The following is a 70,348-nucleotide window of genomic DNA, read 5'->3' as shown; positions in this document are numbered from 1 at the left end:
TGTGTCTCTCTCTCTCCCCCCCCCCCGTGTCCCCCAAGCGGGTCTCCGATCGCCGTGTTGCCCACTATGTAACTGTGTCTCTCTCTCTTTCCCCCCCCCCCCCCCCCCCCCCCCCCCCCCCTGTCTCCCCCAAGCGGGTCTCCGATCGCCGTGTTGCCGACTGTGTAACTGTGTCTCTCTCTCTCCCCCCCCCCCCCCCCCTCCCGTCTCCCCCAAGCGGGTCTCCGATCGCCGTGTTGCCCACTGTGTAACTGTGTCTCTCTCCCCCCCCCCCCCCCCCCCGTCTCCCCAAGCGGGTCTCCGATCGCCGTGTTGCCGACTGTGTAACTGTGTCTCTCTTCCCCCCCCCCCCCCCCACCCCCCTGTCTCCCCCAAGCGGGTCTCCGATCGCCGTGTTGCCCACTGTGTAACTGTGTCTCTCTCTCTCCCCCCCCCCCCCCCCCTCCCCCAAGCGGGTCTCCGATCGCCGTGTTGCCCACTGTGTAACTGTGTCTCTCTCTCTCTTCCCCCCCCCCCCCCCCCCTGTCTGCCCCAAGCTGGTCTCCGATCGCCGTGTTGCCCACTGTGTAACTGTGTCTCTCTTTCCCCCCCCCCCCCCCCCCCCCCCCCCCCCCCTGTCTCCCCCAAGCGGGTCTCCGATCGCCGTGTTGCCCACTGTGTAACTGTGTCTCTCTCTCTTTCCTCCCCCCCCCCCCCCCCCCCCCCCCGTCTCCCCCAAGCGGGTCTCCGATCGCCGTGTTGCCCACTGTGTAACTGTGTCTCTCTCTCCCCCCCCCTCCCCCAAGCGGGTCTCCGATCGCCGTGTTGCCCACTGTGTAACTGTGTCTCTCTCTCCCCCCCCCCCCCCCCTCCCCCAAGCGGGTCTCCGATCGCCGTGTTGCCCACTGTGTAACTGTGTCTCTCTCTCTTTCCCCCCTCTTCCCCCCCCCCCGTCTCCCCCAAGCGGGTCTCCGATCGCCGTGTTGCCCACTGTGTAACTGTGTCTCTCTCTCCCCCCCCCCCCCCCTCCCCCAAGCGGGTCTCCGATCGCCGTGTTGCCCACTGTGTAACTGTGTCTCTCTCTCTTTCCCCCCTCTTCCCCCCCCCCCCCCCCCCGTCTCCCCCAAGCGGGTCTACGATCGCCGTGTTGCCCACTGTGTCTCTTTCCCCCCCCCCCCCCCCCCCCTGTCTCCCCCAAGCGGGTCTCCGATCGCCGTGTTGCCCACTGTGTAACTGTGTCTCTCTCTCTTTCCCCCCTCTTCCCCCCCCCCCCCCCCCCCCGTCTCCCCCAAGCGGGTCTACGATCGCCGTGTTGCCCACTGTGTCTCTCTTCCCCCCCCCCCCCCCCCCCACCCCCCTGTCTCCCCCAAGCGGGTCTCCGATCGCCGTGTTGCCCACTGTGTAACTGTGTCTCTCTCTCCCCCCCCCCCCCCCCCCTCCCCCAAGCGGGTCTCCGATCGCCGTGTTGCCCACTGTGTAACTGTGTCTCTCTTTCCCCCCCCCCCCCCCCCCCCTGTCTCCCCCAAGCGGGTCTCCGATCGCCGTGTTGCCCACTGTGTAACTGTGTCTCTCTCTCTTTCCCCCTCTTCCCCCCCCCCCCCCTCCCGTCTCCCCCAAGCGGGTCTCCGATCGCCGTGTTGCCAACTGTGTCTCTCTCCCCCCCCCCCCTCCCCTCCCCCCCCCCCCTGTCTCCCCCTAGCGGGTCTCCGATCGCCGTGTTGCCCCCTGTGTAACTGTGTCTCTCCCTTCCCCCCCCGTCTCCCCCAAGCGGGTCTCCGATCGCCGTGTTGCCCACTGTGTAACTGTGTCTCTCTCTCTCTCCCCCCCCCCCCCCCGTCTCCCCCGTCTCCCCCAAGCGGGTCTCCGATCGCCGTGTTGCCCACTGTGTAACTGTGTCTCTCTCCCTCCCCCCCCCCCCCCCCCAAGCGGGTCTCCGATCGCCGTGTTGCCCACTGTGTAACTGTGTCTCTCTCTCCCCCCCCGCCCCCCTGTCTCCCCCAAGCGGGTCTCCGATCGCCGTGTTGCCCCCTGTGTAACTGTGTCTCTCTCTCTCTCCCCCCCCCCCCCCCCCCCCCGTCCCCGTCTCCCCCAAGCGGGTCTCCGATCGCCGTGTTGCCCACTGTGTAACTGTGTCTCTCTCCCCGCCCCCCCCCCCCCAAGCGGGTCTCCGATCGCCGTGTTGCCCCCTGTGTAACTGTGTCTCTCTCTCTCTCCCCCCCTCCCCCAAGCGGGTCTCCGATCGCCGTGTTGCCCACTGTGTAACTGTGTCTCTCTCCCCCCCCCCCCACCCCCCCCCTCCCCCAAGCGGGTCTCCGATCGCCGTGTTGCCCACTGTGTAACTGTGTCTCTCTCTCTCCCCCCCCCCCCCCCCCCGTCTCCCCCAAGCGGGTCTCCGATCGCCGTGTTGCCCACTGTGTAACTGTGTCTCTCTCTCTCTTTCCCCCCCCCCCCCCCAAGCGGGTCTCCGATCGCCGTGTTGCCCCCTGTGTAACTGTGTTCTCTCTCTCCCCCCCTCCCCCAAGCGGGTCTCCGATCGCCGTGTTGCCCACTGTGTAACTGTGTCTCTCTCCCCCCCCCCCACCCCCCCCCTCCCCCAAGCGGGTCTCCGATCGCCGTGTTGCCCACTGTGTAACTGTGTCTCTCTCTCCCCCCCTCCCCCCCCCCCCCCCCCCCGTCTCCCCCAAGCGGGTCTCCGATCGCCGTGTTGCCCACTGTGTAACTGTGTCTCTCTTCCCCCCCCCCCCCCCCCCGTCTCCCCCAAGCGGGTCTCCGATCGCCGTGTTGCCCACTGTGTAACTGTCTCTCTCTCTCTCTCCCCCCCCCCCCCCCGTCTCCCCCAAGCGGGTCTCCGATCGCTGTGTTGCCCACTGTGTAACTGTGTCTCTCTCTGTCTCAGGGTTTAATCCGACATTTCCGCCCGGAGATGGAGAAACGGATCCAGTCGGCCGGGCAGGATGGGAGGGTGAAAGCCGCCCTGTGAACAGCCAGCGCGAGTGACCGTGCTGCTCGACTTGTGGGGCTTCCCCAGAGTCCCTGTCGCCTGGCAATTATTTATATACCTGAGACTTCGCTTGTTCCTGTAAAACAGACATTGGTCTGACATTGGGACAGATTGCATTTAATGTTCAATATCCCCAATAAAACTTCTTCAGACACACTGCGGAACTGTCCACGTAACAGACACAGCATGGTCCCAGCACCCTCCCTATCTCTGTAACCTCCTCCAGTCCCAGCACCCTCCCTATCTCTGTAACCTCCTCCAGCCCCCACAACCCTCCCTATCGCTCTAACTTCCTCCAGTCCCAGCAACCTCCCTATCTCTGTAACCTCCTCCAGTCCCAGCACCCTCCCTATCTCTGTAACCTCCTCCAGCCCCTACAACCCTCCCTATCTCTGTAACCTCCTCCAGCCCCCACAACCCTCCCTATCGCTCTAACCTCCTCCAGTCCCAGCAACCTCCCTATCTCTGTAACCTCCTCCAGTCCCAGCACCCTCCCTATCTCTGTAACCTCCTCCAGCCCCCACAACCCTCCCTATCTCTGTAACCTCCTCCAGTCCCAGCACCCTCCCTACCTCTGTAACCACCTCCAGTCCCAGCACCCTCCCTACCTCTGTAACCTCCTCCAGTCCCAGCACCCTCCCTACCTCTGTAACCTCCTCCAGTCCCAGCACCCTCCCTATCTCTGTAACCTCCTCCAGTCCCAGCACCCTCCCTATCTCTGTAACCTCCTCCAGTCCCAGCACCCTCCCTATCTCTGTAACCTCCTCCAGCCCCCACAACCCTCCCTATCGCTCTAACCTCCTCCAGTCCCAGCAACCTCCCTATCTCTGTAACCTCCTCCAGTCCCAGCACCCTCCCTATCTCTGTAACCTCCTCCAGCCCCTACAACCCTCCCTATCTCTGTAAGCTCCTCCAGCCCCCACAACCCTCCCTATCGCTCTAACCTCCTCCAGTCCCAGCAACCTCCCTATCTCTGTAACCTCCTCCAGTCCCAGCACCCTCCCTATCTCTGTAACCTCCTCCAGTCCCAGCACCCTCCCTATCTCTGTAACCTCCTCCAGCCCCCACAACCCTCCCTATCTCTGTAACCTCCTCCAGTCCCAGCACCCTCCCTATCTCTGTAACCTCCTCCAGCCCCTACAACCCTCCCTATCTCTGTAACCTCCTCCAGCCCCCACAACCCTCCCTATCGCTCTAACCTCCTCCAGTCCCAGCAACCTCCCTATCTCTGTAACCTCCTCCAGTCCCAGCACCCTCCCTATCTCTGTAACCTCCTCCAGCCCCCACAACCCTCCCTATCTCTGTAACCTCCTCCAGTCCCAGCACCCTCCCTACCTCTGTAACCACCTCCAGTCCCAGCACCCTCCCTACCTCTGTAACCTCCTCCAGTCCCAGCACCCTCCCTACCTGTGTAACCTCCTCCAGCCCCTACAACCCTCCCTACCTCTGTAACCTCCTCCAGTCCCAGCACCCTCCCTACCTGTGTAACCTCCTCCAGCCCCTACAACCCTCCCTACCTCTCTAACCTCCTCCAGTCCCAGCACCCTCCCTACCTCTGTAACCTCCTCCAGTCTCAGCACCCTCCCTATCTCTGTAACCTCCTCCAGCCCCTACAACTCTCCCTATCTCAGTAACCTCCTCCAGCCCCTACAACCCTCCCTATCTCTGTAACCTCCTCCAGTCCCAGCACCCTCCCTATCTCTGTAACCTCCTCCAGCCCCTACAACTCTCCCTATCTCTGTAACCTCCTCTAGCCCCTACAACCCTCCCTATCTCTGTAACCTCCTCCAGACCCTTCAACCCTCCTCATCTCTGTAACCTCCAGCCCCTACAACCCTCCCTATCTCTGTAACCTCCTCCAGCCCCTACAACCCTCCCTATCTCTGTAACCTCCTCCAACCCCTACAACCCACCCTATCTCTGTAACCTCCTCCAGTCCCTACAACCCTCCCTATCTCTGTAACCTCCTCCAGCCCCTACAACCCTCCCTATCTCTGTAACCTCCTCCAGCCCCCTACAGCCCTCCCTACCTCTGTAACCTCCTCCAGTCCCAGCACCCTCCCTATCTCTGTAACCTCCTCCAGTCCCAGCACCCTCCCTACCTCTCTAACCTCCTCCAGTCCCAGCACCCTCCCTACCTCTGTAACCACCTCCAGTCCCAGCACCCTCCCTACCTCTGTAACCTACTCCAGTCCCAACACCCTCCCTACCTCTGTAACCACCTCCAGCCCCGACAACCCTCCCTATCTCTGTAACCTCCTCCAGCGCCTACACCCCTTCCTATCTCTGTAACCTCCTCCAGCCCCTACAACCCTCCCTATCTCTGTAACCTCCTCCAGTCCCAGCACCCTCCCTATCTCTGTAACCTCCTCCAGTCCCAGCACCCTCCCTATCTCTGTAACCTCCTCCAGTCCCAGCACCCTCCCTACCTCTGTAACCACCTCCAGCCCCTACAACCCTCCCTATCTCTGTAACCTCCTCCAGCGCCTACACCCCTACCTATCTCTGTAACCTCCTCCAGCCCCTACAACCCTCCCTATCTCTGTAACCTCCTCCAGCCCCTACAACCCTCCCTATCTCTGTAACCGCCTCCAGTCCCAGCACCCTCCCTATCTCTGTAACCTCCTCCAGTCCCAGAACCCTCCCTATCTCTAACCTCCTCCAGCCGCTACAACCCTCCCTATCTCTGTAACCTCCTCCAGTCCCAGCACCCTCCCTATCTCTGTAACCTCCTCCAGTCCCAGCACCCTCCCTACCTCTGTAACCATCTCCAGTCCCAGCACCCTCCCTATCTCTGTAACCTCCTCCAGTCCCCTACAATCCTCCCTATCTCTGTAACCTCCTCCAGTCCCAGCACCCTCCCTATCTCTGTAACCACCTCCAGCCCCTACACCCCTCCCTATCTCTGTAACCTCCTCCAGTCCCCACAACCCTCCCTACCTCTGTAATCTCCTCCAGCCCCTACAACCCTCCCTATCTCTGTAACCTCCTCCAGCCCCTACACCCCTCCCTATCTCTGTAACCTCCTCCAACCCCTACACTCCTCCCTATCTCTGTAACCTCCTCCAGCCCCTACAACCCTTCAGGGAGTGGCGGAGCTGAATAGTGTCGGTGTGGAACTCGCTCCCACAGGGAGTGGCGGAGGTGAATAGTGTCGATGTGGAACTCGCTCCCACAGGGAGTGACGGAGGTGAATAGTGTCGATGTGGAACTCGCTCCCACAGGGAGTGACGGAGGTGAATAGTGTCGGTGTGGAACTCGCTCCCACAGGGAGTGACGGAGGTGAATAGTGTCGATGTGGAACACGCTCCCACAGGGAGTGACGGAGGTGAATAGTGTCGATGTGGAACTCGCTCCCACAGGGAGTGACGGAGGTGAATAGTGTCGATGTGGTACTCGCTCCCACAGGGAATGACGGAGGTGAATAGTGTCGGTGTGGAACTCCCACGAGGAGTGACGGAGGTGAATAGTGTCGATGTGGTACTCGCTCCCACAGGGAGTGACGGAGGTGAATAGTGTCGATGTGGAACTCGCTCCCACAGGGAGTGATCGAGGTGAATAGTGTTGATGTGGAACTCGCTCCCACAGGGAGTGACGGAGGTCAATAGTGTTGATGTGGAACTCGCTCCCACAGGGAGTGACGGAGGTGAATAGTGTCGATGTGGAACTCGCTCCCACAGGGAGTGACGGAGGTGAATAGTGTCGATGTGGAACTCGCTCCCACAGGGAGTGACGGAGGTGAATAGTGTCGGTGTGGAACTCGCTCCCACAGGGAGTGACGGAGGTGAATAGTGTCGATGTGGAACACGCTCCCACAGGGAGTGACGGAGGTGAATAGTGTCGATGTGGAACTCGCTCCCACAGGGAGTGACGGAGGTGAATAGTGTCGATGTGGTACTCGCTCCCACAGGGAATGACGGAGGTGAATAGTGTCGGTGTGGAACTCCCACGAGGAGTGACGGAGGTGAATAGTGTCGATGTGGTACTCGCTCCCACAGGGAATGACGGAGGTGAATAGTATCGATGTGGAACTCGCTCCCACAGGGAGTGATGGAGGTGAATAGTGTCGATGTGGAACTCGCTCCCGCAGGGAGTGACGGAGGTGAATAGTGACGATGTGGAACTCGCTCCCACAGGGAGTGATGGAGGTGAATAGTGTCGATGTGGAACTCGCTCCCACAGGGAGTGACGGACGTGAATAGTGTCGATGTGGAACTCGCTCCCACAGGGAGTGACGTAGGTGAATAGTGTCGGTGTGGAACTCGCTCCCACAGGGAGTGACGGAGGTGAATAGTGTCGGTGTGGAACTCACTACCACAGGGAGTGACGGAGGTGAATAGTGTCTGTGGAACTCGCTCCCACAGGGAGTGACGGAGGTGAATAGTGTCGATGTGGAACTCGCTCCCACAGAGAGTGACGGAGGTGAATAGTGTCGGTGTGGAACTCGCTCCCACAGGGAGTGATCGAGGTGAGTAGTGTCGATGTGGAACTCACTCCCACAGGGAGTGACGGAGGTGAATAGTGTCGGTGTGGAACTCGCTCCCACAGGGAGTGATCGAGGTGAATAGTGTCGATGTGGAACTCGCTCCCACAGGGAGTGACGGAGGTGAATAGTGTCGATGTGGAACTCGCTCCCACAGGGAGTGACGGAGGTGAATAGTGTCGATGTGGAACTCACTCCCACAGGGAGTGACGGAGGTGAATAGTGTCGGTCTGGAAATCGCTCCCACAGGGAGTGACGGAGGCGAATAGTGTCGATGTGGAACTCGCTCCCACAGGGAGTGACGGAGGTGAATAGTGTCGATGTGGAACTCGCTCCCACAGGGAATGACGGAGGTGAATAGTGTCGGTGTGGAACTCACTCCCACAAGGAGTGACGGAGGTGAATCGTGTCGATGTGGAACTCGCTCCCACAGGGAATGACGGAGGTGAATAGTGTCGGTGTGGAACTCACTACCACAGGGAGTGACGGAGGTGAATAGTGTCTGTGGAACTCGCTCCCACAGGGAGTGACGGAGGTGAATAGTGTCGATGTGGAACTCGCTCCCACAGAGAGTGACGGAGGTGAATAGTGTCGGTGTGGAACTCGCTCCCACAGAGAGTGACGGAGGTGAATAGTGTTGATGTGGAACCCGCTCCCACAGGGAGTGACGGAGGTGAATAGTGTCGATGTGGAACTCGCTCCCACAGAGAGTGACGGAGGTGAATAGTGTCGGTGTGGAACTCGCTCCCACAGGGAGTGATCGAGGTGAGTAGTGTCGATGTGGAACTCGCTCCCACAGGGAATGACGGAGGTGAATAGTGTCGGTGTGGAACTCACTCCCACGAGGAGTGAAGGAGGTGAATAGTGTCGATGTGGATCTCGCTCCCACAGGGAGTGACGGAGGTGAATAGTGTCGATGTGGAACTCGCTCCCACAGGGAGTGACGTAGGTGAATAGTGTCGGTGTGGAACTCACTCCCACAAGGAGTGACAGAGGTGAATAGTATCGATGTGGAACTCGCTCCCGCAGGGAGTGACGGAGGTGAATAGTGTCGGTGTGGAACTCACTACCACAGGGAGTGACGGAGGTGAATAGTGTCGGTGTGGAACTCACTACCACAGGGAGTGACGGAGGTGAATAGTGTCTGTGGAACTCGCTCCCACAGGGAGTGACGGAGGTGAATAGTGTCGATGTGGAACTCGCTCCCACAGAGAGTGACGGAGGTGAATAGTGTCGGTGTGGAACTCGCTCCCACAGGGAGTGATCGAGGTGAGTAGTGTCGATGTGGAACTCGCTCCCACAGGGAGTGACGGAGGTGAATAGTGTTGATGCGGAACTCGCTCCCACAGGGAATGACGGAGGTGAATAGTGTCGGTGTGGAACTCACTCCCACAAGGAGTGACGGAGGTGAATAGTGTCGATGTGGAACTCGCTCCCACAGGGAATGACGGAGGTGAATAGTGTCGGTGTGGAACTCCCACAAGGAGTGACGGAGGTGTATAGTGTCGATGTGGAACTCGCTCCCACAGGGAGTGACGGAGGTGAATAGTGTCGGTGTGGAACTCGCTCCCACAGGGAGTGACGGAGGTGAATAGTGTCGATGTGGAACTCGCTCCCACAGAGAGTGACGGAGGTGAATAGTGTCGGTGTGGAACTCGCTCCCACAGGGAGTGATCGAGGTGAATAGTGTCGGTGTGGAACTCGCTCCCACAGGGAGTGATCGAGGTGAGTAGTGTCGATGTGGAACTCGCTCCCACAGGGAGTGATCGAGGTGAATAGTGTGGATGTGGAACTCGCTCCCACAGGGAGTGACGGAGGTGAATAGTGTCGATGTGGATCTCGCTCCCACAGGGAGTGACGGAGGTGAATAGTGTTGATGTGGAACTCGCTCCCACAGGGAGTGACGTAGGTGAATAGTGTCGGTGTGGAACTCACTCCCACAAGGAGTGACGGAGGTGAATAGTATCGATGTGGAACTCGCTCCCGCAGGGAGTGACGGAGGTGAATAGTGTCGGTGTGGAACTCACTACCACAGGGAGTGACGGAGGTGAATAGTGTCTGTGGAACTCGCTCCCACAGGGAGTGACGGAGGTGAATAGTGTCGATGTGGAACTCGCTCCCACAGAGAGTGACGGAGGTGAATAGTGTCGGTGTGGAACTTGCTCCCACAGGGAGTGATCGAGGTGAGTAGTGTCGATGTGGAACTCGCTCCCACAGGGAGTGACGGAGGTGAATAGTGTCGATGTGGAACTCGCTCCCACAGGGAAAGACGGAGGTGAATAGTGTCGGTGTGGAACTCACTCCCACAAGGAGTGACGGAGGTGAATCGTGTCGATGTGGAACTCGCTCCCACAGGGAATGACGGAGGTGAATAGTGTCGGTGTGGAACTCACTACCACAGGGAGTGACGGAGGTGAATAGTGTCTGTGGAACTCGCTCCCACAGGGAGTGACGGAGGTGAATAGTGTCGATGTGGAACTCGCTACCACAGAGAGTGACGGAGGTGAATAGTGTCGGTGTGGAACTCGCTCCCACAGGGAGTGATCGAGGTGAGTAGTGTCGATGTGGAACTCGCTCCCACAGGGAATGACGGAGGTGAATAGTGTCGGTGTGGAACTCACTCGCACGAGGAGTGAAGGAGGTGAATAGTGTCGATGTGGATCTCGCTCCCACAGGGAGTGACGGAGGTGAATAGTGTCGATGTGGAACTCGCTCCCACAGGGAGTGACGTAGGTGAATAGTGTCGGTGTGGAACTCACTCCCACAAGGAGTGACGGAGGTGAATAGTATCGATGTGGAACTCGCTCCCGCAGGGAGTGACGGAGGTGAATAGTGTCGATGTGGAACTCGCTCCCACAGGGGGTGACGGAGGTGAATATTGTCGGTGTGGAACTCGCTCCCACAGGGAGTGACGGAGATGAATAGTGTCGATGTGGAACTCGCTCCCACAGGGAGGGACCGAGGTGAATAGTGTCGATGTGGAACTCGCTCCCACAGGGAGTGATGGAGGTGAATAGTGTCGATGTGGAACTCGCTCCCACAGGAGTGACGGACGTGAATAGTGTCGATGTGGAACTCGCTCCCACAGGGAGTGACGGAGGTGAATAGTGTCGGTGTGGAACTCGCTCCCACAGGGAGTGACGGAGGTGAATAGTGTCGATGTGGATCTCGCTCCCACAGGGAGTGACGGAGGTGAATAGTGTCGATGTGGAACTCGCTCCCACAGGGAGTGACGGAGGTGAATATTGTCGGTGTGGAACTCGCTCCCACAGGGAGTGACGGAGGTGAATAGTGTCGATGTGGAACTCGCTCCCACAGGGAGTGACGGAGGTGAATAGTGTCGGTGTGGAACTCGCTCCCACAGTGAGTGACGGAGGTGAATAGTGTCGGTGTGGAACTCGCTCCCACATGGAGTGATCGAGGTGAATAGTGTCGGTGTGGAACTCGCTCCCACAGGGAGTGATGGAGGTGAATAGTGTCAGTGTGGAACTCGCTCCCACAGGGAGTGACGGAGGTGAATAGTGTCGGTGTGGAACTCGCTCCCACAGGGAGTGACGGAGGTGAATAGTGTCGGTGTGGAACTCGCTCCCACAGGGAGTGACGGTGGTGAATAGTGTCGGTGTGGAACTCGCTCCCACAGGGAGTGACGGAGGTGAATAGTGTCTATGTGGAATTCGCTCCCACAGGGAGTGACTGTGGTGAATAGTGTCGGTGTGGAACTCGCTCCCACAGGGAGTGACGGAGGTGAATAGTGTCGGTGTGGAACTCGCTCCCACAGGGAGTGCGGAGGTGAATAGTGTCGATGTGGAACTCGCTCCCACAGGGAGTGACGGAGGTGAATAGTGTCGGTGTGGAACTCGCTCCCACAGGGAGTGCGGAGGTGAATAGTGTCGATGTGGAACTCGCTCCCACAGGGAGTGACGGAGGTGAATAGTGTCGATGTGGAACTCGCTCCCACAGGGAGTGACGGAGGTGAATAGTGGCGGTGTGGAACTCGCTCCCACAGGGAGTGACGGAGGTGAATAGTGTCGATGTGGAACACGCTCCCACAGGGAGTGACGGAGGTGAATAGTGTCGATGTGGAACTCGGTCCGACAGGGAGTGACGGAGGTGAATAGTGTCGATGTGGAACTCGCTCCCACAGGGAGTGACGGAGGTGAATAGTGTCGATGTGGAACTCGCTCCCACAGGGAGTGACGGAGGTGAATAGTGTCCGTGTGGAACTCGCTCCCACAGGGAGTGACGGAGGTGAATAGTGTCGATGTGGAACACGCTCCCACAGGGAGTGATCGAGGTGAATAGTGTCGATGTGGAACTCGCTCCCAAAGGGAGTGATCGAGGTGAATAGTGTCGGTGTGGAACTCGCTCCCACAGGGAATGACGGAGGTGAATAGTGTCGGTGTGGAACTCACTCCCACGAGGAGTGACGGAGGTGAATAGTGTCGATGTGGATCTCGCTCCCACAGGGAGTGACGGAGGTGAATAGTGTCGATGTGGAACTCGCTCCCACAGGGAGTGACGGAGGTGAATAGTGTCTGTGGAACTCGCTCCCACAGGGAGTGACGGAGGTGAATAGTGTCGATGTGGAACTCGCTCCCACAGAGAGTGACGGAGGTGAATAGTGTCGGTGTGGAACTCGCTCCCACAGGGAGTGATCGAGGTGAGTAGTGTCGATGTGGAACTCGCTCCCACAGGGAGTGACGGAGGTGAATAGTGTCGATGTGGAACTCGCTCCCACAGGGAATGACGGAGGTGAATAGTGTCGGTGTGGAACTCACTCCCACAAGGAGTGACGGAGGTGAATAGTGTCGATGTGGAACTCGCTCCCACAGGGAATGACGGAGGTGAATAGTGTCGGTGTGGAACTCCCACAAGGAGTGACGGAGGTGTATAGTGTCGATGTGGAACTCGCTCCCACAGGGAGTGACGGAGGTGAATAGTGTCGGTGTGGAACTCGCTCCCACAGGGAGTGACGGAGGTGAATAGTGTCGATGTGGAACTCGCTCCCACAGAGAGTGACGGAGGTGAATAGTGTCGGTGTGGAACTCGCTCCCACAGGGAGTGATCGAGGTGAGTAGTGTCGATGTGGAACTCGCTCCCACAGGGAGTGATCGAGGTGAATAGTGTGGATGTGGAACTCGCTCCCACAGGGAGTGACGGAGGTGAATAGTGTCGATGTGGATCTCGCTCCCACAGGGAGTGACGGAGGTGAATAGTGTTGATGTGGAACTCGCTCCCACAGGGAGTGACGTAGGTGAATAGTGTCGGTGTGGAAATCACTCCCACAAGGAGTGACGGAGGTGAATAGTATCGATGTGGAACTCGCTCCCGCAGGGAGTGACGGAGGTGAATAGTGTCGGTGTGGAACTCACTACCACAGGGAGTGACGGAGGTGAATAGTGTCTGTGGAACTCGCTCTCACAGGGAGTGACGGAGGTGAATAGTGTCGATGTGGAACTCGCTCCCACAGAGAGTGATGGAGGTGAATAGTGTCGGTGTGGAACTCGCTCCCACAGGGAGTGATGGAGGTGAGTAGTGTCGATGTGGAACTCGCTCCCACAGAGAGTGATCGAGGTGAATAGTGTCGATGTGGAACTCGCTCCCACAGAGAGTGATCGAGGTGAATAGTGTCGATTTGGAACTCGCTCCCACAGGGAGTGATGGAGGTGAATAGTGTCGGTGTGGAACTCGCTCCCACAGGGAGTGATCGAGGTGAGTAGTGTCGATGTGGAACTCGCTCCCACAGGGAGTGACATTGTAGAGGGTGCCATCTCCGCTACTCCACTACTGGGCCGATATCTGGGGTTTGAATATCTGTGTGTGTCTCTCTCCAGCTGGCACTGAAACTTCAGAGGCCAGGGGATGTCGCACTGGGACACTTCCACTGAAGAGAGCACTGATTCAAGCCTGCCGTTTATTCCTAACCGACAGCCTGAGACTTATATCACACAGATCTCCAGACCCCTACCAATACCCAGGTGATTCTCTCTCTTGCCGGTGGTACAACTCCCAACCGGTTCCTACTCCACTAGAGTAGCTTTCCCAAGAGAGAGAATAGGACACTGCTGTTTATTTCCTAACCAGCAGTCTGTCCTGAGTGAATCGCTCAAGATGACCCTCGATTCTTGAACCCGGAATTAAGGTGAGGAGTATTTTAACAATGACTTGGTCAGAGATCGCTGGTGAAAGATTGAAGAATTTAAACGACTCCAATTATCATCAAATCAAGGTTTATTGCAAAACCCAGGTCAAAATCATCAACAGAAGAAACACAATAAAATCTTATGCTCTAATACAAACTAAGTCTATTCAAAAGTAATATAGCGGACACAACGAAAATTCTTATGATTACACAGTTTTTAGCAATATCACAAGGCACAAAACAAGTTCCCTTCCCCAAAGCCTCAACCACTATCAAGGTCAAGGGAGTTTCGCAAGCTGCTGCGGGTTACTTACGGTCACAGGCTGCAGAGGTCAAGTCAGGGGTGCAGAGGTCGAGCCACGAACGAACAGACCCCCAATTGAAAACACAGCCCCTTTTATATTGTTTTACCTGGCTTTGTTCTGTGATCGGCCAGCCCCTTTTGCATTGAAAAAGGTAAGATTTAAAGTTCCCGCTGGTCCCGCCCCCTTTGAGCCGGTCAGAGCTGTATGTTTCCGGGTATTCCTTGCAGGTCCGCTTCTTCCAGCTAGGCAGACCTGCGCGATTTGAATTTGGCGCTGGCTCCGCCCCCTTCTTTCAGTGAGTTTCTGCCGGTAGCTTCTGTCAAGATTGGAGTACCTCCCCCAGGTCCGCCTCCAACTTGGTTTTTTCTGCCGGTAGCTTCTGTCAAGCTTGGAGTACCTCCCCCAGGTCCGCCTCCAACTTCGTTTTTTTCAGACCTGCGCGATTTGAATTTGGCGCTGGCTCCGCCCCCCTCCTCCCAGTGAGTTCCTGCCGGTGGCTTCTGTCAAGATTGGAGTACCTCCCCCAGGTCCGCCTCCAACTTGGTTTTTCTCTACCGCTGATTTTCTAGGGGCTTTTCCAGCGCAATATGCTGGACTCAGACAGTCTGATTTCTAGTTTAACGAGGTTAGGCTCTTCTGTGGAGAATTTCAGTGTCTTCCAGCTGCTCCGGAGATGGCTGCTATTCTCACCTCGCTATGTTGATGGGGTGGTTGATTGGATTCTGCTCTGGTGGAGGCCAGGTCATTTACATTTGCATGGGGCTATGACCATCCCATTGTCCTGCTTGCATGCAAGCCTCCTGTGTATTCCCGTGCCCCTTTGTCTGTGTTTTGATGTTATCTTGTTGTCTGGCTCCTTCTTCCTTGTAGCTCCTAGGGGGGTGTTTGTAAATATTTATGTACTTATGTCCCTACTCAGCTCAGCGGACCAAGCCTGCTGGGAAAACTGGTTCTGTTCTCTTGGCTGAAAAGTCAGTTTACAGTCTCTGAGTTTCTCCAAAAGGGCCGAATTGCCCGAAAACCTTACAGAGTGACGGAGGTGAATAGTGTCGATGTGGAACTCGCTCCCACAGAGAGTGACGGAGGTGAATAGTGTCGGTGTGGAACTCGCTCCCACAGGGAGTGATCGAGGTGAGTAGTGTCGATGTGGAACTCGCTCCCACAGGGAGTGACGGAGGTGAATAGTGTCGATGTGGAACTCGCTCCCACAGGGAATGACGGAGGTGAATAGTGTCGATGTGGAACTCGCCCCCACAGGGAATGACGGAGGTGAATAGTGTCGGTGTGGAACTCACTCCCACTAGGAGTGACGGAGGTGAATAGTGTCGATGTGGATCTCGCTCCCACAGGGAGTGACGTAGGTGAATAGTGTCGGTGTGGAACTCACTCCCACAAGGAGTGACGGAGGTGAATAGTGTCGGTGTGGAACTCACTACCACAGCGAGTGACGGAGGTGAATAGTGTCGGTGTGGAACTCACTCCCACAAGGAGTGACGGAGGTGAATAGTGTCGATGTGGAACTCGCTCCCACAGGGAATGACTGAGGTGAATAGTGTCGGTGTGGAACTCACTCCCACAAGGAGTGACGGAGGTGAATAGTGTCGATGTGGAACTCGCTCCCACAGGGAGTGACGGAGGTGAATAGTGTCGGTGTGGAACTCGCTCCCACAGGGAGTGACGGAGGTGAATAGTGTCGATGTGGAACTCGCTCCCACAGAGAGTGACGGAGGTGAATAGTGTCGGTGTGGAACTCGCTCCCACAGGGAGTGATCGAGGTGAGTAGTGTCGATGTGGAACTCGCTCCCACAGGGAGTGATCGAGGTGAATAGTGTGGATGTGGAACTCGCTCCCACAGGGAGTGACGGAGGTGAATAGTGTCGATGTGGAACTCGCTCCCACAAGGAGTGACGGAGGTGAATAGTGTCGGTGTGGAACTCGCTCCCACAGGGAGTGACGGAGGTGAATAGTGTCGGTGTGGAACCCGCTCCCACAGAGAGTGACGGAGGTGAATAGTGTCGGTGTGGAACTCGCTCCCACAGGGAGTGATCGAGGTGAGTAGTGTCGATGTGGAACTCGCTCCCACAGGGAGTGATCGAGGTGAATAGTGTGGATGTGGAACTCGCTCCCACAGGGAGTGACGGAGGTGAATAGTGTCGATGTGGAACTCGCTCCCACAAGGAGTGACGGAGGTGAATAGTGTCGGTGTGGAACTCGCTCCCACAGGGAGTGACGGAGGTGAATAGTGTCGGTGTGGAACCCGCTCCCACAGGGAGTGACGGAGGTGAATAGTGTCGGTGTGGAACCCGCTCCCACAGGGAGTGACGGAGGTGAATAGTGTCGGTGTGGAACCCGCTCCCACAGGGAGTGACGGAGGTGAATAGTGTCGCTGTGGAACTCACACCCAGGGATGGTGATTTCCACATTATACTGCATCTGCCATGTCTTTGCCCACTCTCTGAGCTTGTCTAAACCACCAACTCACCACACGCATCCCCTCCAAGATACATATCGTTAGGAAACTGCAGGGAAAATATTGACAGTGTTCCCGAGAGCGGGTGAAGGAATGGGAAAAGTGAAATTGCTCTTAGAAAGTGTTGATACTGGTCAGACGGGCTAAACAGCTGGCTTTGATAGCAGACCAAGGCAGGCCAGCAGCACGGTTCAATTCCCGTACCAGCCTCCCCGAACAGGCGCCGGAATGTGGCGACTAGGGGCTTTTCACAGTAACTCCATTGGAACCTACTTGTGACAATAAGCGATTATTATATTATTATTATTCTAACCTTGTACACCTCTAGCAAACCCCCCTCAAGGGAACGAGCTCTGTTTCTCCAACCTAACCCTGGAGATCAAATTCCTCATTCTTGGAGATTTTTACACTCTCAAAGATGTAAAGGGGTTGACTAAGTTTAAAGCTGAGATTGACTGATTTCTAAATCTCAATGACATGAAGGGATTGAAATGGACGATCACCAGAGCATCTTAAATGGCCCACTTCCTTCCTATGTACCTGTCCTGGGAGTGTTTGATGGGGACAGTGTAGAGGGAGCTTTACTCTGTATCTGACCCCGTGCTGCACCTGTTCTGGGAGTGTTTGATGGGGACAGTGTAGAGGGAGCTTTACTCTATCTAACCCCGTGTTGTACCTGTCCTGTGAGTGTTTGATGGGGACAGTGTAGAGGGAGCTTTACTCTGTATCTAACCCGTGCTGTACCTGTCCTGGGAGTGTTTGATGGGGGACAGTGTAGAGGGAGCTTTACTCTATCTAACCCCGTGTTGTACCTGTCCTGGGAGTGTTTGATGGGGACAGTGTAGAGTGAGCTTTACTCTGTATCTGACCCCTGTATCTGCATTGTGAGCCTCTCTCTCTATCTCTCTCTCTGTCTCTGTCTCTCTCTCTCTCCCTCCCTCCCTATCGCTCTCTCTCTCACTCCCTGTCTCTCTGTCTCTCTCTCCCTCCCTTCTGTCTCTCTCTGTCTTGTTGGAGGAATAGTTATGCAGAGTAGCTCTTAACTGGTTAGACAGTGGGCAAGGTGGTGCAGTGGTTAGCACTGCTGCCTCACGGCGTTGAGAATCGGTGTTCGAGCCCGGTCTCCACTGTGTGGAGTTCTCTCCAGGGGTGGTCTCACCCACAACCCAAAAGTTTGCATTGTAGCTGGATTGGACATGACAAATTGACCCTTTATTCTACAAATACAAACTTGGTTAAAATGTGCAGATCTACAAAGTCTGAGAACACGCACGAACAGACTCAAAAACAGCTTCTTCCCCACGGTCACCAGACTCCTAAACGACCCTCTTATGGACTGATTTCATTAACACCACACCCTGCATGCTTCACCCGATGCCGGTGCTTATGTAGTTATATTGTATATGTTGTGTTGCCCGATTATGTATTTTCTTTTCTTTTATTTTCTTTCCATGTATTTAATGATCTGTTGATCGCAGAAAAATACTTTTCACTGTACCTCGGTACACGGGACAGTAACCAAATCCAATCCAATCCACGAAGGCTACCAGTATGTTGACATTTAGCACACGGGTGATTTGAGTGCAGGAGTTGAGGTCCTGATGAATTGTACAGGAGATTCTGAGACGGAGGTAGAATGGGCGGCTGTCGATATATGGTTCGAGTACCTTACAGGGACAGAGATTGCTGCAATGCAGGTGCAGCAAGATATTAAGAAGACAAACGATCCATCCAGTTCAGAATGTATTTTAAAACAGCCTTTATTTCGGAATGAGCTGATACGTTACATTTCCGTGTACAGGGCTACCAGGACAGCCAGAGCTCAAATGGCAGGGAAATAGTTCCCGAAGATTCCGGTAGTGGATTGTCCCTGGTCTTTGCTGAGGGTCTGTTCACCCACCACTGGTCGCCTGCCTTCAGGCAGCGGCCAAGTTCCCGGAGCCTCGACCCTTACCCTCCTGAGACCCAGAATTTCACCCCACCCCCCTCCCGAATGCTGACCCCCACCCCCCACTCCCCAGGTACTGAGCCGTGCCTACTGCCTGTCCCCATGACGTAGACTGTGCACTCTGACCCCTCCCCATGACCCAGACTGCACTCTGACCCCTCCCCATGACCCAGACTGCACTCTGACCCCTCCCCATGACCCAGACTGTGCACTCTGACCCCTCCCCATGACCCAGACTCTGCCCCTGACCCCTCCCCATGACCCAGACTGTGCACTCTGACCCCTCCCCATGACCCAGACTGTGCACTCTGACCTCTCCCCATGACCCAGACTGCACTCTGACCCCTCCCCATGACCCAGACTGTGCACTCTGACCCCTCCCCATGACCCAGACTCTGCCCCTGACCCCTCCCCATGACCCAGACTGTGCACTCTGACCCCTCCCCATGACCCAGACTGTGCACTCTGACCTCTCCCCATGACCCAGACTGTGCACTCTGACCCCTCCCCATGACCCAGACTGTGCACTCTGACCCCTCCCCATGACCCTGACTGCACTCTGCCCCCTCCCCGTGACCCAGACTGTGCACACTGACCCCTCCCCATGACCCAGACTCTGCACTCTGACCCCTCCCCGTGACCCAGACTCTGCCCCTGACCCCTCTCCAAGACCCAGACTGCACTCTGCCCCCTCCCCATGACCCAGACTGTGCACCCCTGACCCCTCCCCATGACTCAGACTGTGCACTCTGACCCCTCCCCATGACCCAGACTGAACCCATGACCCAGACTGTGCACTCTGACCCCTCCCCATGACCCAGACTGTGCACTCTGACCCCTTCCCATGACCCTGACTGAACCCCTCACTCCTCCCCATGACCCAGACTGTGCACTCTGACCCCTTCCCATGACCCTGACAACCCCTGATCCCTCCCCATGACCCGACTGAACCCCTCACTCCTCCCCATGACCCAGACCAACCCCATGAGTAGTCGGCTGGTGATTGACACGAACATTTCAGCCCCGAGAACTCAGCTCACCCTCGCAGATCACAGCAGTGACCTCGCTGCCATCCCAGTGCCCCCCTCCCATGCCCGTCGCCGGCTAGTTGGTGATGGTGAAGCAGCCTTGTGTGTTCCACTGCTGGTCCCGGATTCGCCGCATGGATTGGATCTGAGGACGGTGGGCACCCCACTCATTCCAATGTTGGTACTCGCCCTTCTCCAGGAGGAACTGGCAACCTCGGTAACCGGGGTATTCATACCCCACCCACCTACCGGGAGACAGAATAAGAACATAAGAACTAGGAGCAGGAGTCGGCCATCTGGCCCCTCGAGCCTGCTCCGCCATTCAATGAGATCATGGCTGATCTTTTGTGGACTCAGCTCCACTTTCCGGCCCGAACACCATAACCCTTAATCCCTTTATTCTTCAAAAAACTATCTATCTTTATCTTAAAAACATTTAATGAAGGAGCCTCTACTGCTTCACTGGGCAAGGAATTCCATAGATTCACAACCCTTTGGGTGAAGAAGTTCCTCCTAAACTCAGTCCTAAATCTACTTCCCCTTATTTTGAGGCTATGCCCCCTAGTTCTGCTTTCACCCGCCAGTGGAAACAACCTGCCCACATCTATCCTATCGATTCCCTCCATAATTTTACATGTTTCTATAAGATCCCCCCTCATCCTTCTAAATTCCAACGAGTACAGTCCCAGTCTACTCAACCTCTCCTCGTAATCCAACCCCTTCAGCTCTGGGATTAACCTAGTGAATCTCCTCTGCACACCCTCCAGTGCCAGTACGTCCTTTCTCAAGTAAGGAGACCAAAACTGAACACAATACTCCAGGTGTGGCCTCACTAACACCTTATACAATTGCAGCATAACCTCCCTAGTCTTAAACTCCATCCCTCTCACAATGAAGGACAAAATTCCATTTGCCTTCTTAATCACCTGTTGCACCTGAAAACCAACTTTTTGCGACTCATGCACTAGCACACCCAGGTCTCTTTGCACAGCAGCATGTTTTAATATTTTATCATTTAAATAATAATCCCTTTTGCTGTTATTCCTACCAAAATGGATAACCTCACATTTGTCAACATTGTATTCCAATTGTCTGACCCTAGCCCATTCACTTAGCCTTTCCAAATCCCTCTGCAGACTTCCAGTATCCTCTGCACTTTTTGCTTTGCCACTTATCTTAGTGTCGTCTGCAAACTTGGACACATTGCCATTGGTCCCCAACTCCAAATCATCTATGTAAATTGTGAACAGTTGTGGGCCCAACACTGATCCCTGAGGGACACCACTAGCTACTGATTGCCAACCAGAGAAACACCCATTAATCCCCACTCTTTGCTTTCTATTAATTAACCAATCCTCTATACATGCTACTACTTTCCCCTTGATGCCATGCATCTTTATCTTATGCAACAACCTTTTGTGTGGCACCTTGTCAAAGGCTTTCTGGAAATCCAGATATACCACGTCCATTGGCTCCCCGTTATCTACCGCACTGTTAATGTCCTCAAAAAATTCCACTAAATTAGTTAGGCACGACCTGCTCTTTATGAACCCATGCTGCGTCTGTCCAATGGGACAATTTCCATCCAGATGCCTCGCTATTTCTTCCTTGATGATAGATTCCAGCATCTTACCTACTACCGAAGTTAAGCTAACTGGCCTATAATTACCCACTTTCTGCCTACCTCCTTTTTTAAACAGTGGTGTCACGTTTGCTAATTTCCAATCCGCCGTGACCACCCCAGAGTCTAGTGAACTTTGGTAAATTATCACTAGTGCATTTGCAATTTCCCCAACCATCTCTTTTAGCACTCTGGGATGCATTCCATCGGGGCCAGGAGACTTGTCTACCTTTAGCCCCATTAGCTTGCCCATCACTACCTCCTTGGTGATAACAATCCTCTCAAGGTCCTCACCTGTCATAGCCTCATTTCCATCAGTCACTGGCATGTTATTTGTGTCTTCCTCTGTGAAGACCGACCCAAAAAACCTGTTCAGTCCCTCAGCCATTTCCTCATCTCCCATTACTAAATCTCCCTTCTCACCCTCTAAAGGACCAATATTTACCTTAGCCACTCTTTTTTGTTTTATGTATTTGTAGAAACTTTTACTATCTGTTTTTATATTCTGAGCAAGTTTACTCTCATAATCTATCTTACTCTTCTTTATAGCTTTTTTAGTAGCTTTCTGTTGCCCCCTAAAGATTTCCCAGTCCTCTAGTCTCCCACTAATCTTTGCCACTTTGTATGCTTTTTCCTTCAATTTGATCCTCTCCCTTATTTCCTTAGATATCCACGGTCGATTTTCCCTCTTTTTACCGCACTTCCTTTTTTTTGGTATAAACCTTTGCTGAGCACTGTGAAAAATCACTTGGAAGGTTCTCCACTGTTTCTCAACTGTTTCACTATAAAGTCTTTGCTCCCAGTCTACCTTAGCTAGTTCTTCTCTCATCCCATTGTAATCTCCTTTGTTTAAGCACAAAACTCTAGTGCTTGATTTTACCTTCTCACCCTCCATCTGTATTTTAAATTCCACCATATTGTGATCGCTCCTTCCGAGAGGATCCCTAACTATGAGATCCTGAAACAATCCTGTCTCATTACACAGGACCAGATCTAAGACCGCTTGTTCCCTCGTAGGTTCCATTACATACTGTTCTAGGAAACTATCGCGGTTACATTCTATAAACTCCTCCTCAAGGCTGCCTTGACCGACTTGGTTAAACCAATCGACATGTAGATTAAAATCCCCCATGATGACTGCTGTACCATTTCTACATGCATCTGTTATTTCTTTGTTTATTGCCTGCCCCACCATAATGTGACTATTTGGTGGCCTATAGATTACTCCTATCAGTGACTTTTTCGCCTTACTATTCCTGATTTCCACCCAAATGGATTCAACCTTATCCTCCATAGCACCGATGTCATCCCTTACTGTTGCCCAGATGTCATCCTTAAATAACAGAGCTACACCACCTCCCTTACCATCCACTCTGTCCTTCTGAAAGGTTTGATACCCTCGGATATTTAACTCCCAGTCGTGACCATCCTTTAACCATGTTTCAGTAATGGCCACTAAATCACAGTCATTCACGATGATTTGCGCCATCAACTCATTTACCTTATTCCGAATACTACGAGCATTCAGGTAAAGTACACTTATGTTGGCTTTTTTACCTCTGTTTTGAATCTTAACACCTCGATCAGTAACCTCTCCTAAGTTATATTTCCTCTTAACCTTTCTCCTAATTTTCCTTGTCGTTGAACCCATATCTTCCTGTAACAACCTGCCGCGTCGCTTACCATTAATGTTTTCACTTCCCGTTTTATTTCTTTTAGTATTCCTGGTCCCATTCACTGCGCTCCCCTCAGTCACTGTACCTTGTACTGTCGCCCTTTTTGATTTTTGACTATGGCTTCTCTGCCTTACACTTTCCCCCTTACTGCCTTTTGTTTCTGTCCCTGTTTTACTACCTTCCAACTTCCTGCATCCGTTCCCATCCCCCTGCCACATTAGTTTAAACTCTCCCCAACAGCTCTAGCAAACACCCCCCCCCCCCTAGGACATCGGTTCCAGTCCTGCCCAGATGCAGACCGTCCGGTTTGTACTGGTCCCACCTCCCCCAGAACCGGTTCCAACGTCCCAGGAATTTGAATCCCTCCCTCTTGCACCATCTCTCGAGCCACGTATTCATCCTCTCTATCCTGACATTCCTACTCTGGCTAGCTCGTGGCACTGGTAGCAATCCTGAGATTACTACCTTTGAGGTCCTACTTTTTAGTTTAACTCCTAGCTCCCTAAATTCAGCTTGTAGGACCTCATCCCGTTTTTTACCTATATCGTTGGTGCCTATGTGCACCACGACAGCTGGCTGTTCACCCCCCCCCCCCCCCCCCCCCCAGAATGTCCTGCAGCCGCTCCGAGACACCCTTGACCCTTGCACCAGGGAGGCAACATACCATCCTGGAGTCTCGATTGCGTCCGCAGAACCGTCTGTCTATTCCCCTTACAATTGAGTCCCCTATCACTGTAGCCCTGCCATTCTTCTTCCTGCCCAGCTGCGCAGCAGAGCCAGCCACGGTGCCATGAACCTGGCTGCTGCTGCCTTCCCCTGGTGAGCCATCTCCCTCAACAGTATCCAAAGCGGTAGGGAGATGACCGCAGAGGACACCTGCACTGCCTTCCTACTCTTGCTCTGTCTTTTGGTCACCCATTTTCTATCTCCCTCAGTACCTTTCACCTGCGGTGTGACCAACTCGCTAAACGCGCTATCCACGACGTCCTCAGCATCGCGGATGCTCCAAAGTGAGCCCATCCGCAGCTCCAGAGCCGTCAAGCGGTCTAACAGGAGCTGCAACTGGACACACTTCTTGCACGTGAAGGAGCCAGGGACAGTGGACGTGTCCCTGAGCTCCCACATCGCACACGAGGAGCATGACACGGGTCTGAGATCTCCTGCCATGTCTTAAACCTTCGGTTAACTTCAACAATTTGAATTCCCCCCCCAAAAAATGTAAATAAATAAATAAACAACGAAGAAAAAAATAAATAAATATACCAATGAAAAGAAACAGAAAAACAGAAACACTACTTACCAGTCACAAAAAGCACTTCCTCCCCACCCAGCTTCGAATTCCCACCTCGATTCAAATTCCCAAACTCACTCTTTGCTGTCTCACTCTGGCTGTGTCTTCTCTGGCTCACTGGGAGAACTCACTGGGAGTGAGCTTACAAGTGGCTCTTTTTAAACTGTCCTGAATTGACTCCCCTCCCCACCTGCTTTTAGATCAAAGTAGATTTAAGTGACTGACACTTAACTGCCAACCAGTTATGTGAGTGGGTGGGGCAGCCCTTGCTAACCTACACTGCACAATTCTAGCTTAATTTAAATTAATTTAAACATCTGAAATGTAAAAGGAGCTGCCTTACTGATTCAATTCCCAATTGAGGGAGTGAGGAAGGTTAAAGAGGTGAGCAACCTCGGAAATAATCAGAGAGGTGATGATATTCCACTGATCAACAGAGGGAGCAGCAAGTAAAGAGGATGTGAGTGGCGAGGAGGATGTTGGGGATGTGAGTGGCGAGGAGGATGTTGGGGATGTGAGTGGCGAGGAGGATGTTGGGAGTGTGAGAGGCGAGGAGGATGTTGGGGATGTGAGTGGCGAGGAGGATGTTGGCAGTGTGAGTGGCGAGGAGGATGTTGGGGATGAGTGGCAAGGATGTTGGGAGTGTGAGTGGCGAGGAGGATGTTGGGAATGCGAGTGGCAAGGAGGATGTTGGCGATGCAAGTGGCGAGGAGGATGTTGGGGATGAGTGGCAAGGATGTTGGGAGTGTGAGTGGCGAGGAGGATGTTGGGAATGCGAGTGGCGAGGAGGATGTTTGGAATGCGAGTGGCGAGGAGGATGTTAAGAAGCTTCAAGGTTATATGGACAGGTTGAGTGAGTGGGTAAATACGTGGCAGGTGCAGTGTATCGTGGATAAATGTGAAGGTATCCACTTGGGACAGAGAATCAGAATGAGAGAGTGTTATGGAAATGTTGGTGTGCAGAGGGACCTGGGTGTCCGAGTGCACCAGTCTCTGGAAGCAGCATCTGCGTACGTCAAACGGTGAGGAACACAGATGGTATGTCGGCCTTCATTGCGAGAGGATTGGAGTACAGGAGCGAGGATGTCTTACTGCAGCTGTACAGGGCTCCGGGTGAGATCACACCTGGGGTATTGTGGGCAGTTTTCATCTCCTTATCTGAGGCAGGATTAACATTAGCTCCGTTGCCTGGACAGCTGATGCAGGGCGAGGCCAGCACCAAATCCCCGTACCGGCTGAGGTTATTCATGAACCTTGTGCCTCGTCTGAGGTGACCCTCGGGTTAAACCACCACCGGTCAGCTCCCCCTCAAAGGGGGAAGGAGCAGCCGATGGTCTTCTGGGAATATGGAGACTTTATGCAGAGAGATTACTCGACCATTAATGTTTCAAGGGGAGTGAGGAGAGCGTTTACACACATCATCGACCATGACCGCGTGAATGGTGGAGCGGGTTCAAAGGCCAAATGGTCTTGTATTTCCAGAGGTCTGGAATCTGACACCTCTCTATGCAGTGGTCCCCTGCCTCATGTTCTCCTTTCTCACCGGGCACACACCGTTGGAGAGAACGATGATCATTTATACTTACGTCCCACAGCTCACAGACATACTCCCCACTCGATTGGTAAATCCGTATGAATACAGACTGGGAACATCATCGTCCACGATCTCCATCTTGCGTCCTTTGAGTCCGGCCATTTCATACAGGCACACCTTGTGTTGACGGGGATCCTGAAATAAAGCAACATAACCCTTAATATTTCACTGATCACTCCATTTGCTGAGCGGTGGGTGATCCAGTGGAGGTGTGGTCAGTGGGTGATCCAGTGGAGGTGCGGTCAGTGGGTGATCCAGTGGAGGTGTGGTCAGTGGGTGATCCAGTGGAGGTGTGGCCAGTGGGTGATCCAGTGGAGGTGCGGTTGGTGAGTGATCCAGTGGAGGTGCGGTTGGTGAGTGATCCAGTGGAGGTGCGGTCGGTGGGTGATCCAGTGGAGGTGCGGTCAGTGGGTGATCCAGTGGAGGTGTGGTCAGTGGGTGATCCAGTGGAGGTGTGGCCAGTGGGTGATCCAGTGGAGGTGCGGTCAGTGAGTGATCCAGTGGAGGTGCGGTCAGTGGGTGATCCAGTGGAGGTGTGGTCAGTGGGTGATCCAGTGGAGGTGTGGCCAGTGGGTGATCCAGTGGAGGTGCGGTTGGTGAGTGATCCAGTGGAGGTGCGGTCAGTGGGTGATCCAGTGGAGGTGTGGCCAGTGGGTGATCCAGTGGAGGTGTGGTCAGTGGGTGATCCAGTGGAGGTGTGGTCAGTGGGTGATCCAGTGGAGGTGCGGTCGGTGAGTGATCCAGTGGAGGTGTGGCCAGTGGGTGATCCAGTGGAGGTGTGGTCAGTGGGTGATCCAGTGGAGGTGTGGTCAGTGGGTGATCCAGTGGAGGTGCGGTCGGTGAGTGATCCAGTGGAGGTGTGGTCGGTGGGTGATCCAGTGGAGGTGCGGTCAGTGGGTGATCCAGTGGAGGTGTGGTCAGTGGGTGATCCAGTGGAGGTGCGGTCGGTGAGTGATCCAGTGGAGGTGCGGTCAGTGGGTGATCCAGTGGAGGTGCGGTCAGTGGGTGATCCAGTGGAGGTGTGGTCAGCTGAGTTGGTCTGATGCATCGCTGCTCCCATCGCTGAATCCCCCACAATCCACATCCTGGGGGTTACCATTGATCAGAAACTGAACTGGGCCCAGCCACATTAATACTGTGGCTACCAGGGCAGGTCAGAGGCTGGGAATCCTGCGGAGAGGAACTCACCTCCTGACCCCCCAAAGCCTGTCCCCCATCGACAAGGCACAAGTCAGGAGTGTGAGGGAAACTCTCCACTCGCCTGGATGAGCTCGGCTCCAACAACACTCGAGAAGCTCGACACCATCCAGGACAAAGCAGCCCCGCTTGATCGCTCCCCTTCCACAAACGTTCACTCCCCCCGCCCCCCCCCCCCGGGCGCACAGTGTCAGCCGTGTGTCCCATCTACAAGATGCACTGCAGCAACTCACCGAGGTTCCTCAGGCAGCACCTTCCAAACCCACGCCCACCTCCATCGAGAAGGACAAGAGCAGCAGATACCTGGGAACCCCCCCCCCCCCCCCCCCACCTGGAGGCTCCCCTCCGAGTCACTCACCACCCCGACTGGGAAATATATCGGCCGTTCCTTCACTGTCGCCGGGGCAACAGCCTGGAACTCCCTCCCTAACAGCACAGTGGGTGTACCTACACCTCAGGGACTGCAGCGGGTTCAAGAAGGCAGCTCACCCCCACCTTCTGAAGGGGAAATAGGGACGGGCAGTGAATGCTGGGCCGAACCAGCAACGTCCACACCCCGTAATTGAAAAGCTAAAAATGGAGCAGAGGAGCGAGTGAGGCCTGATTAAAGGTCAGAGTCACTGTTGGCGTGCTAGCCACTGAGTGAATTACAGAGCAAGAGCCCAGAGGGAGGGCAGAGGTCTAGAATCAACATTCAACCAAGCGAAATGATCGGAGGGACACGTACCATGTGAACAGGCCGGAAGGACATGACGTAATCATTTCTATAACTATTCGACCAGGCGTCCCAGCGAGGAAACTCCCCTTTCTCCAGTATAAACATTTCACCCGAAAAATTGCACTTGTCGTAGATGACCCATCTGGAACAGAGAATGGGATGAGATTAACTTTGACCACAACCGGAGACACCTTAACTCCAGTAAAAAATCTTCCAGCAATCCCATTCAAACACCGCTTCTCCCTGTACATCGCATTCTCACCTCTCCCAAACCTCTCCAACCCCAATCCTAGACGATCCCTACAATCCCTCTTTCACGCAATGCCACACTTTTCCAAATTTGTTCCTCTTTCCCCTTCTCCGCAAATCCCAACTTTCTCCGTGGATCCGTCATTTCCACAATTTCACCATATCCCCAAATGTCCCTCACACCCCCTTATCTCTCACACCCGTCCACTCCCGGCACCCTCAATCCCAACTCACCACCTTCCTCAATCCCAACTCACCACCTTCCTCAATCCCAACTCACCACCTTCCTCAATCCCAACTCACCACCTTCCTCAATCCCAACTCACCACCTTCCTCAATCCCAACTCACCACCTTCCTCAATCCCAACTTACCACCTTCCTCAATCCCAACTCACCACCTTCCTCAATCCCGACTCACCACCTTCCTCAATCCCAACTCACCACCTTCCTCAATCCCGACTCACCACCTTCCTCAATCCCAACTCACCACCTTCCTCAATCCCAACTCACCACCTTCCTCAATCCCAACTCACCATCTTCCTCAATCCCAATTTACCACCTTCCTCAATCCCAACTCACCACCTTCCTCAATCCCAACTCACCACCTTCCTCAATCCCAACTCACCACCTTCCTCAATCCCAACTCACCACCTTCCTCAATCCCAACTCACCACCTTCCTCAATCCCAACTCACCACCTTCCTCAATCCCAAATAAATACATTATCCCAGTATTGCTCAATCCCAAATGGCCAGCATCTCCCATCCCCTACAATCGCAAAAAAAACCCCTTCTTCCATATCCATGAATCCCAAAAACCGCGTTCTCCACAATTTCGGATGTTACCAACGAACGGCGATCTGAGGATGGCGCTCAGTTTCAAAGAACTACAATCTTCCAACTCCCTCACTCCCAACAAAATATCTTTCCAAAATACCCCTCAATCCCACACACCAACTCCAATCTCCCTCACTCCGAACTAAACACCTCCTCCCCATAGCCTTCAATCCCACTCAATGTCACGCACACTTCATACATCCACCATCACCAATAATCTGTCAGAGGGTCAGTACTGAGGGAGTGCCGCACTGTCAGAGGGTCAGTACTGAGGGAGTGCCGCACTGTCAGAGGGTCAGTACTGAGGGAGTGCTGCACTGTCAGAGGGTCAGTACTGAGGGAGTGCTGCACTGTCAGAGGGTCAGTACTGAGGGAGTGCTGCACTGTCAGAGGGTCAGTACTGAGGGAGTGCCGCACTGTCAGAGGGTCAGTACTGAGGGAGTGCTGCACTGTCAGAGGGTCAGTACTGAGGGAGTGCTGCACTGTCAGAGGGTCAGTACTGAGGGAGTGCTGCACTGTCAGAGGGTCAGTACTGAGGGAGTGCTGCACTGTCAGAGGGTCAGTACTGAGGGAGTGATGCACTGTCAGAGGGTCAGTACTGAGGGAGTGCTGCACTGTCAGAGGGTCAGTACTGAGGGAGTGATGCACTGTCAGAGGGTCAGTACTGAGGGAGTGCTGCACTGTCAGAGGGTCAGTACTGAGGGAGTGCTGCACTGTCAGAGGGTCAGTACTGAGGCAGTGCCGCACTGTCAGAGGGTCAGTACTGAGGGAGTGCTGCACTGTCAGAGGGTCAGTACTGAGGGAGTGCCGCACTGTCAGAGGGTCAGTACTGAGGGAGTGCTGCACTGTCAGAGGGTCAGTACTGAGGGAGTGCCGCACTGTCAGAGGGGCAGTACTGAGGGAGTGCCACACTGTCAGAGGGTCAGTACTGAGGGAGTGCCGCACTGTCAGAGGGTCAGTACTGAGGGAGTGCCGCATTGTCAGAGGGTCAGTACTGAGGGAGTGCTGCACTGTCTGAGTGTCAGTACTGAGGGAGTGCTGCACTGTCAGAGGGTCAGTACTGAGGGAGTGCTGCACTGTCAGAGGGTCAGTACTGAGGGAGTGCTGAACTGTCAGAGGGTCAGTACTGAGGGAGTGCTGCACTGTCAGAGGGTCAGTACTGAGGGAGTGCTGCACTGTCAGAGGGTCAGTACTGAGGGAGTGCCGCACTGTCAGAGGGTCAGTACTGAGGGAGTGCTGCACTGTCAGAGGGTCAGTACTGAGGGAGTGCCGCACTGTCAGAGGGTCAGTACTGAGGGAGTGCTGCACTGTCAGAGGGTCAGTACTGAGGGAGTGCTGCACTGTCAGAGGGTCAGTACTGAGGGAGTGCCGCACTGTCCGAGGGTCAGTACTGAGGGAGTGCTGCACTTTCAGAGGGTCAGTACTGAGGGAGTGCTGCACTGTCAGAGGGTCAGTACTGAGGGAGTGCTGCACTGTCAGAGGGTCAGTACTGAGGGAGTGCCGCACTGTCAGAGGGTCAGTACTGAGGGAGTGCCGCACTGTCAGAGGGTCAGTACTGAGGGAGTGTCACACTGTCAGAGAGTCAGTACTGAGGGAGTGCTGCACTGTCAGAGGGTCAGTACTGAGGGAGCGCCGCACTGTCAGAGGGTCAGTACTGAGGGAGCGCCGCACTGTCAGAGGGTCAGTACTGAGGGAGTGCCGCACTGTCAGAGGGTCAGTACTGAGGGAGTGCCGCACTGTCAGAGGGTCAGTACTGAGGGAGTGCCGCACTGTCAGAGGGTCAGTACTGTGGGAGTGCCGCACTGTCAGAGGGTCAGTACTGAGCGAGTGCCGCACTGTCAGATGGTCAGTACTGAGGGAGTGCCGCACTGTCAGAGGGTCAGTACTGAGCGAGTGCCGCACTGTCAGAGGGTCAGTACTGAGCGAGTGCTGCACTGTCAGAGGGTCAGTACTGAGGGAGTGCTGCACTGTCAAAGGGTCAGTACAGAGGGAGCGCCGCACTGTCAGAGGGTCAGTACTGAGGGAGTGCTGCACTGTCAGAGGGTCAGTACTGAGGGAGTGCCGCACTGTCAAAGGGTCAGTACAGAGGGAGCGCCGCACTGTCAGAGGGTGAGTACTGAGGGAGAGCCGCACCGTCAGAGGGTCAGTACTGTGGGAGTGCTGCACTGTCAGAGGGTCAGTACTGAGGGAGAGCCGCACTGTCAGAGGGTCAGTACTGAGGGAGTGCCGCACTGTCAGAGGGTCAGTACTGAGGGAGTGCCGCACTGTCAGAGGGTCAGTACTGAGGGAGTGCTGCACTGTCAGAGGGTCAGTACTGAGGGAGAGCCGCACTGTCAGAGGGTCAGTACTGAGGGAGTGCCGCACTGTCAGAGGGTCAGTACTGAGGGAGTGCCGCACTGTCAGAGGGTCAGTACTGAGGGAGTGCCGCACTGTCAGAGGGTCAATACTGAGGGAGTGCCGCACTGTCAGAGGGTCAGTACTGAGGGAGCGCCGCACTGTCAGAGGGTCAGTACTGAGGGAGCGCCGCACTGTCAGAGGGTCAGTACTGGGGGTGCGCCGCACTGTCAGAGGGTCAGCACTGAGGGAGTGCTGCACTGTCAGAGGGTCAGTACTGAGGGAGTGCCGCACTGTCAGACGGTCAGTACTGAGGGAGTGCCGCACTGTCAGAGGGTCAGTACTGAGGGAGTGCCGCACTGTCAGAGGGTCAGTACTGAGGGAGTGCCGCACTGGCAGAGGGTCAGTACTGAGGGAGCGTCGCACTGTCAGAGGCTCAATACTGAGGGAGTGCCGCACTGTCAGAGGGTCAGTACTGTGGGAGTGCCGCACTGTCAGAGGGTCAGTACTGAGGGAGCACTGCACTGTCAGAGGGTCAGTACTGAGGGAGCGCCGCACTGTCAGAGGGTCAGTACTGAGGGAGCTCCGCACTGTCAGAGGGTCAGTACTGAGGGAGTGCTGCACTGTCAGAGAGTCAGTACTGAGGGAGCTCCGCACTGTCACAGGGTCAGTACTGAGGGAGTGCCGCACTGTCAGAGGGTCAGTACTGAGGGAGTGCCGCACTGTCAGGGGGTCAGTACTGAGGGAGTGCTGCACTGTCAGAGGGTCAGTACTGAGGGAGTGCTGCGCTGTCAGAGGGTCAGTACTGAGGGAGTGCTGCACTGTCAGAGGGTCAGTACTGAGGCTGCTCCGCACTGTCAGAGGGTCAGTACTGAGGGACTGCTGCACTGTCAGAGGGTCAGTACTGAGGGAGTGCCGCACTGGCAGAGGGTCAGTACTGAGGGAGTGCCGCACTGTCAGAGGATCAGTACTGAGGGAGTGCCGCACTGTCAGAGGGTCAGTACTGAGGGAGTGCCGCACTGTCAGAGGGTCAGTACTGAGGGAGTGCCGCACTGTCAGAGGGTCAGTACTGAGGGAGTGCCGCACTGTCAGAGGGTCAGTACTGAGGGAGTGCCGCACTGTCAGAGGATCAGTACTGAGGGAGCGTCGCACTGTCAGAGGCTCAATACTGAGGGAGTGCCGCACTGTCAGAGGGTCAGTACTGAGGGAGTGCCGCACTGTCAGAGGGTCAGTACTGAGGGAGAGCCGCACTGTCAGAGGGTCAGTACTGAGGGAGTGCCGCACTGTCAGAGGGTCAGTACTGAGGGAGTGCCGCACTGTCAGAGGGTCAGTACTGAGGGAGTGCCGCACTGTCAGAGGGTCAGTACTGTGGGAGTGCCGCACTGTCAGAGGGTCAGTACTGAGGGAGCACTGCACTGTCAGAGGGTCAGTACTGAGGGAGCGCCGCACTGTCAGAGGGTCAGTACTGAGGGAGTGCTGCACTGTCAGAGAGTCAGTACTGAGGGAGCTCCGCATTGTCACAGGGTCAGTACTGAGGGAGCGTCGCACTGTCAGAGGCTCAATACTGAGGGAGTGCCGCACTGTCAGAGGGTCAGTACTGTGGGAGTGCCGCACTGTCAGAGGGTCAGTACTGAGGGAGCACTGCACTGTCAGAGGGTCAGTACTGAGGGAGCGCCGCACTGTCAGAGAGTCAGTACTGAGGGAGCACTGCACTGTCAGAGGGTCAGTACTGAGGGAGCTCCGCACTGTCAGAGGGTCAGTACTGAGGGAGTGCTGCACTGTCAGAGAGTCAGTACTGAGGGAGCTCAGCACTGTCACAGGGTCAGTACTGAGGGAGTGCCGCACTGTCAGAGGGTCAGTACTGAGGGAGTGCCGCACTGTCAGGCGGTCAGTACTGAGGGAGTGCTGCACTGTCAGAGGGTCAGTACTGAGGGAGTGCTGCACTGTCAGAGGGTCAGTACTGAGGGAGTGCTGCACTGTCAGAGGGTCAGTACTGAGGGAGTGCTGCACTGTCAGAGGGTCAGTACTGAGGGAGTGCCGCACTGTCAGAGGGTCAGTACTGAGGGAGTGCCGCACTGTCCGAGGGTCAGTACTGAGGCTGTTCCGCACTGTCAGAGGGTCAGTACTGAGGGACTGCTGCACTGTCAGAGGGTCAGTACTGAGGGGGTGCCGCACTGTCACAGGGTCAGTACTGAGGGAGTGCCGCACTGTCAGAGGGTCAGTACTGAGGGAGTGCTGCACTGTCAGAGGGTCAGTACTGAGCGAGTGCCGCGCTGTCTGAGAGTCAGTACTGAGGGAGCTCCGCACTGTCACAGGGTCAGTACTGAGGGAGTGCCGCACTGTCAGAGGGTCAGTACTGAGGGAGTGCTGCACTGTCAGAGGGTCAGTACTGAGGGACTGCTGCACTGTCAGAGGGTCAGTACTGAGGGAGTGCCGCACTGTCACAGGGTCAGTACTGAGGGAGTGCAGCACTGTCAGAGGGTCAGTACAGAGGGAGCGCTGCACTGTCAGAGGTTCAGTACTGAGGGAGTGCCGCACTGTCAGAGGGTCAGTACAGAGGGAGTGCTGCACTGTCAGAGGGTCAGTACTGAGGGAGTGCCGCACTGTCAGAGGGTCAGTACTGAGGGAGTGCTGCACTGTCAGGGGGTCAGTACTGAGGGAGTGCTGCACTGTCAGAGAGTCAGTACTGAGGGAGTGCCGCACTGTCAGAGGGTCAGTACTGAGGGAGTGCCGCACTGTCAGAGGGTCAGTACTGAGGGAGTGCCGCACTGTCAGAGGATCAGTACTGAGGGAGCCCCGTACTGTCAGAGGGTCAGTGCTGAGGGAGTGCCGCACTGTCAGAGGGTCAGTACTGAGGGAGTGCCGCACTGTCAGAGGGTCAGTACTGAGGGAGTGCCGCACTGTCAGAGGGTCAGTACTGAGGGAGTGCTGCACTGTCAGAGGGTCAGTACTGAGGGAGTGCCGCACTGTCAGAGGATCAGTACTGAGGGAGCGTCGCACTGTCAGAGGCTCAATACTGAGGGAGTGCCGCACTGTCAGAGGGTCAGTACTGAGGGAGTGCCGCACTGTCAGAGGGTCAGTACTGAGGGAGTGCCGCACTGTCAGAGGGTCAGTACTGAGGGAGTGCCGCACTGTCAGAGGGTCAGTACTGAGGGAGTGCCGCACTGTCAGAGGGTCAGTACTGAGGGAGTGCCGCACTGTCAGAGGGTCAGTACTGAGGGAGCGTCGCACTGTCAGAGGCTCAATACTGAGGGAGTGCCGCACTGTCAGAGGGTCAGTACTGTGGGAGTGCCGCACTGTCAGAGGGTCAGTACTGAGGGAGCACTGCACTGTCAGAGGGTCAGTACTGAGGGAGCGCCGCACTGTCAGAGGGTCAGTACTGAGGGAGTGCTGCACTGTCAGAGAGTCAGTACTGAGGGAGCTCCGCACTGTCACAGGGTCAGTACTGAGGGAGCATCGCACTGTCAGAGGCTCAATACTGAGGGAGTGCCGCACTGTCAGAGGGTCAGTACTGTGGGAGTGCCGCACTGTCAGAGGGTCAGTACTGAGGGAGCACTGCACTGTCAGAGGGTCAGTACTGAGGGAGCGCCGCACTGTCAGAGAGTCAGTACTGAGGGAGCACTGCACTGTCAGAGGGTCAGTACTGAGGGAGCTCCGCACTGTCAGAGGGTCAGTACTGAGGGAGTGCTGCACTGTCAGAGAGTCAGTACTGAGGGAGCTCAGCACTGTCACAGGGTCAGTACTGAGGGAGTGCCGCACTGTCAGAGGGTCAGTACTGAGGGAGTGCCGCACTGTCAGGCGGTCAGTACTGAGGGAGTGCTGCACTGTCAGAGGGTCAGTACTGAGGGAGTGCTGCACTGTCAGAGGGTCAGTACTGAGGGAGTGCCGCACTGTCCGAGGGTCAGTACTGAGGCTGTTCCGCACTGTCAGAGGGTCAGTACTGAGGGACTGCTGCACTGTCAGAGGGTCAGTACTGAGGGAGTGCCGCACTGTCACAGGGTCAGTACTGAGGGAGTGCCGCACTGTCAGAGGGTCAGTACTGAGGGAGTGCTGCACTGTCAGAGGGTCAGTACTGAGCGAGTGCCGCGCTGTCTGAGAGTCAGTACTGAGGGAGCTCCGCACTGTCACAGGGTCAGTACTGAGGGAGTGCCGCACTGTCAGAGGGTCAGTACTGAGGGAGTGCCGCACTGTCAGAGGGTCAGTACTGAGGGAGTGCTGCACTGTCAGAGGGTCAGTACTGAGGGACTGCTGCACTGTCAGAGGGTCAGTACTGAGGGAGTGCCGCACTGTCACAGGGTCAGTACTGAGGGAGAGCTGCACTGTCAGAGGGTCAGTACTGAGGGAGTGCTGCACTGTCAGAGGTTCAGTACTGAGGGAGTGCCGCACTGTCAGAGGGTCAGTACAGAGGGAGTGCTGCACTGTCAGAGGGTCAGTACTGAGGGAGTGCCGCACTGTCAGAGGGTCAGTACTGAGGGAGTGCTGCACTGTCAGGGGGTCAGTACTGAGGGAGTGCTGCACTGTCAGAGGGTCAGTACTGAGGGAGTGCCGCACTGTCAGAGGGTCAGTACTGAGGGAGTGCCGCACTGTCAGAGGGTCAGTACTGAGGGAGTGCCGCACTGTCAGAGGGTCAGTACTGAGGGAGTGCCGCACTGTCAGAGGGTCAGTACTGAGGGAGTGCCGCACTGTCAGAGGGTCAGTACTGAGGGAGTGCCGCACTGTCAGAGGGTCAGTACTGAGGGAGTGCTGCACTGTCAGAGGGTCAGTACTGAGGGAGTTCCGCACTGTCAGAGGGTCAGTACTGAGGGAGTGCCGCACTGTCAGAGGGTCAGTACTGAGGGAGTGCTGCACTGTCAGAGAGTCAGTACTGAGGGAGCACTGCACTTTCAGAGGTTCAGTACTGAGGGAGTGTTGCACTGTCAGAGGGTCAGTACTGAGGGAGAGCTGCACTGTCAGAGAGTCAGTACTGAGGGAGTGCTGCACTGTCAGAGGGTCAGTATTGAGGGAGTGCCGCACTGTCTGACTCTGTTGCAAGAGATCAGAGTATCGGGAAGCATCTTTATAATGGAGATTCTACAGCCTTGTCCACATTGCTCCTCAGCCCATTCCGATTCCAACCTGCCCCATTGCCCACAACATTGACTTACGGTCCACACTCTACTCGCATGGAGCCAATCCGCTCGAAGCCCATATCACAGACATTCATGCACTCGCTGGTAACCTCCAAACACCGGCCTCGGAAATTCTCCTGCTCAAAGATGAACATCTGTTGAAAACAAAGTACAGAACGTTCATCAGGGAGGTTTGAGAGCAAAGTCCAGCCCCAAAACAGTGTGTGTCTCAGAGAGTATCGGCTAGTCCTGTTGGCCTCCTCCTGTTCCTGTGTAACAGGCTGGAGAAGGGGCTGAACGGGGCCTCCTCCGGTTCCTGTGTAACGGGCTGGAGAAGGGGCTGAATGGGGCCTCCTCCTGTTCCTGTGTAACGGGCTGGAGAAGGGGCTGACTGGGGCCTTCTCCTGTTCCTGTGTAACGGGCTGGAGAAGGGGCTGAATGGGGCCTCCTCCTGTTCCTGTGTAACGGGCTGGAGAAGGGGCTGAATGGGGCCTCCTCCTGTTCCTGTGTAACAGGCTGGAGAAGGGGCTGAATGGGGACTCCTCCTGTTCCTGTGTAACGGGCTGGAGAAGGGGCTGAATGGGGCCTCCTCCTGTTCCTGTGTAACAGGCTGGAGAAGGGGCTGAATGGGGCCTCCTCCTGTTCCTGTGTAACAGGCTGGAGAAGGGGCTGAATGGGGCCTCCTGTTCCTGTGTAACAGGCTGGAGAAGGGGCTGAATGGGGCCTCCTCCTGTTCCTGTGTAACGGGCTGGAGAAGGGGCTGAATGGGGCCTCCTCCTGTTCCTGTGTAACAGGCTGGAGAAGGGGCTGAATGGGGCCTCCTGTTCCTGTGTAACAGGCTGGAGAAGGGGCTGAATGGGGCCTCCTCCTGTTCCTGTGTTACAGGCTGGAGAAGGGGCTGAATGGGGCCTCCTCCTGTTCCTGTGTAACAGGCTAGAGAAGGGGCTGAATGGGGCCTCCTTTTCCTGTGTAACAGGCTGGAGAAGGGGCTGAATGGGGCCTCCTCCTGTTCCTGTGTAACAGGCTGGAGAAGGGGCTGAATGGAGCCTCCTCCTCTTCCTGTGTAACAGGCTGGAGAAGGGGCTGAATGGGGCCTCCTCCTGTTCCTGTGTAACAGGCTGGAGTAGGGGCTGAATGGAGCCTCCTCCTCTTCCTGTGTAACAGGCTGGAGAAGGGGCTGAATGGGGCCTCCTCCTGTTCCTGTGTAACAGGCTGGAGTAGGGGCTGAATGGGGCCTCCTCCTGCTCCTGTGTAACAGGCTGGAGAAGGGGCTGAATGGAGCCTCCTCCTCTTCCTGTGTAACAGGCTGGAGAAGGGGCTGAATGGGGCCTCCTCCTGTTCCTGTTTAACAGGCTGGGGAAGGGCTGAGTGGGGCCTCCTCCTGTTCCTGTGTAACAGGCTGGAGAAGGAGCTGAATGGGGCCTCCTCCTGTTCCTGTGTAACAGGCTGGAGAAGGGGCTGAATGGGGCCTCCTCCTGTTCCCGTGTAACAGGCTGGAGAAGGGGCTGAATGGGGCCTCCTCCTGTTCCCGTGTAACAGGCTGGAGAAGGGGCTGAATGGGGCCTCCTCCTGTTCCTGTGTAACAGGCTGGAAAAGGGGCTGAATGGGGCCTCCTCCTGTTCCTGTGTAACAGGCTGGAAAAGGGGCTGAATGGGGCCTCCTCCTGTTCCTGTGTAACAGGCTGGAAAAGGGGCTGAATGGGGCCTCCTCCTATTCCTGTGCAACAGGCTGGAGAAGGGGCTGAATGGGGCCTCCTCCTGTTCCTGTGTAACAGGCTGGAAAAGGGGCTGAATGGGGCCTCCTCCTATTCCTGTGCAACAGGCTGGAGAAGGGGCTGAATGGGGCCTCCTCCTGTTCCTGTGTAACAGGCTGGAGAATGGGCTGAATGGGGCCTCCTCCTGTTCCTGTGTAACGGGCTGGAGAAGGGGCTGAATGGGGCCTCCTCCTGTTCCTGTGTAACAGGCTGGAGAAGGGGCTGAATGGGGCCTCCTCCTGTTCCTGTGTAACAGGCTGGAGAAGGGGCTGAATGGGGCCTCCTCCTGTTCCCGTGTAACGGGCTGGAGAAGGGGCTGAATGGGGCCTCCTCCTGTTCCTGTGTATCAGGCTGGAGAAGGGGCTGAATGGGGCCTCCTCCTGTTCCTGTGTAACAGGCTGGAGAAGGGGCTGAATGGGGCCTCCTCCTGTTCCTGTGTAACGGGCTGGAGAAGGGGCTGAATGGGGCCTCCTCCTCTTCCTGTGCAACAGGCTGGAGAAGGGGCTGAATGGGGCCTCCTCCTGTTCCTGTGTAACCGGCTGGAGAAGGGGCTGAATGGCGCCTCCTCCTCTTCCTGTGCAACAGGCTGGAGAAGGGGCTGAATGGGGCCTCCTCCTGTTCCTGTGTAACGGGCTGGAGAAGGGGCTGAATGGGGCCTCCTCCTCTTCCTTTGTCACAGGCTGGAGAAGGGGCTGAATGGGGCCTCCTCCTGTTCCTGTGTAACAGGCTAGAGAAGGGGCTGAATGGGGCCTCCTCCAGTTGCTATGTAACAGGCTGGAGAAGGGTCTGAATGGGGCCTCCTCCTGTGAGAGGAGGACACTGGGACAGACAGTCAGCACCTAGAGGAGAGTGAGAGAGAGGAGGACACTGGGACAGACACTCAGCACTTAGAGGAGAGTTTGAGAGGAGGACACTGGGACAGACAGACAGCACCTAGAGGAGAATGTGAGAGGGGGACACTGGGACAGTTAGTCAGCAGCACCTAGAGGAGAGTGTGAGAGTGCGACACCGGGACAGACGGTCAGCACCTAGAGGAGAGTGTGAGAGCAGAACACTGGGACAGACAGACAGCACCTAGAGGAGCGTGTGAGAGGGGGACACTGGGACAGTTAGTCAGCAGCACCTAGAGGAGAGTGTGAGAGGGCGACACCGGGACAGACAGTCAGCACCTAGTGGAGAGTGTGAGAGGAGAACACTGGGACAGACAGACAGCACCTAGAGGAGAGTGTGAGAGGGGGACACTGGGACAGTTAGTCAGCAGCACCTAGAGGAGAGTGTGAGAGGGCGACACCGGGACAGACAGTCAGCACCTAGTGGAGAGTGTGAGAGGAAGATACTGTGACAGACAGACAGCACCTAGAGGAGAGTGTGAGAGGGGGACACCGGGATAGACAGTCAGCACCTAGAGGAGAGTGTGAGAGGAGAACACTGGGACAGACAGACAGCACCTAGAGGAGAGTGTGAGAGGGGGACACCGGGACAGTCAGCACCTAGAGGTGGGTGTGTGAGGCAGATACTGTGACAGTCAGCACCGAGAGGAGAGTGTGAGAGGGGGACACTGGGACAGTTAGTCAGCAGCACCTAGAGCAGAGTGTGAGAGGGCGACACCGGGACAGACAGTCAGCACCTAGAGGAGAGTGTGTGAGAAGGACATGGGACAAACAGATAGCACCTAGAGGAGAGTGTGAGAGGAGGACACTGGGACAGTCAGTCAGTACATAGAGGAGAGTGTGAGAGGAGGACACTGAGACAGTCAGTCAGCACGGAGACGAGAGCGTGTGAGGCGGACACCGGGACAGTCAGCACCTAGAGGTGGGTGTGAGAGGCAGATACTGTGACAGTCAGCACCGAGAGGAGAGTGTGAGAGGGGGACACCGGGACAGGCAGTCAGCACCTAGAGGAGAGTGTGAGAGGGGGACACCGGGACAGACAGTCAGCACCTAGAGGAGAGTGTGAGAGGGGGACACTGGGACAGTTAGTCAGCAGCACCTAGAGGAGAGTGTGAGAGTGCGACACCGGGACAGACAGTCAGCACCTAGAGGAGAGTGTGAGAGGAGAACACTGGGACAGACAGACAGCACCTAGAGGAGAGTGTGAGAGGGGGACACTGGGACAGTTAGTCAGCAGCACCTAGAGGAGAGTGTGAGAGGGCGACACCGGGACAGACAGTCAGCACCTAGTGGAGAGTGTGAGAGGAGAACACTGGGACAGACAGACAGCACCTAGAGGAGAGTGTGAGAGGGGGACACTGGGACAGTTAGTCAGCAGCACCTAGAGGAGAGTGTGAGAGGGCGACACCGGGACAGACAGTCAGCACCTAGTGGAGAGTGTGAGAGGAAGATAATATGACAGACAGACAGCACCTAGAGGAGAGTGTGAGAGGGGGACACCGGGACAGACAGTCAGCACCTAGAGGAGAGTGTGAGAGGAGAACACTGGGACAGACAGACAGCACCTAGAGGAGAGTGTGAGAGGGGGACACCGGGACAGTCAGCACCTAGAGGTGGGTGTGTGAGGCAGATACTGCGACAGTCAGCACCGAGAGGAGAGTGTGAGAGGGGGACACCGGGACAGACAGTCAGCACCTAGAGGAGAGTGTGAGAGGGGGACACCGGGACAGACAGTCAGCACCTAGAGGAGAGTGTGAGAGGAGAACACTGGGACAGACAGACAGCACCAAGAGGAGAGTGTGAGAGGAGAACACTGGGACAGACAGACAGCACCTAGAGGAGAGTGTGAGAGGGGGTCACTGGGGCAGTTAGTCAGCAGCACCTAGAGGAGAGTGTGAGAGGGCGAAACCGGGACAGACAGTCAGCACCTAGAGGAGAGTGTGAGAGGAGGACATGGGACAAACAGATAGCACCTAGAGGAGAGTGTGAGAGGAGGACACTGGGACAGTCAGTCAGCACGGAGACAACAGCGTGTGAGGCGGACACCGGGACAGTCAGCACCTAGAGGAGAGTGTGAGTGGGGGATACTTGGACAGGCAGCACCGAGAGGAGAGTGTGCGAGGAGGACACTGGGACAGACAGTCAGCACCTAGAGGAGAGTATGAGAGAAGGACACTGGGACAGACAGTCAGTACCTAGAGGAGAGTGAGAGAGGAGGACACTGGAACAGACTGCAGCACCTGGAGGAGAGTATGGGAGGGGGACACTGGAACAGACAGTCAGCACCTAGAGGAGAGTGTGAGTGGAGGACACTGGTACAGGCAGCACCTAGAGGAGAGTGTTATAGGAGGACACCGGGATAGACATTCAGCACCTAGAGGAGAGTGTGAGAGGAGGATACCGGGATAGACATGCAGCACCTAGAGGAGAGTGTGAGAGAAGGACACTGGGACAGACAGTCAGCACCTAGAGGAGAGTGTGAGAGGAGGACACCGGGAGACATTCAGCACCTAGAGGAGAGTGTGAGAGAAGGACACTGGGACAGACAGACAGCACCTAGAGGAGAGTGTGAGAGGGGGTCACTGGGGCAGTTAGTCAGCAGCACCTAGAGGAGAGTGTGAGAGGGAGAAACCGGGACAGACAGTCAGCACCTAGAGGAGAGTGTGAGAGGAGGACACTGGGACAGTCAGTCAGCACGGAGACGAGAGCGTGTGAGGCGGACACCGGGACAGTCAGCACCTAGAGGAGAGTGTGAGTGGGGGACACTGGGACAGTCAGCACCTAGAGGAGAGTGTGAGTGGGGGATACTGGGACAGGCAGCACCTAGAGGAGAGTGTGCGAGGAGGACACTGGGACAGACAGTCAGCACCTTGAGGAGAGTGAGAGGAGGACACCGGGAGACATTCAGCACCTAGAGAGTGTTATAGGAGGACACCGGGATAGACATTCAGCACCTAGAGGAGAGTGTGAGAGGAGGATACCGGGATAGACATGCAGCACCTAGAGGAGAGTGTGAGAGAAGGACACTGGGACAGACAGTCAGCACCTAGAGGAGAGTGTGAGAGGAGGACACCGGGAGACATTCAGCACCTAGAGGAGAGTGTGAGAGGAGGATACCGGGATAGACATGCAGCACCTAGAGGAGAGTGTGAGTTGGCGACCCTGGGACAGACTGACCTTGTAAGGTGCCATTTCCACCTGACCAGTCTTCCTGTCGGAATGTTTCCCATCAGTTTTGCTCTCTGTTTCTGCCATCGTTCAGTCTCCGAGCTGAAAAAGAACATCATCATTCACCAAGTTCACCGAGGCATCGTCTGGGGAGGGACCGAGGGTGCTGAGTGAGTGGAGGTATTCACTCACTGCTCCACCGCACACTGCCACCCCCCTCACACTGACACGCCCTCACTCTGACACTCCCCCATCACTCCATCCTCACACTGACACCTCCTCACTCTGACTCTCCCCTCACTCCTCCCTCAATCTGCCACTCCCCCCTCACATTGACACCCACTCACTCTGACGCTCCCCCTCACACTGACACTCCTCCCTCAGTGACACTCCCCCATCACTCCACCCTCACACTGACACCCCGTCACTCTGACTCTCCCCTCACTCCTCCCTCACTCTGACACTCCCCCCTCACACTGACACTCCCCCATCACTCCACCCTCACACTGACACCCCGTCACTCTGACTCTCCCCTCACTCCTCCCTCACTCTGACACTCCCCCCTCACTCTGACACTCCCCACTCACACTGACACTCCCCCCTCACACTGACACTCCCCCCTCACACTGACACTCCCCCCTCACACTGACACTCCACCCTCACACTGACACTCCCCCCTCACACTGACACTCCCCCATCACTCCCCCCTCACACTGACACTCCCCCCTCACACTGACACTCCCCCCTCACACTGACACCCCCTCACACTGACACTCCCCCCTCACACTGACACTCCCCCTCACACTGACACTCCCCCCTCACACTGACACTCCCCCTCACACTGACACTCCCCCTCACACTGACACTCCCCCTCACACTGACACTCCCCCTCACACTGACACTCCCCCTCACACTGACAATCCCCCTCACACTGACAATCCCCCATCACTCCCCCCTCACACTGACACTCCCCCATCACTCCCCCCTCACACTGACACTCCCCCCTCACACTGACACTCCCCCCTCACACTGACACTCCCCCCTCACTCCCCCCTCACACTGATACTCCCTCCTCACTCCCCCCTCACACTGACACTCCCCCCTCACTCCCCCCTCACACTGACACTCCCCCCTCACACTGACACTCGCCCCTCACACTGACACTCCCCCCTCACTCCCCCCTCATACTGACACCCACCTCACACTGACACTCCCCCCTCACTCTGACACTCCCCCTTCACTCTGACACTCCCCCCTCACTCCCACTCACACTGACACTCCCCCCTCACACTGACACTCCCCCCTCACACTGACACTCCCCCCTCACACTGACTCCCCCTCACAATGACACTCCCCCCTCACACTCACACTCCCCCCTCACACTGACACTCCCCCCTCACACTGACACTCCCCCCTCACACTGACACTCCCCCCTCACACTGACACTCCCCCCTCACACTGACACTCCCCCCTCACACTGACACCCCGTCACTCTGACTCTCCCCTCACTCCTCCCTCACTCTGACACTCCCCCCTCACACTGACACTCCCCCATCACTCCACCCTCACACTGACACCCCGTCACTCTGACTCTCCCCTCACTCCTCCCTCACTCTGACACTCCCCCCTCACTCTGACACTCCCCCCTCACACTGACACTCCCCCCTCACACTGACACTCCCCCCTCACACTGACACTCCCCCCTCACACTGACACTCCCCCCTCACACTGACACTCCCCCCTCACACTGACACTCCCCCCTCACACTGACACTCCCCCCTCACACTGACACTCCCCCCTCACACTGACACTCCCCCCTCACACTGACACTCCCCCCTCACACTGACACTCCCCCCTCACACTGACACTCCCCCCTCACACTGACACCCCGTCACTCTGACTCTCCCCTCTCTCCCCCCTCACACTGACACTCCCCCATCACTCCCCCCTCACTGTGACACTCCCCCCTCACACTGACACTCCCCCCTCACACTGACACTCCCCCATCACTCCCCCCTCACACTGACACTCCCCCCTCACACTGACACTCCCCCCTCACACTGACACCCCCTCACACTGACACTCCCCCCTCACACTGACACTCCCCCTCACACTGACACTCCCCCTCACACTGACGCTCCCCCCTCACACTGACACTCCCCCTCACAGTGACACTCCCCCTCACACTGACACTCCCCCTCACACTGACAATCCCCCTCACACTGACAATCCCCCATCACTCCCCCCTCACACTGACACTCCCCCATCACTCCCCCCTCACACTGACACTCCCCCCTCACACTGACACTCCCCCCTCACTCCCCCCTCACACTGACACTCCCCCCTCACACTGACTCTCCCCTCACTCCCCCCTCACACTGACACTCCCCCCTCACACTGACACTCCCCCCTCACACTGACACTCCCCCCTCACACTGACACTCCCCCCTCACACTGACACTCCCCCCTCACACTGACACTCCCCCCTCACACTGACACTCCCCCCTCACACTGACACCCCGTCACTCTGACTCTCCCCTCACTCCTCCCTCACTCTGACACTCCCCCCTCACACTGACACTCCCCCATCACTCCACCCTCACACTGACACCCCGTCACTCTGACTCTCCCCTCACTCCTCCCTCACTCTGACACTCCCCCCTCACTCTGACACTCCCCCCTCACTCTGACACTCCCCCCTCACACTGACACTCCCCCCTCACACTGACACTCCCCCCTCACACTGACACTCCCCCCTCACACTGACACTCCCCCCTCACACTGACACTCCCCCCTCACACTGACACTCCCCCCTCACACTGACACCCCGTCACTCTGACTCTCCCCTCACTCCCCCCTCACACTGACACTCCCCCATCACTCCCCCCTCACACTGACACTCCCCCATCACTCCCCCCTCACTGTGACACTCCCCCCTCACACTGACACTCCCCCCTCACACTGACACTCCCCCATCACTCCCCCCTCACACTGACACTCCCCCCTCACACTGACACTCCCCCCTCACACTGACACTCCCCCTCACACTGACACTCCCCCTCACTCTGACACTCCCCCCTCACACTGACGCTCCCCCCTCACACTGACACTCCCCCTCACACTGACACTCCCCCTCACACTGACACTCCCCCTCACACTGACACTCCCCCTCACACTGACACTCCCCCTCACACTGACAATCCCCCATCACTCCCCCCTCACACTGACACTCCCCCATCACTCCCCCCTCACACTGACACTCCCCCATCACTCCCCCCTCACACTGACACTCCCCCCTCACACTGACACTCCCCCCTCACTCCCCCCTCACACTGACACTCCCCCCTCACTCCCCCCTCACACTGATACTCCCTCCTCACTCCCCCCTCACACTGACACTCCCCCCTCACACTGACACTCCCCCCTCACACTGACACTCCCCCCTCACTCCCCCCTCACACTGACACTCCCCCCTCACTCCCCCCATACACTGACACTCCCTCCTCACTCCCCCCTCACACTGACACTCCCCCCTCCCACTGACACTCCCCCCTCACTCCCCCCCTCACACTGACACTCCCCCCTCACACTGGCACCACCCCCTCACACTGACACTCCCCCCTCACACTGACACTCCCCCCTCACACTGACACTCCCCCCTCACACTGACACTGCCCCCTCACACTGACACTCCCCCCTCACACTGACACTCCCCCCTCACACTGACACTCCCCCCTCACACTGACACTCCCCCCTCACACTGACACTCCCCCCTCACACTGACTCCCCCTCACAATGACACTCCCCCCTCACACTGACACTCCCCCCTCACACTGACACTCCCCCCTCACACTGACACTCGCCCCTCACACTGACACTCGCCCCTCACACTGACACTCCCCGCTCACACTGACACTCCCCCCTCACACTGACACTCCCCCCTCACTCCCCCCTCATACTGACACCCACCTCACACTGACACTCCCCCCTCACTCTGACACTCCCCCTTCACTCTGACAGTCCCCCCTCACTCCCACTCACACTGACAACACTCCCCCTCACTCCCCCCTCACACTGACACTCCCCCCTCACACTGACACTCCCCCCTCACACTGACACTCCCCCCTCACTGACACTCCCCCCTCACACTGACACTCCCCCCTCACACTGACACTCCCCCCCTCACACTGACACTCCCCCCTCACTCCCCCCTCACACTGACACTCCCCCTCACTCCCCCCTCACATTGACACTCCCCCCTCACACTGACACTCCCCCCTCACACAGACACTCCCCCCTCACTCCCCCCTCACACTGACACTCCCCCCGCACTCCCCCCTCACACTGACACTCCCCCCTCACACTGACACTCCCCCCTCACACTGACACTCCCCCCTCACACTGACACTCCCCCCTCACTCCCCCCTCACACTGACACTCCCCCTCACACTGACACTCGCCCCTCACTCCCCCCCACACTTCCACTCCCTCCTCACTCCCATCTAACTCCCCCCTCACACTGACACTCCCCCCTCACACTGACACTCCCCCCTCACACTGACACTCTCCCCCTCACACTGACACTCCCCCTCACACTGACACTCCCCCTCACACTGACACTCCCCCCTCACACTGACACTCCCCCTCACACTAACACTCCCCCCTCACACTAACACTCCCCCCTCACACTGACACTCCCCCCTCACACTGACACTCCCCCCTCACACTGACACTCCCCCCTCACACTGACACTCCCCCCTCACACTGACACTCCCCCCTCACACTGACACTCCCCCCTCACACTGACACTCCCCCCTCACACTGACACTCCCCCCTCACACTGACACTCGCCCCTCACACTGACACTCCCCCCTCACTCCCCCCTCACACTGACACTCCCCCCTCACTCCCACTCACACTGACACTCCCCCTCACACTGACACTCCCCCCTCACACTGACACTCCCCCCTCACACTGACACTCCCCCCTCACTCTGACACTCCCCCCTCACACTGACACTCCCCCCTCACACTGACACTCCCCCCTCACACTGACACTCCCCCCTCACACTGACACTCCCCCCTCACACTGACACTCCCCCCTCACTCTGACACTCCCCCCTCACTCTGACACTCCCCCCTCACTCCCACTCACACTGACACTCCCCCCTCACACTGACACTCCCCCCTCACACTGACACTCCCCCCTCACTCTGACACTCCCCCCTCACTCTGACACTCCCCCCTCACTCTGACACTCCCCCTCACTCTGACACTCCCCCCTCACTCTGACACTCCCACCTCACTCTGACACTCCCCCCTCACTCCCACTCACACTGACACTCCCCCTCACTCTGACACTCCTTCACTCTGACACTCCCCCCTCACTCCCACTCACACAGACACTCCCCCCTCACAGTGGCACTCCCCCCTCACACTGACACTCCCACCTCACTCTGACACTCCCCCCTCACTCCCACTCACACTGACACTCCCCCTCACACTGACACTCGCCCCTCACTCCCCCCTCTCCCCCCCCACACTTCCACTCCCTCCTCACTCCCCCCTCACTCCCCCCTCACACTGACACTCCCCCCTCACACTGACACTCCCCCCTCACACTGACACTCCCCCCTCACACTGACACTCCCCCCTCACACTGACTCTCCCGCCTGGTCGCCTCCTCCTCTCCCGTTCCCTCCCCGTCTCCTCAGTCCTGGACAGTAACCTGACAGATCATCCCCCCCCCCCCCCCACCCTCCCCCCAGCTTCCTTCTCCTGTCACGTCCGCCAGATTGGGCTGACCCTGGGATCTCCCTGTGCACTGGGCGAGAGCAGCTCTCTCCGTGCAAGCCCTGGTACAGCCTGGGATCGCCCTGTGCACTGGGCGAGAGCAGCTCTCTCCGTGCAGGCCCTGGTACAGCCTGGGATAGCCCTGTGCGCTGGGCGAGAGCAGCTCTCTCCGTGCAGGCCCTGGTACAGCCTGGGATCGCCCTGTGCTCTGGGCGAGAGCAGCTCTCTCCGTGCAGGCCCTGGTACAGCCTGGGATCGCCCTGTGCACTGGGCGAGAGCAGCTCTCTCCGTGCAGGCTCTGGTACAGCCTGGGATCGCCCTGTGCACTGGGCGAGAGCAGCTCTCTCCGTGCAGGCTCTGGTACAGCCTGGGATCGCCCTGTGCGCTGGGCGAGAGCAGCTCTCTCCGTGCAGGCCCTGGTACAGCCTGGGATCGCCCTGTGCACTGGGCGAGAGCAGCTCTCTCCGTGCAGGCCCTGGTACAGCCTGGGATCGCCCTGTGCACTGGGCGAGAGCAGCTCTCTCCGTGCAGGCCCTGGTACAGCCTGGGATCGCCCTGTGCACTGGGCGAGAGCAGCTCTCTCCGTGCAGGCTCTGGTACAGCCTGGGATCGCCCTGTGCACTGGGCGAGAGCAGCTCTCTCCGTGCAGGCTCTGGTACAGCCTGGGATCGCCCTGTGCGCTGGGCGAGAGCAGCTCTCTCCGTGCAGGCCCTGGTACAGCCTGGGATCGCCCTGTGCGCTGGGCGAGAGCAGCTCTCTCCGTGCAGGCCCTGGTACAGCCTGGGATCGCCCTGTGCACTGGGCGAGAGCAGCTCTCTCCGTGCAGGCCCTGGTACAGCCTGGGATCGCCCTGTGCACTGGGCGAGAGCAGCTCTCTCCGTGCAGGCCCTGGTACAGCCTGGGATCGCCCTGTGCGCTGGGCGAGAGCAGCTCTCTCCGTGCAGGCCCTGGTACAGCCTGGGATCGCCCTGTGCACTGGGCGAGAGCAGCTCTCTCCGTGCAGGCCCTGGTACAGCCTGGGATCGCCCTGTGCGCTGGGCGAGAGCAGCTCTCTCCGTGCAGGCCCTGGTACAGCCTGGGATCGCCCTGTGCACTGGGCGCGAGCAGCTCTCTCCGTGCAGGCCCTGGTACAGCCTGGGATCGCCCTGTGCGCTGGGCGAGAGCAGCTCTCTCCGTGCAGGCCCTGGTACAGCCTGGGATCGCCCTGTGCACTGGGCGAGAGCAGCTCTCTCCGTGCAGGCCCTGGTACAGCCTGGGATCGCCCTGTGCGCTGGGCGAGAGCAGCTCTCTCCGTGCAGGCCCTGGTACAGCCTGGGATCGCCCTGAACCCCGAGCAGCATTCTGATGCCTCTCTCTGGGCAGGCAGGGGCTGCAGGCCATGACCGGCAGGCCAGGCCTGGTGAGGGTGGCTGTTTTCCGCGATGTCCCGAAAGTGGGACAATTGCAGACTCTACGCGACAGTTATCAGCTGAATTCTAAACCCGCCAGTTTCCGCGGTGAGGCCTGGGCCTTGCGCCACCTGAAGGTCAGCCTGGGCCTGTGGTTACCAGTCCAGTGATGCTGCCCCCCGCCCCCCCCCACACTCCAACAGCGTCTCGCTCCCACAGGGGACACAACCCCACACCCATTGCTTCTGAGGGCCAGGAACCGCGATTTTACCAGACCTTGTGCTGCAGAACCGGTGCTGCCTCCCTGATGTGGCGTCGGGAAGAATCCGTTTTCCGGAGAGAACCATCCCACCTCCTTTTTATACACTGGCTCGGAAAGCAGAGAGGCCCCCGGATTAACAAGGAACAAATAAACTGCAGCATCAACAGCGGGCGAGAGGCTGGACTGCCCCAATCGTCAGCTTCTGGTAACATCGCCACTGGGCGGGAGCGTCGCGAAGCAAAGAATGAGATTGCCGGGATCAGCAAATGTTGGCCTAATCCTGGATCAACGCGGTGGGAGCCTGGACATCAGAGCAGGCAGGAGGAGGACGGCCACAATCTCAAACACAGACCCTCAGAGGAGGACACTTGTGTCTGAGCCGCCGCCGCTGGTTACAGGACAGACTCAGGCCCCGTAACCCAGGGCGACACTCGACATCTGCCCTGCAAAGGCCCCTTCCGTTTTTCAGCGAATTCAACTCGTATTCTTTGAACTTCCAGCCCGTGCAGATCAACCAATCTTATTCCACTGCCCCTTAATCTTTACTTAAACCTCGAGACCTTAAATATGGAGGCCCAGGCCCATCTCATTGGTCCACATGTCGCCTCACCCAAACCGGCTAAGGTCAAGCGAACTCCGATTCCTTTCAGGTGAAGGTCAACGTGCCTCCCTCGCCACGGGCGGTTCCCGTTTTCGGAATCACAAAGGCACCCGCTCGATCTGGACACCGACATGTTCGAGTGTAGCCGAGACACGGCAGCACAGCGGTTAGCACCGTCGCTTCACAGCTCCAGGGGTCCCCGGGTTCGATTCCCCGCTGGGTCACTGTCTGTGCGGAGTCTGCGCGTCCTCCCCGTGCCTGCGTGGGTTTCCTCCGGGAGCTCCGGTTTCCTCCCACAAGTCCCGAAAGACGTGCTGTTGGGTGAATTGGACATTCTGAATTCCCCCTCCGTGTGCCCGAACAGGCGCCGGAATGTGGCGACTAGGGGCTTTTCACAGTCACTTCATTGCAGCGTTAATGTAAGCCTACCTGTGACACTTCTCTGTTGGCTCTCCAGGATCAGGGACAACAGCAGACGGGTCGCACAAGCCACTCACAGCTAGTCTAGAATCAGGGTCCCTTCATTCTGATCACATGCCTCACACAGTTAATTATTGTCACGCAGACTTAACCCTTAATAAAACTCCCACGGACTTGAACTCAGTAAATGATGACTGTTAACCAACTTGCAAATTAAACTCAAATGTCACTCTAATCAGCACAGCTGGACGGCATCGGCTCGATGGACGCGTGACATGGAGTAATCTTCAACAATGGTTGGTCCCAGGGTTTATGAATCCCGGCCCCTCCAGACGATTCCGTCCAGCTTTCCGAAGGTTCTCCGATGTGGGTTTTACTGCCCCCTGGCTGCCGGGTTTGTGTTTCACAGAATCCAGGGAACAGGATCTATTTCTTCAGACAGACCCCAGCAAACCCTCCCGTTCGGTCAAAGCCGAGAAACGGCCAATGTTTCACCAGGTGCTGCCCATCACCATGTTTCCCTCCCACCCTGTCTCGGCCTGCTGCCTGCACCTGGTTCAGCTGGTCCCTTGAGCTGATCATGATCTCCACTGAGGTCAGGAACCTCCTGCTTCCCATCGTGGAACCGACATTTCCAGGAAGTGTCCAGAGAGACTCTGAAATTTCTCTGGTATCTCTGCGACTTGACCTAATTTCCCATCAGGCCACAGTGTATCTTGCAACTAGGCCATATTTCCAGGTCCCTGGCTCTGTGAGACAGCAGTGTTAACCCGGGTCCCTGGCACCGTGAGGCAGCAGTGTTAACCCGGGTCCCTGGCACTGTGAGACAGCAGTGTTAACCCGGGTCCCTGGCACTGTGAGACAGCAGTGTTAACCCGGGTCCCTGGCACTGTGAGACAGCAGTGTTAACCCGGGTCCCTGGCACTGTGAGACAGCAGTGTTAACCCGGGTCCCTGGCACTGTGAGACAGCAGTGTTAACCCGGGTCCCTGGCACTGTGAGACAGCAGTGTTAACCCGGCTCCTGGCACTGTGAGACAGCAGTGTTAACCCGGGACCCTGGCACTGTGAGACAGCAGTGTTAACCCGGGTCCCTGGCACTGTGAGACAGCAGTGTTAACCCGGTTGCCTGGCACTGTGAGACAGCAGTGTTAACCCGGGTCCCTGGCGCTGTGAGACAGCAGTGCTGACCCGGGTCCCTGGCTCTGTGAGACAGCAGTGTTAACCCGGATCCCTGGCACTGTGAGACAGCAATGTTAACCCGGGTCCCTGGCACTGTGAGGCAGCAGTGTTAACCCGGGTCCCTGGCACTGTGAGACAGCAGTGTTAACCCGGGCCCCTGGCACTGTTACACAGCAGTGTTAACACGGGTCCCTGGCACTGTGAGACGGCAGTGTTAACCCGGGTCCCTGGCACTGTGAGACAGCAGTGTTAACCCGGGTCCCTGGCACTGTGAGACAGCAGTGTTAACCCGGGACCCTGGCCCTGTGAGACAGCAGTGTTAACCCGGGTCCCTGGCACTGTGAGACAGCAGTGTTAACCCGGGTCCCTGGCACTGTGAGACAGCAGTGTTAACCCGGGTCCCTGGCACTTTGAGACAGCAGTGTTAACCCGGGTCCCTGGCACTGTGAGACAGCAGTGTTAACCCGGGTCCCTGGCACTGTGAGACAGCAGTGTTAACCCGGGTCCCTGGCACTGTGAGGCAGCAGTGTTAACCCGGGTCCCTGGCACTGTGAGACAGCAGTGTTAACCCGGGACCCTGGCCCTGTGAGACAGCAGTGTTAACCCGGGTCCCTGGCACTGTGAGACAGCAGTGTTAACCCGGGTCCCTGGCACTGTGAGACAGCAGTGTTAACCCGGGTCCCTGGCACTGTGAGACAGCAGTGTTAACCCGGGTCCCTGGCACTGTGAGACAGCAGTGTTAACCCGGGTCCCTGGCACTGTGAGGCAGCAGTGTTAACCCGGGTCCCTGGCTCTGTGAGACAGCAGTGTTAACCCGGGTCCCTGGCGCAGTGAGACAGCAGTGCTGACCCGGGTCCCTGGCTCTGTGAGACCGCAGTGTTAACCCGGGTCCCTGGCACTGTGAGACAGCAATGTTAACCCGGGTCCCTGGCACTGTGAGGCAGCAGTGTTTACCCGGGTTCCTGGCACTGTGAGACAGCAGTGTTAACCCGGGTCCCTGGCACTGTGAGGCAGCAGTGTTAACCCGGGTCGCTGGAACTGCGAGACAGCAGTGTTAACCCGGGTCCCTGGCACTGTGAGACAGCAGTGTTAACCCGGCCCCTGGCTCTGTGAGGCAGCAGTGTTAACCCGGGTCCCTGGCACTGTGAGGCAGCAGTGTTAACCCGGCCCCTGGCGCTGTGAGACAGCAGTGTTAACCCGGGTCCCAGGCACTGTGAGACGGCAGTGTTAACCCGGGTCACTGGCACTGTAGACAGCAGTGTTACCCCGGGTCCCTGGCGCTGCGAGACAGCAGTGTTAACCCGGGTCCCTGGCACTGTGAGGCAGCAGTGTTAACCCGGGTCACTGGCACTGTAGACAGCAGTGTTACCCCGGGTCCCTGGCGCTGCGAGACAGCAGTGTTAACCCGGGTCCCTGGCACTGTGGGACAGCAGTGTTAACCCGGGTCCCTGGCGCTGTGAGACAGCAGTGTTAACCCGGGTCCCTGGCACTGTGAGACAGCAGTGTGAACCCGGGTCCCTGGCATTGTGGGACAGCAGTGTTAACCCGGGTTCCTGGCGCTGTGAGACAGCAGTGTTAACCCGGGTCCCTGGCACTGTGAGACAGCAGTGTTAACCCGGGTCCCTGGCACTGTGGGACAGCAGTGTTAACCCGGGTCCCTGGCGCTGTGAGACAGCAGTGTTAACCCGGGTCCCTGGCACTGTGGGACAGCAGTGTTAACCCGGGTCCCTGGCACACTGGGACAGCAGTGTTAACCCGGGTCCCTGGCACTGTGAGACAGCAGTGGTAACCCAGGTCCCTGGCACTGTGAGACAGCAGTGTTAACCTGGGTGCCTGGCACTGTGAGGCAGCAGTGTTAACCCGGGTCCCTGGCACTGTGAGACAGCAGTGCTAACCCGGGTCCCTGGCACTGTGAGACAGCAGTGATAACCCGGGTCCCTGGCTCTGTGAGACAGCAGTGATAACCCGGGTCCCTGGCACTGTGAGACAGCAGTGATAACCCGGGTCCCTGGCACTGCGAGGCAGCAGTGTTAACCCGGGCCCCTGGCACTGTGAGACAGCAGTGTTAACCCGGGTCCCTGGCACTGTGAGACAGCAGTGCTAACCCGGGTCCCTGGCACTGAGACAGCAGTGGTAACCCTGGTCCCTGGCACTGTGAGACAGCAGTGTTAACCCGGGTCCCTGGCACTGAGACAGCAGTGTTAACCCGGGTCCCTGGCACTGAGGCAGCAGTGTTAAAACCGGGTCCCTGGCACTGTGAGGTAGCAGTGTTAACCCGGGTCCTTGGCACTGCGAGGCAGCAGTGTTAACCCGGGTCCCTGGCACTGAGGCAGCAGTGTTAACCCGGGTCCCTGGCACAGTGAAACAGCAGTGTTAACCCGGGTCCCTGGCACTGTGAGACAGCAGTGTTAACCCGGGTCCCTGGCACTGTGAGGCAGCAGTGTTAACCCGGGTCCCTGGCTCTGCGAGGCAGCAGTGTTAACCCGGGTCCCTGGCACTGAGAGGCAGCAGTGTTAATCCGGGTCCCTGGCACTGTGAGACAGCAGTGCTAACCCGGTCCACTGGCACTGTGAGGCAGCAGTGTTAACCCGGGTCCCTGGCTCTGTGAGACAGCAGTGTTAATCCGGGTCCTGTCACTGTGAGACAGCAGTGTTAACCCGGGTCCCTGGCACTGTGAGACAGCAGTGTTATCCCGGGTCCCTGGCTCTGTGAGACAGCAGTGTTAACCAGGGTCCCTGGCACTGTGAGACAGCAGTGTTAACCCGAGACCCTGGCACTGTGAGACCGCAGTGTTAACCCGGGCCCCTGGCACTGTGAGACAGCAGTGTTAACCCGGGCCCCTGGCACTGTGAGGCAGCAGGGTTAACCCGGGTCCCTGGCACTGTGAGACAGCAGTGTTAACCCGGGTCCCTGGCACAGCGAGGCAGCAGTGTTAACCCGGGTCCCTGGCACTGTGAGGCAGCAGTATTAAGACCGGATCCCTGGCGCTGCGAGACAGCAGTGTTAAACCGGGTCCCTGGCACTGTGGGACAGCAGTGTTAACCCGGGTCCCTGGCGCTGTGAGACAGCAGTGTTAACCCGGGTCCCTGGCGCTGTGAGACAGCAGTGTTAACCCGGGTCCCTGGCACTGTGAGACAGCAGTGTGAACCCGGGTCCCTGGCATTGTGGGACAGCAGTGTTAACCCGGGTCCCTGGCGCTGTGAGACAGCAGTGTTAACCCGGGTCCCTGGCACGGTTAGACAGCAGTGTTAACCCGGGTCCCTGGCACTGTGGGACAGCAGTGTTAACCCGGGTCCCTGGCGCTGTGAGACAGCAGTGTTAACCCGGGTCCCTGGCACTGTGGGACAGCAGTGTTAACCCGGGTCCCTGGCACTGTGGGACAGCAGTGTTAACCCGGGTCCCTGGCACTGTAACACAGCAGCGTTAACCCGGGTCCCTGGCACTGTGAGACAGCAGTGGTAACCCAGGTCCCTGGCACTGTGAGACAGCAGTGTTAACCTGGGTGCCTGGCACTGTGAGGCAGCAGTGTTAACCCGGGTCCCTGGCACTGTGAGACAGCAGTGCTAACCCGGGTCCCTGGCACTGTGAGACAGCAGTGATAACCCGGGTCCCTGGCTCTGTGAGACAGCAGTGATAACCCGGGTCCCTGGCACTGTGAGACAGCAGTGATAACCCGGGTCCCTGGCACTGCGAGGCAGCAGTGTTAACCCGGGCCCCTGGCACTGTGAGACAGCAGTGTTAACCCGGGTCCCTGGCACTGTGAGACAGCAGTGCTAACCCGGGTCCCTGGCACTGAGACAGCAGTGGTAACCCTGGTCCCTGGCACTGTGAGACAGCAGTGTTAACCCGGGTCCCTGGCACTGAGACAGCAGTGTTAACCCGGGTCCCTGGCACTGAGGCAGCAGTGTTAAGACCGGGTCCCTGGCACTGTGAGGTAGCAGTGTTAACCCGGGTCCTTGGCACTGCGAGGCAGCAGTGTTAACCCGGGTCCCTGGCACTGAGGCAGCAGTGTTAACCGGGGTCCCTGGCACAGTGAAACAGCAGTGTTAACCCGGGTCCCTGGCACTGTGAGACAGCAGTGTTAACCCGGGTCCCTGGCACTGTGAGGCAGCAGTGTTAACCCGGTTCCCTGGCTCTGCGAGGCAGCAGTGTTAACCCGGGTCCCTGGCACTGTGAGGCAGCAGTGTTAACCCGGTTCCCTGGCGCTGTGAGGCAGCAGGGTTAACCCGGGTCCCTGGCACTGTGAGACAGCAGTGTTAACCCGGGTCCCTGGCACAGCGAGGCAGCAGTGTTAACCCGGGTACCTGGCACTGTGAGACAGCAGTGTTAACCCGGGTCCCTGGCACTGTGAGACAGCAGTGTTAACCCGGGTACCAGGCACTGTGAGACAGCAGTGTAAACCCGCATCCCTGGCACTGTGAGACAGCAGTGTTAACCCGAGACCCTGGCACTGTTAGACAGCAGTGTTAACCCGGTTCCCTGGCACTGTGAGACCGCAGTGTTAACCCGGGCCCCTGGCACTGTGAGACAGCTGTGTTAACCCGGGTCCCTGGCGCTGCGAGGCAGCAGTGTAAACCCGCATCCCTGGCACTGTGAGACAGCAGTGTTAACCCGAGACCCTGGCACTGTTAGACAGCAGTGTTAACCCGGTTCCCTGGCACTGTGAGACCGCAGTGTTAACCCGGGCCCCTGGCACTGTGAGACAGCAGTGTTAACCCGGGCCCCTGGCACTGTGAGGCAGCAGGGTTAACCCGGGTCCCTGGCACTGTGAGACAGCAGTGTTAACCCGGGTCCCTGGCACAGCGAGGCAGCAGTGTTAACCCGGGTCCCTGGCACTGTGAGGCAGCAGTGTTAAGACCGGATCCCTGGCACTGTGAGACAGCAGTGTTAACCCGGGTCCCTGGCTCTGAGACAGCAGTGTTAACCCGGGTCCCTGGCACTGCGAGGCAGCAGTGTTAACCCGGGTCCCTGGCACTGCGAGGCAGCAGTGTTAACCCGGGTTCCTGGCACTGTGACACAGCTGTGTTATCGCGGGTCCCTTGCACTGTGAGGCCGCAGTGTTAACCCGGGCCCCTGGCACTGTGAGACAGCTGTGTTAACCCGGGTTCCTGGCACTGTGAGACCGCAGTGTTAACCCAGCCCCTGGCACTGTGAGACAGCTGTGTTAACCCGGGTCCCTTGCTCTATGAGACAGCAGTGTTAACCCGGGCCCCTGGCACTGTGAGACAGCAGTGTTAACCCGGGTCCCTGGCACTGTGAGACAGCAGTGTTAACCCGGGTCCCTGGCACTGTGAGGCAGCAGTGTTAACCCGGGTCCCTGGCACTGTGAGACAGCAGTGTTAAACCAGGTCCCTGGCACTGTGACAGCAGTGTTAACCCAGGTCCCTGGCACTGTGAGACAGCAGTGTTAACCCGGGTCCCTGGCACTGTGAGACCGCAGTGTTCACACGGGTCCCTGGCACTGTGAGGCAGCAGTGTTAACCCGGTTCCCTGGCACTGAGACCGCAGTGTTAACCCGGGTTAACCCGAGTCCCTGGCACTGTGAGTCAGCAGTGTTAACCCGGGTCCCTGGCACTGCGAGGCAGCAGTGTTAACCCGGGTCCCTGGCACAGCGAGGCAGCAGTGTTAACCAGGGTCCCTGGCACTGTGAGGCAGCAGTGTTAACCCGGGTCCCTGGCACTGTGAGACAGCAGTGTTAACCCAAGTCCCTGGCACTGTGAGACAGCAGTGTTAACCCGGGTCCCTGGCACAGCGAGGCAGCAGTGTTAACCCGGGTCCCTGGCACTGTGAGACAGCAGTGTTAACCCGGGTCCCTGGCACTGTGAGACAGCAGTGTTAACCCGGGTACCAGGCACTGTGAGACAGCAGTGTAAACCCGCATCCCTGGCACTGTGAGACAGCAGTGTTAACCCGAGACCCTGGCACTGTTAGACAGCAGTGTTAACCCGGTTCCCTGGCACTGTGAGACCGCAGTGTTAACCCGGGCCCCTGGCACTGTGAGACAGCTGTGTTAACCCGGGTCCCTGGCGCTGCGAGGCAGCAGTGTAAACCCGCATCCCTGGCACTGTGAGACAGCAGTGTTAACCCGAGACCCTGGCACTGTTAGACAGCAGTGTTAACCCGGTTCCCTGGCACTGTGAGACCGCAGTGTTAACCCGGGCCCCTGGCACTGTGAGACAGCAGTGTTAACCCGGGCCCCTGGCACTGTGAGGCAGCAGGGTTAACCCGGGTCCCTGGCACTGTGAGACAGCAGTGTTAACCCGGGTCCCTGGCACAGCGAGGCAGCAGTGTTAACCCGGGTCCCTGGCACTGTGAGGCAGCAGTGTTAAGACCGGATCCCTGGCACTGTGAGACAGCAGTGTTAACCCGGGTCCCTGGCTCTGAGACAGCAGTGTTAACCCGGGTCCCTGGCACTGCGAGGCAGCAGTGTTAACCCGGGTCCCTGGCACTGCGAGGCAGCAGTGTTAACCCGGGTTCCTGGCACTGTGACACAGCTGTGTTATCGCGGGTCCCTTGCACTGTGAGGCCGCAGTGTTAACCCGGGCCCCTGGCACTGTGAGACAGCTGTGTTAACCCGGGTTCCTGGCACTGTGAGACCGCAGTGTTAACCCAGCCCCTGGCACTGTGAGACAGCTGTGTTAACCCGGGTCCCTTGCTCTATGAGACAGCAGTGTTAACCCGGGCCCCTGGCACTGTGAGACAGCAGTGTTAACCCGGGTCCCTGGCACTGTGAGACAGCAGTGTTAACCCGGGTCCCTGGCACTGTGAGGCAGCAGTGTTAACCCGGGTCCCTGGCACTGTGAGACAGCAGTGTTAAACCAGGTCCCTGGCACTGTGACAGCAGTGTTAACCCAGGTCCCTGGCACTGTGAGACAGCAGTGTTAACCCGGGTCCCTGGCACTGTGAGACCGCAGTGTTCACACGGGTCCCTGGCACTGTGAGGCAGCAGTGTTAACCCGGTTCCCTGGCACTGAGACCGCAGTGTTAACCCGGGTTAACCCGAGTCCCTGGCACTGTGAGTCAGCAGTGTTAACCCGGGTCCCTGGCACTGCGAGGCAGCAGTGTTAACCCGGGTCCCTGGCACAGCGAGGCAGCAGTGTTAACCAGGGTCCCTGGCACTGTGAGGCAGCAGTGTTAACCCGGGTCCCTGGCACTGTGAGACAGCAGTGTTAACCCAAGTCCCTGGCACTGTGAGACAGCAGTGTTAACCCAAGTCCCTGGCACTGCGAGACAGCAGTGTTAACCCGGGTCCCTGGCACTGTGAGACAGCAGTGTTAACCCAAGTCCCTGGCACTGTGTGACAGCAGTGTTAACCCGGTGCCTGGCACTGTGAGGCAGCAGTGTTAACCCGGGTCCCTGGCTCTGTGAGACAGCAGTGTTAACCCTGGTCCCTGGCACTGTGAGACAGCAGTGTTATCCCGGGTCCCTGGCACTGTGACACAGCAGTGTTAACCAGGGTCCCTGGCAGTGTGAGGCAGCAGTGTTAACCCGAGTCCCTGGCACTGCGAGGCAGCAGTGTTAACCCGAGTCCCTGGCACTGCAAGGCAGCAGTGTTAACCCGGGTCCCTGGCACTGCGAGGCAGCAGTGTTAACCCGGGTCCCTGGCACTGTGAGGCAGCAGTGTTAACCCGGGTCCCTGGCACTGCGAGGCAGCAGTGTTAACCCGAGTCCCTGGCACTGCGAGGCAGCAGTGTTAACCCGGGTCCCTGGCACTGTGAGGCAGCAGTGTTAACCCAGGTTGGGGGCGGATGTTTGAGGGCAAATCAACATCTGACATGTGGGAGGCTTTCAAGTGTCAGTTGAAAGGAATTCAGGACCGGCATGTTCCTGTGAGGAAGAAAGATAAATACGGCAATTTTCGGGAACCTTGGATGACGAGTGATATTGTAGGCCTCGTCAAAAAGAAAAAGGAGGCATTTGTCAGGGCTAAAAGGCTGGGAACAGACAAAGCCTGTGTGGCATATAAGGAAAGTAGGAAGGAACTTAAGCAAGGAGTCAGGAGGGCTAGAAGGGGTCATGAAAAGTCATTGGCAAATAGGGTTAAGGAAAATCCCAAGGCTTTTTACACGTACATAAAAAGCAAGAGGGTAGCCAGGGAAAGGGTTGGCCCACTGAAGGATAGGCAAGGGAATCTATGTGTGGAGCCAGAGGAAATGGGCGAGGTACTAAATGAATACTTTGCATCAGTATTCACCAAAGAGAAGGAATTGGTAGATGTTGAGTCTGGAGAAGGGGGTGTAGATAGCCTGGGTCACATTGTCATCCAAAAAGACGAGGTGTTGGGTGTCTTAAAAAATATTAAGGTAGATAAGTCCCCAGGGCCTGATGGGATCTACCCCAGAATTTGAAGGAGGCTGGAGAGGAAATTGCTGAGGCCTTGACAGAAATCTTTGGATCCTCGCTGTCTTCAGGGGATGTCCCGGAGGACTGGAGAATAGCCAATGTTGTTCCTCTGTTTAAGAAGGGTAGCAAGGATAATCCCGGGAACTACAGGCCGGTGAGCCTTACTTCAGTGGTAGGGAAATTACTGGAGAGAATTCTTCGAGACAGGATCTACTCCCATTTGGAAGCAAATGGACGTATTAGTGAGAGGCAGCACCGTTTTGTGAAGGGGAGGTCGTGTCTCACTAACTTGATAGAGTTTTTCGAGGAGGTCACTAAGATGATTGATGCAGGTAGGGCAGTAGATGTTGTCTATATGGACTTCAGTAAGGCCTTTGACAAGGTCCCTCATGGTAGACTAGTACAAAAGGTGAAGTCACACGGGATCAGGGGTGAACTGGCAAGGTGGATACAGAACTGGCTAGGCCATAGAAGGCAGAGGGTAGCAATGGAGGGATGCTTTTCTAATTGGAGGGCTCTGACCAGTGGTGTTCCACAGGGATCAGTGCTGGGACCTTTGCTCTTGTAGTATATATAAATGATTTGGAGGAAAATGTAACTGGTCTGATTAGTAAGTTTGCAGACGACACAAAGGTTGGTGGAATTGCGGATAGCGATGAGGACTGTCTGAGGATACAGCAGGATTTAGATTGTCTGGAGACTTGGGCGGAGAGATGGCAGATGGAGTTTAATCCGGACAAATGTGAGGTAATGCATTTTGGAAGGGCTAATGCAGGTCGGGAATATACAGTGAATGGTAGAACCCTCAAGAGTATTGAAAGTCAAAGAGATCTAGGAGTACAGGTCCACAGGTCATTGAAAGGGGCAACACAGGTTGAGAAGGTAGTCAAGAAGGCATACGGCGTGCTTGCCTTCATTGGCCGGGGCATTGAGTATAAGAATTGGCAAGTCATGTTGCAGCTGTATAGAACCTTAGTTAGGCCACACTTGGAGTATAGTGTTCAATTCTGGTCGCCACACTACCAGAAGGATGTGGAGGCTTTAGAGAGGGTGCAGAAGAGATTTACCAGAATGTTGCCTGGTATGGAGGGCATTAGCTATGAGGAGCGGTTGAATAAACTCGGTTTGTTCTCACTGGAACGAAGGAGGTTGAGGGGCGACCTGATAGAGGTATACAAAATTATGAGGGGCATAGACAGAGTGGATAGTCAGAGGCTTTTCCCCAGGGTAGAGGGGTCAATTACTAGGGGGCATAGGTTTAAGGTGAGAGGGGCAAGGTTTAGAGTAGATGTACGAGGCAAGTTTTTTACGCAGAGGGTAGTGGGTGCCTGGAACTCACTACCGGAGGAGGTAGTGGAAGCAGGGACGATAGGGACATTTAAGGGGCATCTTGACAAATACATGAATAGGATGGGAATAGAGGGATACGGAGCCAGGAAGTGTAGAAGATTGTAGTTTAGTCGGGCAGCATGGTCGGCACGGGCTTGGAGGGCCGAAGGGCCTGTTCCTGTGCTGTACATTTCTTTGTTCTTTGTTCAGGTCCCTGGCACTGTGAGGCAGCAGTGTTAACCCGGTGCCTGGCAATGTGAGGCAGCAGTGTTAACCCGGTGCCTGGCAATGTGAGGCAGCAGTGTTAACCCGGTGCCTGGCAATGTGAGGCAGCAGTGTTAACCCGGCTCCCTGGCTCTCTGAGACAGCAGTGTTACACTGGGTCCCTGGCACTGTGAGGCAGCAGTGTTAACCCGGGTCCCTGACACGGTGAGGCAGCAGTGTTAACCCGAGTACCTGGCACTGTGAGGCAGCAGTGTTAACCAGGGCCCCTGGCACTGCGAGGCAGCAGTGTTAACCCGAGTCCCTGGCAATGAGACAGCAGTGTTAACCCGGGTCCCTGGCACTGCGAGGCAGCAGTGTTATCCCGGGTCCCAGGCACTGTGAGACAGCAGTGTTAACCCGGGTCCCTGGCACTGCGAGGCAGCAGTGTTATCCCGGGCCCCTGGCACTGTGAGACAGCAGTGTTAACCCGGTGCCTGGCACTGTGAGGCAGCAGTGTTAACCCGGCTCCCTGGCACTGCGAGGCAGCAGTGTTAACCCGGGTCCCTGGCACTGTGAGACAGCAGTGTTAACCCGGGTCCCTGGCACTGTGAGGCAGCAGTGTTACCCAGGGCCCCTGGCACTGTGACACAGCAGTGTTAACCAGGGCCCCTGGCACTGCGAGGCAGCAGTGTTAACCCGGGTCCCTGGCACTGTGAGACAGCCGTGTTAACCAGGGCCCCTGGCACTGCGAGGCAGCAGTGTTAACCCGGGTCCCTGGCACTGTGAGACAGCAGTGTTAACCAGGGCCCCTGGCACTGCGAGGCAGCAGTGTTAATCCGAGTCCCTGGCAATGAGACAGCAGTGTTAACCCGGATCCCTGGCACTGTGAGACAGCAGTGTTAACCTGAGTCCCTGGCACTGCGACGCAGCAGTGTTAACCCGGGTCCCTGGCACTGCGAGGCAGCAGTGTTAACCCGGGTCCCTGGCACTGTGAGACAGCAGTGTTAACCCGGTGCCTGGCACTGTGAGGCAGCAGTGTTAACCCGGGTCACTGCACTGCGAGGCAGTAGTGTTAACCAGGGTCCCTGGCACTGTGAGGCAGCAGTGTTAACCCGGTGCCTGGCAATGTGAGGCAGCAGTGTTAACCCGGCTCCCTGGCTCTCTGAGACAGCAGTGTTACAGTGGGTCCCTGGCACTGTGAGGCAGCAGTGTTAACCAGGGTCCCTGACACGGTGAGGCAGCAGTGTTAACCCGAGTACCTGGCACTGTGAGGCAGCAGTGTTAACCCGGGTCCCTGGCACTGTGAGACAGCAGTGTTAACCAGGGCCCCTGGCACTGCGAGGCAGCAGTGTTAACCCGAGTCCCTGGCAATGAGACAGCAGTGTTAACCCGGATCCCTGGCACTGTGAGACAGCAGTGTTAACCTGAGTCCCTGGCACTGCGAGGCAGCAGTGTTAAACCGGGTCCCTGGCACTGTGAGACAGCAGTGTTAACCAGGGCCCCTGGCACTGCGAGGCAGCAGTGTTAACCCGAGTCCCTGGCAATGAGACAGCAGTGTTAACCCGGATCCCTGGCACTGTGAGACAGCAGTGTTAACCTGAGTCCCTGGCACTGCGAGGCAGCAGTGTTAAACCGGGTCCCTGGCACTGCGAGGCAGCAGTGTTAACCCGGGTCCCTGGAACTGTGAGACAGCAGTGTTAACCCGGGTCCCTGGCACTGCGAGGCAGCAGTGTTATCCCGGGTCCCTGGCACTGTGAGACAGCAGTGTTAACCCGGGTCCCTGGCACTGCGAGGCAGCAGTGTTATCCCGGGCCCCTGGCACTGTGAGACAGCAGTGTTAACCCGGTGCCTGGCACTGTGAGGCAGCAGTGTTAACCCGGCTCCCTGGCACTGCGAGGCAGCAGTGTTAACCCGAGTCCCTGGCACTGCGAGGCAGCATTGTTAACCCGGGTCTCTGGCACTGCGAGGCAGCAGTGTTAACCCGGGTCCCTGGCACTGTGAGACAGCAGTGTTAACCCGGGTCCCTGGCACTGTGAGGCAGCAGTGTTAACCCGGTGCCTGGCACTGTGAGGCAGCAGATTAACCCGGCTCCCTGGCACTGCGAGGCAGCAGTGTTAACCCGAGTCCCTGGCACTGCGAGGTAGCAGTGTTAACCCGGGTCCCTGGCACTGTGAGGCAGGAGTGTTAACCCAGGTCCCTGGCACTGTGAGGCAGCAGTGTTAACCCGGTGCCTGGCAAAGTGAGGCAGCAGTGTTAACCCGAGTCCCTGGCACTGCGAGGCAGCAGTGTTAACCCGGGTCCCTGGCACTGTGAGGCAGCAGTGTTAACCCAGGTCCCTGGCACTGTGAGGCAGCAGTGTTAACCCGGGTCCCTGGCACTGTGAGACAGCAGTGTTAACCCGGCTCCCTGGCTCTCTGAGACAGCAGTGTTAACCCGGGTCCCTGGCACTGTGAGGCAGAAGTGTTAACCAGGGCCCCTGACACTGTGAGGCAGCAGTGTTAACCCGAGTACCTGGCACTGTGAGGCAGAAGTGTTAACCAGGGCCCCTGGCACTGCGAGGCAGCAGTGTTAACCCGAGTCCCTGGCAATGAGACAGCAGTGTTAACCCGGATCCCTGGCACTGTGAGACAGCAGTGTGAACCCGGGTCCCTGGCATTGTGGGACAGCAGTGTTAACCCGGGTCCCTGGCGCTGTGAGACAGCAGTGTTAACCCGGGTCCCTGGCACTGTGAGACAGCAGTGTTAACCCGGGTCCCTGGCACTGTGGGACAGCAGTGTTAACCCGGGTCCCTGGCGCTGTGAGACAGCAGTGTTAACCCGGGTCCCTGGCACTGTGGGACAGCAGTGTTAACCCGGGTCCCTGGCACACTGGGACAGCAGTGTTAACCCGGGTCCCTGGCACTGTGAGACAGCAGTGGTAACCCAGGTCCCTGGCACTGTGAGACAGCAGTGTTAACCTGGGTGCCTGGCACTGTGAGGCAGCAGTGTTAACCCGGGTCCCTGGCACTGTGAGACAGCAGTGCTAACCCGGGTCCCTGGCACTGTGAGACAGCAGTGATAACCCGGGTCCCTGGCTCTGTGAGACAGCAGTGATAACCCGGGTCCCTGGCACTGTGAGACAGCAGTGATAACCCGGGTCCCTGGCACTGCGAGGCAGCAGTGTTAACCCGGGCCCCTGGCACTGTGAGACAGCAGTGTTAACCCGGGTCCCTGGCACTGTGAGACAGCAGTGCTAACCCGGGTCCCTGGCACTGAGACAGCAGTGGTAACCCTGGTCCCTGGCACTGTGAGACAGCAGTGTTAACCCGGGTCCCTGGCACTGAGACAGCAGTGTTAACCCGGGTCCCTGGCACTGAGGCAGCAGTGTTAAAACCGGGTCCCTGGCACTGTGAGGTAGCAGTGTTAACCCGGGTCCTTGGCACTGCGAGGCAGCAGTGTTAACCCGGGTCCCTGGCACTGAGGCAGCAGTGTTAACCCGGGTCCCTGGCACAGTGAAACAGCAGTGTTAACCCGGGTCCCTGGCACTGTGAGACAGCAGTGTTAACCCGGGTCCCTGGCACTGTGAGGCAGCAGTGTTAACCCGGGTCCCTGGCTCTGCGAGGCAGCAGTGTTAACCCGGGTCCCTGGCACTGAGAGGCAGCAGTGTTAATCCGGGTCCCTGGCACTGTGAGACAGCAGTGCTAACCCGGTCCACTGGCACTGTGAGACAGCAGTGTTAACCCGGGTCCCTGGCGCTGTGAGGCAGCAGTGTTAACCCGGGTCCCTGGCACTGTGAGACAGCAGTGTTAACCCGGGTCCCTGGCACTGTGAGACAGCAGTGTTAACCCGGGTCCCTGGCACTGTGAGACAGCAGTGTTAACCCGGATCCCTGGCACTGTGAGGCAGCAGTGATAACCCGGGTCCCTGGCACTGCGAGGCAGCAGTGTTAACCCGGGTCCCTGACACTGTGAGGCAGCAGTGTTAACCCGGGTCCCTGGCACTGCGAGGCAGCAGTGTTAACCCGGGTCCCTGGCACTGTGAGACAGCAGTGTTAACCCGGGTACCTGGCACTGTGAGGCAGCAGTGTTAACCCGGGCCCCTGGCACTGTGAGACAGCAGTGTTAACCCGGGCCCCTGGCACTGTGAGACAGCAGTGTTAACCCAGGTCCCTGGCACTGCGAGACAGCAGTGTTAACCCGGGTCCCTGGCACTGCGAGGCAGCAGTGTTAACCCGGGTCCCTGACACTGTGAGGCAGCAGTGTTAACCCGGGTCCCTGGCACTGCGAGGCAGCAGTGTTAACCCGGGTCCCTGGCACTGTGAGACAGCAGTGTTAACCCGGGTACCTGGCACTGTGAGGCAGCAGTGTTAACCCGAGACCCTGGCACTGTGAGACCGCAGTGTTAACCCGGGCCCCTGGCACTGTGAGGCAGCAGTGTTAACCCGGGCCCCTGGCACTGTGAGACAGCAGTGTTAACCCGGGCCCCTGGCACTGTGAGACAGCAGTGTTAACCCGGGTACCTGGCACTGTGAGACAGCAGTGTTAACCCGGTTCCCTGGCACTGTGAGACCGCAGTGTTAACCCGGGCCCCTGGCACTGTGAGACAGCAGTGTTAACCCGGGCCCCTGGCACTGTGAGGCAGCAGGGTTAACCCGGGTCCCTGGCACTGTGAGACAGCAGTGTTAACCCGGGTCCCTGGCACAGCGAGGCAGCAGTGTTAACCCGGGTCCCTGGCACTGTGAGGCAGCAGTGTTAAGACCGGATCCCTGGCGCTGCGAGACAGCAGTGTTAACCCGGGTCCCTGGCACTGTGGGACAGCAGTGTTAACCCGGGTCCCTGGCGCTGTGAGACAGCAGTGTTAACCCGGGTCCCTGGCACTGTGAGACAGCAGTGTGAACCCGGGTCCCTGGCATTGTGGGACAGCAGTGTTAACCCGGGTCCCTGGCGCTGTGAGACAGCAGTGTTAACCCGGGTCCCTGGCACGGTTAGACAGCAGTGTTAACCCGGGTCCCTGGCACTGTGGGACAGCAGTGTTAACCCGGGTCCCTGGCGCTGTGAGACAGCAGTGTTAACCCGGGTCCCTGGCACTGTGGGACAGCAGTGTTAACCCGGGTCCCTGGCACTGTGGGACAGCAGTGTTAACCCGGGTCCCTGGCACTGTAACACAGCAGCGTTAACCCGGGTCCCTGGCACTGTGAGACAGCAGTGGTAACCCAGGTCCCTGGCACTGTGAGACAGCAGTGTTAACCTGGGTGCCTGGCACTGTGAGGCAGCAGTGTTAACCCGGGTCCCTGGCACTGTGAGACAGCAGTGCTAACCCGGGTCCCTGGCACTGTGAGACAGCAGTGATAACCCGGGTCCCTGGCTCTGTGAGACAGCAGTGATAACCCGGGTCCCTGGCACTGTGAGACAGCAGTGATAACCCGGGTCCCTGGCACTGCGAGGCAGCAGTGTTAACCCGGGCCCCTGGCACTGTGAGACAGCAGTGTTAACCCGGGTCCCTGGCACTGTGAGACAGCAGTGCTAACCCGGGTCCCTGGCACTGAGACAGCAGTGGTAACCCTGGTCCCTGGCACTGTGAGACAGCAGTGTTAACCCGGGTCCCTGGCACTGAGACAGCAGTGTTAACCCGGGTCCCTGGCACTGAGGCAGCAGTGTTAAGACCGGGTCCCTGGCACTGTGAGGTAGCAGTGTTAACCCGGGTCCTTGGCACTGCGAGGCAGCAGTGTTAACCCGGGTCCCTGGCACTGAGGCAGCAGTGTTAACCGGGGTCCCTGGCACAGTGAAACAGCAGTGTTAACCCGGGTCCCTGGCACTGTGAGACAGCAGTGTTAACCCGGGTCCCTGGCACTGTGAGGCAGCAGTGTTAACCCGGTTCCCTGGCTCTGCGAGGCAGCAGTGTTAACCCGGGTCCCTGGCACTGTGAGACAGCAGTGTTAACCCGAGACCCTGGCACTGTTAGACAGCAGTGTTAACCCGGTTCCCTGGCACTGTGAGACCGCAGTGTTAACCCGGGCCCCTGGCACTGTGAGACAGCAGTGTTAACCCGGGCCCCTGGCACTGTGAGGCAGCAGGGTTAACCCGGGTCCCTGGCACTGTGAGACAGCAGTGTTAACCCGGGTCCCTGGCACAGCGAGGCAGCAGTGTTAACCCGGGTCCCTGGCACTGTGAGGCAGCAGTGTTAAGACCGGATCCCTGGCACTGTGAGACAGCAGTGTTAACCCGGGTCCCTGGCTCTGAGACAGCAGTGTTAACCCGGGTCCCTGGCACTGCGAGGCAGCAGTGTTAACCCGGGTCCCTGGCACTGCGAGGCAGCAGTGTTAACCCGGGTTCCTGGCACTGTGACACAGCTGTGTTATCGCGGGTCCCTTGCACTGTGAGGCCGCAGTGTTAACCCGGGCCCCTGGCACTGTGAGACAGCTGTGTTAACCCGGGTTCCTGGCACTGTGAGACCGCAGTGTTAACCCAGCCCCTGGCACTGTGAGACAGCTGTGTTAACCCGGGTCCCTTGCTCTATGAGACAGCAGTGTTAACCCGGGCCCCTGGCACTGTGAGACAGCAGTGTTAACCCGGGTCCCTGGCACTGTGAGACAGCAGTGTTAACCCGGGTCCCTGGCACTGTGAGGCAGCAGTGTTAACCCGGGTCCCTGGCACTGTGAGACAGCAGTGTTAAACCAGGTCCCTGGCACTGTGACAGCAGTGTTAACCCAGGTCCCTGGCACTGTGAGACAGCAGTGTTAACCCGGGTCCCTGGCACTGTGAGACCGCAGTGTTCACACGGGTCCCTGGCACTGTGAGGCAGCAGTGTTAACCCGGTTCCCTGGCACTGAGACCGCAGTGTTAACCCGGGTTAACCCGAGTCCCTGGCACTGTGAGTCAGCAGTGTTAACCCGGGTCCCTGGCACTGCGAGGCAGCAGTGTTAACCCGGGTCCCTGGCACAGCGAGGCAGCAGTGTTAACCAGGGTCCCTGGCACTGTGAGGCAGCAGTGTTAACCCGGGTCCCTGGCACTGTGAGACAGCAGTGTTAACCCAAGTCCCTGGCACTGTGAGACAGCAGTGTTAACCCAAGTCCCTGGCACTGCGAGACAGCAGTGTTAACCCGGGTCCCTGGCACTGTGAGACAGCAGTGTTAACCCAAGTCCCTGGCACTGTGTGACAGCAGTGTTAACCCGGTGCCTGGCACTGTGAGGCAGCAGTGTTAACCCGGGTCCCTGGCTCTGTGAGACAGCAGTGTTAACCCTGGTCCCTGGCACTGTGAGACAGCAGTGTTATCCCGGGTCCCTGGCACTGTGACACAGCAGTGTTAACCAGGGTCCCTGGCAGTGTGAGGCAGCAGTGTTAACCCGAGTCCCTGGCACTGCGAGGCAGCAGTGTTAACCCGAGTCCCTGGCACTGCAAGGCAGCAGTGTTAACCCGGGTCCCTGGCACTGCGAGGCAGCAGTGTTAACCCGGGTCCCTGGCACTGTGAGGCAGCAGTGTTAACCCGGGTCCCTGGCACTGCGAGGCAGCAGTGTTAACCCGAGTCCCTGGCACTGCGAGGCAGCAGTGTTAACCCGGGTCCCTGGCACTGTGAGGCAGCAGTGTTAACCCAGGTTGGGGGCGGATGTTTGAGGGCAAATCAACATCTGACATGTGGGAGGCTTTCAAGTATCAGTTGAAAGGAATTCAGGACCGGCATGTTCCTGTGAGGAAGAAAGATAAATACGGCAATTTTCGGGAACCTTGGATGACGAGTGATATTGTAGGCCTCGTCAAAAAGAAAAAGGAGGCATTTGTCAGGGCTAAAAGGCTGGGAACAGACAAAGCCTGTGTGGCATATAAGGAAAGTAGGAAGGAACTTAAGCAAGGAGTCAGGAGGGCTAGAAGGGGTCATGAAAAGTCATTGGCAAATAGGGTTAAGGAAAATCCCAAGGCTTTTTACACGTACATAAAAAGCAAGAGGGTAGCCAGGGAAAGGGTTGGCCCACTGAAGGATAGGCAAGGGAATCTATGTGTGGAGCCAGAGGAAATGGGCGAGGTACTAAATGAATACTTTGCATCAGTATTCACCAAAGAGAAGGAATTGGTAGATGTTGAGTCTGGAGAAGGGGGTGTAGATAGCCTGGGTCACATTGTCATCCAAAAAGACGAGGTGTTGGGTGTCTTAAAAAATATTAAGGTAGATAAGTCCCCAGGGCCTGATGGGATCTACCCCAGAATTTGAAGGAGGCTGGAGAGGAAATTGCTGAGGCCTTGACAGAAATCTTTGGATCCTCGCTGTCTTCAGGGGATGTCCCGGAGGACTGGAGAATAGCCAATGTTGTTCCTCTGTTTAAGAAGGGTAGCAAGGATAATCCCGGGAACTACAGGCCGGTGAGCCTTACTTCAGTGGTAGGGAAATTACTGGAGAGAATTCTTCGAGACAGGATCTACTCCCATTTGGAAGCAAATGGACGTATTAGTGAGAGGCAGCACCGTTTTGTGAAGGGGAGGTCGTGTCTCACTAACTTGATAGAGTTTTTCGAGGAGGTCACTAAGATGATTGATGCAGGTAGGGCAGTAGATGTTGTCTATATGGACTTCAGTAAGGCCTTTGACAAGGTCCCTCATGGTAGACTAGTACAAAAGGTGAAGTCACACGGGATCAGGGGTGAACTGGCAAGGTGGATACAGAACTGGCTAGGCCATAGAAGGCAGAGGGTAGCAATGGAGGGATGCTTTTCTAATTGGAGGGCTCTGACCAGTGGTGTTCCACAGGGATCAGTGCTGGGACCTTTGCTCTTGTAGTATATATAAATGATTTGGAGGAAAATGTAACTGGTCTGATTAGTAAGTTTGCAGACGACACAAAGGTTGGTGGAATTGCGGATAGCGATGAGGACTGTCTGAGGATACAGCAGGATTTAGATTGTCTGGAGACTTGGGCGGAGAGATGGCAGATGGAGTTTAATCCGGACAAATGTGAGGTAATGCATTTTGGAAGGGCTAATGCAGGTCGGGAATATACAGTGAATGGTAGAACCCTCAAGAGTATTGAAAGTCAAAGAGATCTAGGAGTACAGGTCCACAGGTCATTGAAAGG

General features: G+C 57.3%; 1 protein-coding gene and 1 long non-coding RNA gene across 2 annotated transcripts in view; one reads left to right on the top strand and one right to left on the bottom strand.

Annotated features, from left to right (window-relative positions):
* LOC140411550 (uncharacterized) overlaps window positions 1-3,136 on the top strand; it is a 6,202-nt gene extending 3,066 nt beyond the window's left edge. Inside the window, exon 2 of the long non-coding RNA XR_011940860.1 lies at window positions 2,876-3,136. This is a non-coding gene — a long non-coding RNA (uncharacterized lncRNA). The remainder of the gene's footprint in view (window positions 1-2,875) is intronic.
* A 16,264-nt stretch (window positions 3,137-19,400) lies between these two features.
* Window positions 19,401-49,359, bottom strand: LOC140410109 (beta-crystallin B1-like). The gene is made up of 6 exons (XM_072498051.1): window positions 49,247-49,359; window positions 41,800-41,892; window positions 36,016-36,134; window positions 27,463-27,595; window positions 25,531-25,673; window positions 19,401-19,601 (listed from the first exon to the last, which is right to left on the bottom strand). The coding sequence occupies exons 2-6, from the start codon at window positions 41,875-41,877 to the stop codon at window positions 19,433-19,435; spliced, it is 642 nt and encodes a 213-aa protein (XP_072354152.1). The 5' UTR covers window positions 41,878-41,892; window positions 49,247-49,359; the 3' UTR covers window positions 19,401-19,432.
* Between the last annotated feature and the right edge of the window lie 20,989 nt (window positions 49,360-70,348).

The sequence above is a fragment of the Scyliorhinus torazame genome, chromosome 4 (assembly GCF_047496885.1).
Source record: "Scyliorhinus torazame isolate Kashiwa2021f chromosome 4, sScyTor2.1, whole genome shotgun sequence".
Taxonomy (NCBI): domain Eukaryota; kingdom Metazoa; phylum Chordata; class Chondrichthyes; order Carcharhiniformes; family Scyliorhinidae; genus Scyliorhinus; species Scyliorhinus torazame.
The sequence above is the reverse complement of the archived record's forward strand: the minus strand, read 5'-3'. Positions and strand labels throughout refer to the sequence as shown.

What these genes read in the sequence shown, in the direction of transcription:
- LOC140410109 (XM_072498051.1), bottom strand. Translation starts at nt 41,877, where the DNA reads ATGGCAGAAACAGAGAGCAAAACTGATGGGAAACATTCCGACAGGAAG. An exon ending in ATGCGAGTAGAGTGTGGACC is followed by an intron (nt 27,596 to 36,015) that starts GTAAGTCAATGT and finishes TCTCTGTTCCAG; the next exon opens with ATGGGTCATCTACGACAAGT. An exon ending in CCTTCCGGCCTGTTCACATG is followed by an intron (nt 25,674 to 27,462) that starts GTACGTGTCCCT and finishes GCTTTATTTCAG; the next exon opens with GATCCCCGTCAACACAAGGT.